Source organism: Vanellus vanellus (genome assembly GCF_965231255.1).
Source record: "Vanellus vanellus genome assembly, chromosome: 15".
In the NCBI taxonomy this organism is placed as follows: domain Eukaryota; kingdom Metazoa; phylum Chordata; class Aves; order Charadriiformes; family Charadriidae; genus Vanellus; species Vanellus vanellus.
In genome coordinates this window covers 4,536,402-4,608,490 of record NC_138920.1, presented here as the reverse complement: position 1 = coordinate 4,608,490, position 72,089 = coordinate 4,536,402, and positions in this window count along the sequence as shown.

Here is a 72,089-nt window from a genome sequence, read left to right as displayed (position 1 = left end):
TGCCAAATTAGGTCAGTACCTTGACAAAGGAACCACAGCACCAAAATCCAGCTATACCCAAAATATAAAATAAAATATAAATAAAAACAGTGGCTGTTGCCATCAGCAGCTGACCATTCTCTAGTAGTAATCAGTGTGGTAGACAAAACACTGAACTATTCCCCTGCAGTTTTTTCTCCCCTGTATTCATTCCAGAAGCAGGAACAGAACAAATGAATACAATTACTATGGTAATTTCCTATTTTCTAACTACATAGAGGCCATTTGGATATCCTGGTATCATAATAGTTGGTAATTGTTGAGTTCTTTATGGCTTCTGTAAGGTTGGCCCAATAACACTGCAAAAATAAGCAGGCAAAGAGCATAGCTGTTTAGACATTCATTGCTATTATAAGTGGACCTTACAAAAAGAATTAGTTTATGTAACTCATATTTCATGAAGGCAAATGAAATCTCAAATGTCCTATAATTATAATAATTATTTCTGCTTGATGTTTAATTACTCTACCTAATGAGCCAGCAGTACTATAATGGACAGGTAAAGCTCTGATGAAATTGTCTTTCTCTTGTAATTTGGTTTCTAAAGGAGGACAGAGGTTTCAGTGTTTACAGCGGCACATGATTAAGTAATGTCACAATTTCCATGAATTCCAAAATGTGATTAGTTATGTCTATCCTGCTTCTGCAAATCACTGCTCGTGTCAAAGAAACGTGAGTTGGACTGTGCACTAAACTCTTGTTCCTGAAAGTACGTCTGTTGATGTTGATTACAGCACAAATAAATGATCACTAATGTGTGAGCAAGGTGACTATAATGAGAGGGCTGGGAAAAAAGGAACAGTCCATTAAGATCATTTGGAAACAGCATTTAAAACAAAATATGAATATGTGAAACCGTGGTTTAAATTAAACAAAATACATTGTTTTGATTTGGGGTACTTTAAAAAGTAAAGGATAAATGGAAGCAGAGTGGTGGATCTAGAAAATTACTTTGCCACCATTTACAAAGCAGTAGGGGAAGTAGAATACAACTCTACTGGTCTTATAAACCAAGTGTTAAAGGATTCATCCAAAATGATGGAAATTCAGGTTCAGATCCTCCATTGCACTGACCGAGGGCAGCAACTTGACCCAAATGCACATGCGTTTTATGACAGTATTCCCGTCACGAGACTTGCAAATCCCCCGCCACGGCTCTCCAGCCTGGTGGTGAGGCACTCGCATAGAGGAGTGCGCTTCGGATTGACCGCTGTTCAAATAAAGACCATCTATCTCAGCTATTATCCTCCAGTCCCAAGTGTCCAGTCATGGTCAGAACCTCACCCTAAGACATAGGCCAAGATAAAACGATGACTTTCCTACTCCCCACCCTGATATTGTCATTAAAGGAAAGCTTAGATGATGTATAACAGACCGACCTATTACGACGTGGGAGCCAGCACTATTATTAACTATGTAAAATCCTCAACGCAGGCAGTTGAGAAACGTGCATGAGCACCAAGATTCCTAAAGCAGAAACTGATACTGAAGGAATGCAGAGATTGATTTGTTGTGATCCTGTTTTAAAATGAAGGAGAAACGAAGCATAGCAATTCTCGAGTCGGAGAGCATGAAGGTTAAGTGTCAGAGGAAGTAACAGCAGAAGTAGAGTAATTCTCAAATTTTCTGGTCTAGTACTGAGGGCAACAATAAGGTTAAGGCTCATTAACACATTGCATATGAGTCTGGTGATATTTGCAAAATGCCATATACCTCAGCCTAATGTAGATTTGAAATATGATATGTATGTCTTTATTTCAAATATCTGTCCCGAAGCCTGCTGAGCTGTGGAAGGACCCCACTGCCGACATGAATGGGGAAGACTCTCACCCTACGCTCCAGTATTTGAGAAGCTATTGCTTAAAAAAATAAATAGAATCTATTCAAAGCCTGCTGCTCGGTTACCCAGACCTGGGAGGAAACAACCTGTTTATGCAAAATTTGTCCTCGCAACTGGCTGGTATTTTAGCAATACAGGACTCTAATTTTAAGACCATGAGAATTCTCCCAGGCTGCAGGTAAATCTGAGCTGCAGAAATGGAGCCAGGTTTCATTTTAGTTTGAAGTATCAAAACTGCTGACAATTAAACTTAATTGTATGAATAAGCTCCTTAACAGAATGCACCGCTGGGCTTTCATCCAGCCTAGTGCTGGCAGGAAAAGAGAAATCTATATGCAGAGGGTCTGTCAACGTCCTGCAACCTGGGAGAACAGGGCTTTATCACAGTTTAATAGAAACATATAAGGATCCTGATCTCCCTGCCTTTCCAAGAAAACTTAATTTTTCTTCTTCATGAAGTGTTGCCTTAATAGTCCTTATCCCCAACAACCTGTTTTTCCCTCGCCACATTTTCTTGAAGGTAAATTTCTAGAAAAAGGATTAAATCTTTTCATAAGGTTTAATTATTGGCTTTGGCTCTTCCTGCCCGAGCAACAGACATGAAATGTCTCAACAAAAAAGGCACAATATCTTTTTTCTAGAGATATCCTTTCTGAAATATTAATGTTGTTTCCTCTAGGGTGACATCTTTATTTGCTGTGTCTTATACAACCAGTTTGTTACTGTATCTGCCTCTGCAACTAGGATTGCAGGAAGCAAAGATGTTCTTGGGGCCCAGGGGTCAGTTGTTTTCCATCTCGTTTCTCTTTGGTTTAATTTTAATTTATTTTCCCTTATTCTATCACTCATGGAGATCTGAAGGTTCAGGCTGAATAAATCTAAACACCATTACCAATAATTGGATATAGCCTTAGCGTGGACTTCCGTAACACTATAAACCCACCTATTTTTATGCTACATAAAGTAGGCTTAAGGAAGGGACAGCTGACCAACGTGGCATTGTGAAGCTCAGAATTTTTGTCAACAGATTTTTGTCTCCATGTTTTTTCATATGCTGTGATTTTATCATATCCTTATAATGACTAACGGGACAAGTCCAAACCCCAAACCAAATGCCACAAGACTATGTAAGACTTTAGAAGCAGATTCTTGTGTTAATCAGTGATTTGCTTCTAACCCTAATGGTGATAAATGTCCTAAATACCTATTTAACATCTGTGAACTCTGGCAGAACTCTATCCCTTTCCACCTCAACAATGCATCTCGGAGCCCTCACCCTACAAGATAGAGGTCTTGATTGGAATATGGCATAAAATATGGTCCAGACTGGAGTTTGTGGAGCCAAGAGAGTGCTTGGATACTCTGGGTGCTATAGAGACAGTTAATTACTCTAGGGGAAAAAAAAAAAAAAGAGATTAAGGGAAAAAAAAAAAGCAAACAAAAAACACCAAAGCAAAACAAACCCCACAAAGTTGAAAATTGAAGCCTTTAACTCAGGACGCAGAGCGGACAGTGACAAAGTACCAAAAAATGCAATCCAAGTAAAGGAACCACTGCTGAAGCAAGATATGAGGCCCATAGATAATTATTTCTAATTGTTTCCTTTACATGAGCGTAGAAAGCAGTAGGTTGTAAGTAATTTGGACACTCTTAAGATTCAGCTGGAAAGGGTGCTGGGCCATCTTGTGCCTTTGCCAGGAAAGGTTGGACCACATGACCCCTGAGGTGCCTTCCAACCTGGTAGTCTATGATTAACTGGGGACAGTTTACGATCCTCTTACCCCATTGGCACAGGTAAGGAGGGTCTAGAGACCCTCTGATCCTTCAGTGGAGCAAAACAACTATGTTACAAGATACTCGTAGGAGCAGCAGCTAAAGCCAAAACAGCAACAAATTTTAAAAGCCATAAGAGCACCCATACCTGGAAAGAAAGTTAGCTCATTCCTGGTTTGGGGAGCCCAGAACCCTGTACCTTACATTCAGAAGAAGTCATGATTCTCATCTCCAATCTAACTCCACCACCATGCAGCTATCTTAGGGTGGGTTATCTTTCCTTTACTTTGCACTTGTGTGTGTTATCTGATATTTTAGTAAGCTTTCAACTTTATTTAAATGTGTTTTAGAACAAATCAAACCCCCTAAATTGATTCATGAGGATTTACGGCATTTTAATTATGGAGTGTGTTTTTGAATGATTTAAAGGCTGATAAGAGCTCGAAGCAGCCCAAGATTCTGCAAGGAAATGAGAAACATGACATTTTGAAAAGGAAACCAATTTTCCTCAACTTAAACTGTTGCTCATATAAACCAAATTATAAATATACTCTGTGACTGTAATGCTACAGAGGACTGCTTACGAAAATATGATTAGTGGTGCAATTTTCTTAGGTTTCAGCTGCTTTCTTTTCTTTGCTGGCTTTAAAGCATGAAAAATCAACATCCTTCCTCCTCACCCACCCATCTTTCTCAAAGAAAATCAAACAAATAATCAAATTCTGCAGGATAGCTTGGGGATATCCTGATAAAACTGCTGTACAAAGAGAACTCAGGACAATGGTGGGGTGTAGAAGAAAACATATGGAAACAAAGTGCAAAGAAATGTGAACATGGCTATGATCCCAAGTTTATGTCTCATCCAGTGCCATAGTTTGGCTTGCAGAGAAACAAAGACCAAGAGATGTGGCAACATGATCTAGCATTTCTGCTCCAAAGACCACCCCACCATAACATGGCAGTCAGGGAGGCATCAAATGAGGCAAACATGTTGAAGACCTCATTTTTCATTACCTTCAGACAGGTCAGGCACATCATCAATGAAAACAGCAATAAGAGGACCACCCATAAAACCTATCCTGAGCTACAGAATACTTAGCTACCCATCAATACACTAGGTTGCATTGGGACCGTGTGGGATTTGTAGGGCACCTGATGACTTTGTAGCACTTCTTTACATCAGTGATCTACTCCAAAAGCTTTGGATTTTTGGTGTTAGAAGACTCAACACTGTTAAATTTCAAGTCAAAAACAGAAAAATAATCTGGCTCGCCCCATCTAGATATTAAAGATCTTGTACTATCTCTACTGAGAAATTGGGCTTTATCCTTGTGCAAGTAAAGGAAAAAAGAATGCATTCATTGGCATTCTTCTTGTACAGATAACATATATAGCACTTCACAAAGGCACCGGATAAAAGTAAGATTATTTTATTTATCAGTAATGATGGTAAGGAAAATGCAAGAGAAGTACTTGCCTGTAGGTGTGTGGTAAGATGACATTGTGTGTGAAGTATTAGTTTCTCAGAGTTTGGCACGGATTTATTACAGAACTACCTTCTTCTGAGTGCTATTTCCAACAAAAAAAATACTGTCAATGACACATGTAAGGGCGCTGGAAAGCTGAGACTTTGGAAAGTCATTTGGGAGAATCTCCGTTAAGGCTCATTAGAACCTTAAGCTGCACATGCAAGGAAGTCCCTGCACACACAAGGAAGATGGTGGACCTAATTATCTACCAGCATACTGCATTTTGTCCTCGACATTGTGTCTTTACACAAAAGTGCCTCGCACTGAGAGCAGCAAGGTGACCCAAAATATAGAGCAGCAATATCCTTTTAAGTCTTTTAGTCTTTTTTTTTTTTTTTTTTTTTTTAAGCATTTCCCCTTGCTGCTTCTTTTCTTTCATGGTGCAGTCCTGGAGAAACAACAGAATAACTTCCCCCATGCTTAGTTTTTAATGTGTATTTAATCTCTCTGCATTCAAATGGTAATAGATTGTTAAATGTACACCTTCACCAACAGGTGCCTGGTGTGCATAATACCTCTTCATTACACCAGTGAGTGAACTGTATCTGGTTTGTTGGTTTTTTTTTTTTTTAATATTAATCTCTTTAGCTTTTCAAAAGCCGTGGTGCACATTGTAATTTTAAGCTCCCAGCTGATGACTCATTCTATTACTCCCAAGCCCATGCAGAGCAAGGCAAGAGACTGTCTAGCTCTACAGCTCTGCTGGATAAAATGCTGCGTTGCACCAGATCCTCTGTGAGGATTCAGAGGAGGAAGCTACTGCCAAGGATGCAGCTTCACTAAGACACAAAGAAGGCAGCTGAAATGGAAGGAACAGTAAGTTGCTCTGGTCCCTCACAGCCTCTATCTACCTGGGTTCGCCTACCCTGTGACATCTATGTGTTGCTCGCTCCCAGTGCGCAGGTATTCAAAGTACAGCATAAATAGGTTGGGTTTCATCCCAGGATCTCAAATTAGATCAACTGGCATAGCCACACTTGCAACAATTCTCTGTATTTGCTCTTGCAGAGTAATGTAGCTCTGCACAGAGGTTGCAGGGAGCAAAGCCAAGCCCTCCTTCTCTGGCAGCTGGACTGGGGACAAGGCACAAGGGAGCTGTGCCACGAGCCCTCGTCCAGTGCAGTCAGGTGGTGACCAGCACTTCTCACCACTTGTTATCTGTTACAGCTATCTGACTTGTCATGGGAATCACAGAAAACCCCAGGGAAGCTGCTGAGGTCATACCTGCGGCTCATCTGGACCAAGACAGCCCAGAAGGGGATTAATGCAATGGAGCTTTACCAGCTTCCCACACACACACACACACCATGGCCAATATCTTCTGTCCAGCTCCTCCTGGAAGTGTCACACACAATTTAGTACAATGTACAGCTGACCTATGTAGGACCGATTGAGCTATTCTCATTGGCTCAGTGAACCTCTGCAGATGGAGGGATGAGGCACCAGTCTTGTGCCTGACAAGACTGTACCTGCTCTGATATGACCCTGAGACTTAAGAACCTTAGAGCTTTTCGTTTCCCTCAGGAGACCCTTAAAAAGAACTCCCCAATATAAAAATGAAGAAATAAAATTAATAAAGCTGATAAGTACAGTATTGGGGTTCTCAGAAACAGGGATTTTGAGCCTGACATGCTGAAGAAATTCATGCTCATTTAAACAGAAGCAGTTGCAAGTGTGAGACTGCATACAGACAATCTGTTTCAAGTGGTTTGCACCCTGAGAGATTGCTGAACACTGCACACTACCAGGTGTGAAGAGAAATTAAAGAAAATATCCCAAATGGAAGACAGGAGCAGCAGAAAAGTTCTGGCAGAGCTGAGGACAACTAAGAGATTTATACAGCAATGCTGTAAATGGAAGGGAAGAACAGAGTAGACACATTTCCGACAGGAAAATGTCCTTACAAACTCTGAAGTGTATGAGTTTCCTGCTCCCTCCTGCCAGCTGTTTTCAAATGTAAATGAAATCTAAAAGGAGAACCAGAAAAGTTGTAAAGGAGCTCAAGACTTGTCCTGCACTCCATATGCATGGGCCACAGCAACCTGTGTTGGTAACACAGGATGGATTACTTCCTTTCCTTTTCCTTAAGGAATGATAATTATATATATTTATATTATTGGACACATTTGCTTGGAAACCCTGGGCCAAACTTATTGATTGCTAAACTACAGAGCATTAAGAGGAAACAGGGAATTTGAATATTTAAAGCTTTAGAGTCTGTAGAGAGAACAGAAGAATTTGAAGAGAGACACACAAAACTGTTACTGTTCATAGAGCATCCATGTCTTGATTCATTATAATTACTTGGAACTTTGAGTTTGATCATTTTTGTTTGTTAAGCTAAGTTCTGGCTGGGAAAAGGAAGGCGTATTATTAGGCTTCTTCCTTGAAGAGGTTCAGTTTTCAAGATACTAGATTACGGAGAGACTTCCAAAGACACATTTCAGTTAAACACAGACAATTAAAACTGCACAACAGAATAAAAAGTCTCTTTCAATCACTCTTGGCCCTGGTGGTAGATGAATACTATATAATTAGCATCAAGCTGGCAACTCTCCTTGGAACACTTGATAGACTGAGAAAAGCGCTCCCTCCCCTGTGATATCTTCTAGCCAAAGCCCGCACTGCCCATTCCCCAGGTTGTTGTAGAAGCCCAAAGAGAGTCCCTATGAAATAATGAGGTATTTCTGCTTTCTACATCTTCATGTCATAGAATCACAGAAAGGTTAGAGTTGGAAAAGACCTTGAAGACAATCTAGTTCCAGCCCCCCTGCCCCAGGCAGGGACATCTCCCCATGTGGCAAGTGCCTCACCACCCTCAGAGTGAAAAATTTCTTCCTAATATCCAATCTAAACTCCCCTCTTCCAGTCTGAAGCCATCCCACCTTGTCCCATCACTCCCGTCCCCGATCAAGAGTCCCTCCCCAGCTTTCCTGGAGCCCCTTTAGGGACTGGAAGGGGCTCTAAGGTCTCCCCGAAGCCTTCTCTTCTCCAGGCTGAACACCCCCAACTCCCTCAGCCTGCCCCCACAGCAGAGGTGCTCCAGCCCTCTGATCATCTTTGTGGCCTCCTCTGGGCCTGCTTCAACAGGTCCGTGTCCTTCTTATGTTGGGGGCCCTTCCTGGCCAGAATATGGGAGCGTCGTCTTCTCTGTCATATGCAACCTACATCCAAAACATGTAACTTCTGCTCTCCCAGGCAACGATGCATGGCAAATCTCTCTATAAAGCTGTGCATAATGCAGCTGCCTGCAAGCACTTATGGCTCCTGGATAGCAATCAGCTATGCAAAATGACAATCATCTATCACTTTGTGCATGTCTTCAGGAAAGAAGTGAGAAAAACATGATCTTCAGTATTTTGGTAAAGAAACCATATGATAAACAAAAATCTCTGAGGCTGCATGCAGCATAACCTGACAGCAGAAACTCCATATAGCAGACTCCAAACTTCATCTGGAGAAGCCTACATTCTGAAAACAAATCTGGGGAGAGTTACTATACACTGGAACATCCCCAAATCCAGAAAAGGAGTGGTTACCAGGAAAGCATCCGTTTTGTTTTCTTCAAGTCTGGGCACAATGTAAGACATCTACAGTACCACAGCACTTCCACGCAGCAGCAAAAGGAGTGGATGAACAAAAAAATCATCTCCTTATGCTTTGGGTGGTGAAAAAATACATATTTTAAAATAGATTTTTCCAATAACACTGCAGACAGTATATATTTTTGTAGTGCTCTAGTCACAAATCATTTCCAAAGGGAAAAATCACAATGTGACAAACTGGATTTCTGGTATTGTAATGAATCTGGCTGGAAGAAATGGGGAAATCAATAAACTAACAAAACTCCTGTGTGCGAATAGCCAGAAATTGCCTACAGAAAAGCACTCTTGGATGTGCTGGTTCTCTCAGCTGTCCAGTCACCATGGCAGCTTCATATCTGCAATACTGGATGTGAGGGGTAGGAAGGGTTATATGTGTAAAGAAGTTATTGCAGTATACACTGGGATGTGAATTTACAGCATGCTGTCTTCTCCATAGTAACTTAAGAGTCTGCCTGCACACATGCTCTAATCCCACAGTGTTGTCTGAAGTAATTTCAGATGTCTTACTCAAGAGCAAAAAAAAAAAAAAAAGTGAGCTACATTGCATTTATCAGGAGGTTAAAAGCAGGTACAAGGGCACTTACAACAGAGTAGCTAACAAATTGCAGGTCCGTACCCTTGCTCATCCACAGTGACACCTCCAGGTGCTCAGCCTCCCTGTAAAAGAATAAAATGTTTCTCTTAAGTATACTGCTAATCACAGTAATTGGAAGATACCATCCTGAATGCTGAACTAGCAAAAGCCCTGAGCTGGCCACATGAACATCCCCTAATGTTCAATTAAGATAAGGCTTGGTATATTGTTCACTCTGCAATGGACAATTTTTTTTCTTATGCTGGGTTGAAGCTTTTGAGATCAATAGAAAATGAAAAAAAATTAATATAGCACATCATTCCAGTTACACTGGAGCCCTATTAAACATCTGCTCTTCGCTCAGCCCTTGTGCCTAATTGCCGTCTGCCCAAGCACGTTATTTCTTGAAGCCCTTTTATCCTATTTCATTTCTCCTTAACGTTGACTGGAAGAGTCTGTTTGACACTTATCACACAAGATTGGTGTGCCAGTTAGCAGCAATGTGGCTGCAGCACGTGCTTTCCCAGGGCACAGAGGTACGGTTTGCATGCAGCTGTCTGCCACAGGAGGGGGGACAGAGCCCCGTGGGAACAGGGGATGATTCTGCCATGGGCAGCATCCTGGTTTGAGGTAAAACAGGACCAATTTTGTTCAGTAACTTTGCTTCTTAGCTGGGCCTTTTCTAACTATTGAACCACACAAGGCTTTGAGACAGATACCACCAAGGGCTGGGGTGGAGAGTGTTGCTTACAGGTGCTCCCTCGAACGCCCCAAGACTTTCTATGAATTTTGGTTTCACTTTGGAAAAATGGCCACAATAAAACAAAAAAACCACACACAACCAAAAAAACCACCCATACAAGAAACCCAAAGCCAAACAACAAGGTAAACCAATCTGAAAATACTAGTTCAGTTAGACATTTGTAGTGGCAAGTTTAGCTTTTTTTTTTTTTTTTTAAACATATAGCCAAGGCAACACTTCATGTCCAGATTTATTTCAAAATTTGAAGGGAAACTTGGCATTTAAATGAATCTTTCAGCCTAAAGTGATGGCTTTTTCCTCTACTCATTCACTGAAAACATCAGCGTGCCTTTTGTTACAGTTTCACCCCAGATGATTACTCTTTTCCACTTTGCAAATTTGGCCAAGAAATCAGTTATTTTTACCGCCTTGGTTTCTTCCAAGGCCTCAGAGCATCCAAAGAGCAGAGCCAGCTCTGCCGATTCCCTCCCTGCTCTGCAACCTGCTGTCCCCACGCAGAGGCGACAACAGCCCTTGAATTTCGGAGCCTCCCGGGTGCCACGGGCACCTGCCAGCACCGAAGCAGGAGATGACAACGTTTCCTTGCTGCCCTCCTGTGGCCGTGCCACGACCAGTCAGTCACTCTCATACTTTACTAAAAATCCCTCAATTTTAATACGAAGATTGTTTGCACTTGGCTCTTCACCTGAATTGTTTCCTCTGCTCAAATGTAGCTGCATTTACCAAGACAACTGGTGCTTTCATGTGAAGGGAGCACGGATACGTTTCCAGATCATAAATTTTAATCCAAAATCTCTCAGGTACCCAAGGATTAATATTTAATGACTGTTCTATAATGTAATTTCTACAGGCCAATCTTTCATCTTCAAAACTTTATCATCATAGACCTACAAAAGTTAGACTTCAATATGATAACAATAGTTTATGAACGCCGTGATTCTTGAATTCCCTTGTTGTCTCCTACAGGCAACGATAGTGTTCCTGCAAGTCTTAAAAAAATGAGCTAACACTTTTAATTGTCTATTTTCTATTCAACTTATATTTAGTACTGTTGAGCTCCAAGTGTGAAATGCTAAGAGGAGCTAGATCACTCCCAGGACAAGATGACAAGTAATACCTTTGAAATTGAGGTCATCATCCCAAGATTAAAAGGAGACTGTGATCTAATTCCATCTGTTAGGGGTCTTGGGACTCCATGTCTAATACAGTAGAACGATCAGGATGCCCTTATAACAGGAATTTTGGAAAGATCTTCAAGAAATAGATCATCTTCCCCATGGGTTATGTAATCTTCACCTTTTTTTTTTTTTTTAATAATGTCAGGCCAAATACTTCATAGAACAGACAAAGGAAAGTGTCCATGCACCAGATTTTCCCCTCGTACTTTACAGCTGCTCTAATATGTATTTCCCCACAAAGCATGACTTTGCCTTTTCTCCTTCCTGCCTTTATCAGTGAAGGAAGTGAGAACATCACTGCTCCAAGCTGCCCAGAGAAAAGGCAAAATGCTAAATAGACTCATTGGGAAAATTTCACATTACACCTGGTGCAACAGTCCTCTTGAGAAGCACAGGTGGGTGGGAACGAGCCTGTTCCAGATGTTGGCTAGTTCTTCTCCCCTAGAGGAAGGCAGCAGTGAATACTACTCTCAGTGATGGTGCTTGCTCCAGGAACTGCTCTGTCTCCAGCCTCCCTTCTGGTCTCTCGACATAATGCAAGTTAAAATCTCACATCACAAAGTGTGAAGAGCTGCACATAGGACAATATACTGGTCACAAATGCAGTTTGGCACCAGGTCATGTTTCCTAGCTAAAGACTTGATTACTTTCTTAACAGTGGTCATTCTTCCCTTGCTAGCAAGTAAATCCATTATTGACCCTTGAGATGAGACATTCCAGGCACCCAAAAATCCTGAAGAGCCCCATCTTGCTCAGATTTACAGTAAGAATGTTTCCATCAGCTCTGAATAAACAAACCTTGTAGATAGCGAATGTTGGTACTGAGGGATCATTTCTAATCTAGAGTGGGATTATGAATAAATACAGCTAGTAGAGGATAAAGCTGCTTATACAGTGACTTGTAGTGACATACCTGCTGCGATCATCTAATAAAAAAAAATAAATATCCCAACAGAGTCAAGATTCAGGTCATGGTGCCTGTATCAAATCACCTTCCTTGAATAGAGTGTATCCATATGACCATTTTAGTCCCCATCATCCATTAGGTACACAAAAATCTATATGCCTTAACTTGTGCCTTCTGGGAGGACTTTTCTTAGGATGTTATTTAAGCGGGTACACACGGGTAATCCTCAGGTTTCTCTGGAGGTGTCGAACACAAGCCTGTGTGGGATAGTCATACCTACAGCAGGCACTGGGCTTTGCAGTTTTTTCTGATTTTCAGTACAAGCCTGACTGGATTTCAGTAATTGATGTTCATTTCTCCCCAGCCTGCTCCACTGACTCTTGTGGAAACCTACAGCATTTAACCTTACTTGACCAAAGTTAGACCACGAAGATGGGAGTCCTTAGCTCCTGTACAAGGTCAGAATTGGACAGAGGCATTTGCCAGTTTTACCCAGCTCACACCACCATCACATGGGAAAAACCCTGACATTTCATTCCCGAGTGTACCTGCAATGCACAGCCTTCTAACACAGTAGTATAAAATAGCCGCTTCCCTTGTGTGTTGTAAAAGGTTGCTTGAACAAAGAAAACGGTATATAAGTTAAGCACACAATAGGGCTTTCAAATCAGGAATGACTCTGATGCTCACCTCTGTCCAGAAAACAAATAGCAACCTCACTCTTAAAAAGGTTATGACAACAAAGACCAAGTTACATTTGTTTAAATTGCGGTTCTACTGCTTTCTAGGTTAATTGCCAGGTGGAAGTAATATTTCGGCTAATTGTTCTTCACACAAAAGGTAGTCCATCTTAAATGAAATCCCAACTGCAAGTACTGGCAGTGATCCTCCAGGACCATAAGTTGCATGTAAAGTAATCCTCACTTTAACAGTCATGTTCACTAGTTCCTTATTTCTCCGATAGCTATGAGCTTGGGTTTACCCTAGAAACAGGAAGCATTACCAAAAAAACCATGAGCTTTACTTACTGCCAGAGCATTATCTGTACCAGCTGCTTTTCTTGCTGAGGAGGGACCACAGGAACAGCAAAGGCACATGCTCCATTCCCCAGACTGCCTTTGAACAATGAAATGTCGATTGTCAAGTCACCTCCTTTTCAGTATTTGAGATGTGACTGTCCCAGTGCAGGATGCAGAAACTTATTCTAGCTCTTGGAGCATCTCAAGAGCTTTTGGAGATGGAAAGTGGAGGAAGGCAAGCAACAGGAACTGTGTGTTCCTCCACGAGGGCTGATCCTCAGGCCTTCACAAGGAAAAGGTGAGACATCAGAATAAGAAAATACCTCTCAACACACACTGGAAGAAATTCGTTATAAATCTGGTGTTGCAAGAATTAATTGTATCCCAAAGTCAATGACCATTTAATCAAAAACACTATGAACGAGCACAATTGGGGCCAGGTGCTCATCTAGTGATTCACCCTTTTGTTTCTGCAGATTTCTTTGGGATGTGTTTTTCTGCAACACCCATGTCTGATGTTATTTTTTTTCCTGTGTGCATAATATTCTTTTCATCCCCCCAAATTTAATTTTCTAACTTGTTGGCTTTATCGCTTAAAATTTTAGTAGAGGATTTGGGTGTGCTGCCGACAAAATAATAATTTATATTGTATCAGTCAGCATCACTCCATTGTCTTAATCTTTCATAATGGTTTTTCTGCAGCTTCCAATTTTCCTCAGAATAAAACAAATTACTTAGCAAGTGGAATATCTTCTTGTCATAATAATTTAATATTAAAATGTCAATAAGATTTGGTACACACAGCAGAGGGCACAGAGGTACAGAGACAGAGCAGAAATGAAGTAAACTTAATAAAGTGAGTGAGAAGGTACAATAGGGATTGAGTCTGGCTCCTGCACTTGATATGAAAGAACCTTTTTATCCTGCAGTGCAGTACAATCATTGTGTAAGCAATAATACGATTGCAGGAGCACTTATACCTGCTGCCTGCCCACTTACACTTAGTCGAAGTCCAGTAGCACCGTACACCCCCGGGGCTGCGTATCATAGAATTGTCCAGAATTGTCTATGTTGGAAGGGACCTTTAAGATCATCTAGTCCAACCATCAACCTAACACTGCCAGCACCATCACTAAAACATGTCCCTAAGCACCACGTCTCCCTATCTTTTAAATACCTCCAGGGATGGCGAGTCTGCCACTTCCCTGGGCAGCCTGTTCCAATGTTTGACAACCCTTTCTGTGAAGGCATTTTTCCTAATATCCACCCTAAACCTCCCCTGGCATAACTTGAGGCCATTTCCTCGTCCTATCGCTTGTTACTTGGGAGAAGAAACTGACCCCCACCTCACTACAACCTCCTTTCAGGTAGTTGTAGAGAGTGATAAGGTCTCCCCTGAGTCTCCTTTTCTCTGGACCAAACCCCAGTTCCCTCAGCTGCTCCTCGTAAGACTTGTGCTCCAGACCCCTCACCAGCTTTTGTTGCCCTTCTTTGGACATGCTCCAGCACCTCAATGTCTTTCTTGCGGTGAAGAGCCCAAAATTGAACACAGCACTCAGGGAACAACTGGTCTTACTGTTAAAGACTGAGGCAAACAAGGCATTAAGTACCTCAGCCTCTTCCTCATCCTTGGTCACTATGTTTCCACCCCTGTCTCCTAAAGGATGGAGATAATCCTTAGGCCTCCTTTTATTGCTAATGTATTTACAGAAACTTTTTTTATTGTCCTTAATATCAGAAGCCAGATTAAGTTCTAGTTAGGCTTTGGCCCATCTAGTTTTCACCATACATAACCTCACAACATCTTTGTAGTTCTCTTTAGTGGCCTGCCCCTTCTTCCAAAGGCCACAAGTTCTCCTCCCCACGCCCCCCCCAACTTGCAACCATAGCTCTCTGTTCAGCCAGGCCAGTCTTTTTCCCCCTGCAGGCTTGGTTTTAGGCACATGGGGACAGCCTGCTCCTGCACCTTTAAGACTTCCTTCTTGAAACACATCTAGCTTTTCTGGACTCCTTCGCCCTTCAGGACAGCCTCCCAAGGGACTTTGTCAACCAGGCTCCCAAAAAGACCAAAATCGGACCTCTGGAAGTCTAAGCTGACACTTCTGCTGACCCCCCTCCTTGCTTCTCCACGAATCAATAACTATCTTTTCGTTATGTGCCCAAGACAGCCTCCAACCATCACATCCCCCACAAGTCCTCCTCTGTTTACAAACAACAGGTCCAACAGGGCACCTTCCCTAGTTGGGTCCCCCACCAGCTGTGTCAGAAAGTTATCCTCAACATACTCCGGGAACCTCCTAGACTGTTCCCTCTCTGCTGTATCGTATTCCCCAGCAGATATCTGGTAAGTTGAAGTGCCCCATGAGGACAAGGGCTACTGATCTTGAGACATCTCGCAGATGTTTATAGAATATTTTGTCTGCCTCTTCATTCTGGTTGGGTGGTCTGTAACAGACTCCCACCATGATATCTGCCTTGTTGGCTCTCCCCCTTATTCTTACCCATAAACACTCAACCCTTTTGTCACCATCATTTAGTTCTAGACACTCATAACACTCCCTAATATACAGGGCCACCCCACCGCCTCTCCTTCCTTGCCTAACCTTTCTGAAGGGTTCATAGCCATCCTTTGCAGCACTCCGGTCATGCAAGTCATCCCACCACGTTTCCGTGATGGCTACTACATCATAGTTTTCCTGCTGCACAATGGCTTCCAGCTTCTCCTGTTTGTTGCCCATGCAGCATGCATTAGTGTAGAAGCATTTCAGCTGGTCTATTGGTCCTGCCACCTTCCAACTGGGAGAAGCCCTAATTCCTGCCTGATCATTCACAGGTGTAGCCAAAATTTCTAACCAATCAACGACCCTCATATCTCTGCTGTTGCATGAATCTCCATCCCCTACCTTCACTAAGTTAGCAGACCGAGGGACTTCACTAGCATCCTGTCCTGCACACATTGGCACGCCACCCCCAGGCTTACCTCTAAAGAGCCTGGTTTCATCCCCTTCCCTCTTCAAATCTAGTTTAAAGCCCTTTCAATGAGCCCTGCCAACTCCTGTGCCAAGAACCTTTCCCCCTTTTTGACAGGTGTACCCCATCAGTCCCCAGCAGGCCTAGTGTCATGTAAACCAACCCATGACCAATAAACCCAAAGTCCTGCCACTAACACCAGACTTGGAGCCAGGTATTGATCTGCTGGGTCTTCCCGTTACTTCTCTCATCCTTCCCAGCACCCAGAATGCTAGAGCTCACTACTTGCGCTCCTGATCCCTTAACCACTCATCCCAAGGCTCAAAAGTCTCCCTTGACTGCTCCCAGGTTTCCTGTTGCCAGTTCATCGCTGCCCATTTGAAAAACAATGGGTTCTTGTCTGAAGGACATACCAGGGAAGAAAGCTTTCTCTTTATATCTTTAACCTAGGCCCCAGGGAGGCAGCAGACTACCCTTAGAAGTGAGCCTGGTCTGAATACTGGGCCTTCCCCTCCTTTCAGGAGGGAGTCACCTACAACAGTGACCCATCCTTTTTTCTTTACCAAAGACATTTTGATGCGGGGTGCAGTTCAGCTTAACCTCAGTAACACCTCCCCACACACTGAACCATCTTCCTTGTCATGTTTTGGTTCCACTTGCAGAGCCTCATACATATTTTGCAAAGGTACATGAGAAGGTGGGGAGTTACTGAGGAGACATACCTGCTTTGTCAGGCAGGAACTTGTTCCCGTTGTCCCCATCCTCTAAGCTACCTCGTTCAGCCAGGCAGAGAGAGTACAGGGAGTATCATAGAATGGTTTAGGTTGGAAGGGACTTTGAAGATCACTGAGTTCCCACCCCCCTGCCCTGGGTAAGGACACCTCCCCCCAGCCCAGGTTGCTCCAAGCCCCGTCCAACCTGGCCTTGAACACCTCCAGGGATGGGGCAGCCACAGCTTCTCTGGGCAACCTGGGCCACCCTCAGAGTGAAAAGTTTCCTCCTAATGTTTAATCTAAATCCCCCCTCTTCCAGTTTGAAGCCATTCTCCCTCATCCTATCACTACATGCCCTCGTAAAAAGTCCTTCACCAGCTCTCCTGAAGCCCCTTTAGGGGCTGGAAGGCCACAATAAAGTCTCCCTGGAGCCTTCTCTTCTCCAGGCTGAACACCCCCAACCCTCCCAGCCTGTCCTCCCAGCAGAGGAGCTCCACCCCTCGGATCACCTTTGTGGTCTCCTCTGGACCTGCTCCAACAGGTCCATGCCCTTCCTATACTGGGGGGGGACACACATGCACCCTGTGTGCCTGTGGGCCCTGGCTGAGGGAAAGCAGGCCGCAACTCCAGCGGCCCGTCTCCCTCTCGCACTCCCTGGCAGCTCTCAGTGTACTCACCTCCTCCCGGAGCTCCAACACCAGGTGGAGGAGCTCCTCTTACCCGGGCACCCCCCCACCGGCGTGCCCACCGCTGCCCCCCGACACTGGCGGCGGAGCGGGGCACAGCCTGAGGCCTCACAGCCGGCCGGCAGCACGCTCCGCCCGGGGAGCTGCCTCAGCGCTGCAGGGCCTGGCGGGGGCCGAGGCTTTCCACCGGGTGGCTACCACGTCTCCCTTCCGAGCTCATCCAGCTCGCCACGCCGCGTTCCCTCGGGAGGCCTTTTATAGCGCGGCTACTGCTGGCCCCGCCCCGCCCCGCCAGCCGCCCCGGTGCCCGCTGCCTGCCCCCGCCTCCGGCAACCGCAGGAAAAAGCCTCTCTTTTTGCCGGGAACCGCCGCTCCCTCGCGGCCCTGCCTGCACCGGGGAGGTCCCCCGGGGGGCGGTGTCCTCACCGGCGAAGGCCCCGCGGGGCCCTGGTGGTGGCAGCACGTGGCACGTCGCGGCAGACGGGGTGAAACGCGGTGGGGAGGGAGAGAGCGGCGGAGGGTGGCGGTACCCCCCCGGCCGCTGCCCGGTGCGGGGCTCTGGTAAAGCAGTTTTTGGGGCATGTGGGTGGCTGAAGGCACCAGCCTGTGGTTCAGTGTCGGACGTGAGGTCGGGATTCATGCCGGCGGGTCGGATCCTCGCGTGCATCGCATCAGACCTGAGCGCTCGCTTTCATCGCGATGCAGTCCCGGGAGGCCGGACTCTCCGTCGGATTCAGACTTACCAATTGCACTGGCAGGTGAATGCCAAATGCGGTGGATTTATCTAGAGCATAATGAGTTCTCTCAAAATGTCCGGAGGTCTCCGGAGCAGATCTGTCCTTCCCCTCATCCGAGGTGGTCAGCAGGACATGGTTTGGGAGCAGCCCTGCTCCTCCTTGGGCAACTCCACGTGTCTTTGCAATCACAAAACCAGAATAATTCAGGTTGGAAAAGCCTTTAGAGGTCATCTAGTCCAACCGACTGCTCAGAGCCGGGCTAACTTCAAAGTAGCGTAAAATCAAAAAGGAAGTAATTTTGCATGAGCTTCAGGAGCTTATTATCAGGCTCTGATATGTTCCAGACTATAGGAAAGCCATTCCTATATCTAATCACTCTTTTCTCTTCTGCAGCCGTAGAAACGGGTGTTACAGTCAGTGGCTGATTCTTTCCACACAAATATATCACTGTTTGAAGTCCTCATTTTCACCGCCTTTGGTGAATGTGTACTTCTGCAAAAACGGACCATAGGGCTGGCTTTAAATGCTCAATCTTTTCATAATTCTTGGGAGGGAACAAAAAGGAAAACTAAAGAAACCAAAAGGCTACGCTTGCCTGGTTTCTCCCTTTTTACAAAGGAGTATCTTATGCCATAGTTTTTGCCTTGCATAGCAAATAAGCAACACTTTTATGTTATTTCAACCAAAGGCTAACCGGGGGTTAGCTGAAATATTTCTCAGTCTCTCCTACAGCTTTCTGTGAGCAAGCACGAGGGTGCCTGGGCCACACGGGAGGGCAGCGGAACACCAGGGGGCTGCAGAAATGTTCCCACCAGCTCAGAGCGTCAAAAAGTTTGATGGAAGTTTGCGGAGTCTTCTTCTGCTCACAGTTTTTACAAGGAATAAATAGGGAAGGTCTTTCATCCGCTCTGGGAGGCTTTTCCTTATTAACTGCTGCCCTCCTATGTGTAAAAATAAAAGTGGTAAACAGCAAAGTCCTTCTAACAGTCACGGTATTGAATGTCCAGGCGACTTAACTGTAAAGAGCTATAAACAAAACTGCTAGAAAAGGAGGATTTTTTTAAGCTTTGTGCCAGTGGAAGGCTGGTTTCTGCTGTATGATTTGTTTCCCAGTTCTCAGTCTGAATCAGTTTAAAACCACTCAGCACTTTTCTTGAGAGCTCATTCAACAGGACTAATTGCTCTGATAATAGGAAACTGATGCTGATGTTCAGCCAATATTTTCCTATCCTCCCTAGTGAGCACTTTCTGGCTGCCACCAGGAATCCCTGTCTCTTTTTCTATCTACATGTTAATGCGTCTATCTACATTTTAAATACTTGTTGATGCTCACTATATTTCTCCCTCCCCCTGATAAAGTAGCTTTTATTTATCAGATAACTCTTTGTCACTCCTTAATTGCTTTTCATTTGTTAGCTTCTTTCTGGTGTTGAAGTGGTCATAACTGAATGCAATTATCTACGTGTGCTCAGCTGTGGTTTTATGGGCAATATTCACATCCTTTCTCCCTTGCCATGCCTCTGCTCATTCAGACCTAGCTGTATGACAGACTTACTTGCAGCCATGCTGTATTGCCAAAAACATATTCTCAAATACCAGCTATTTTGGTCTTTCCATATTGTCTCTTCCAGCTAAGTGTATGATGTCATGTATCCCACCTACCAATCCCACCAATCAATACCACCTACCAATCCATCCATCCATTGGTTTCATATAATTGTATCTTGCCTCATTTCTTTTCTCTCTTGGTCCATCAGTGTTTTTTTCCAGGAAGGTTTTCCCATTGTTGTTTGCTATGCCTTCCAATTTAGGTATCATCTGGGAATTTAATTAATGTGCTTTCTACCTGCTTTTCCAGGTCATTAACGGTGCTTTTGAGCAAGACTGGACGTAATAAATGTCCCTGAGGTAATCCTAGTACAGCTTCCCCTAACTAAACATTGCACACTGATGCCGGTTGTGCACTGCTAACAGCTTTCTAGGTACTTCTCAATCCATGTGAAATGGCTTACCCCCAAGGCAATTAAAGCAAGCTAGTTTTAAAGTGAGAGTTTGTGAGCCACTGTATAAAATCATTTACTAGAGTTCAAAGTCACCAGATACTCTAAAGTTTTGATGCAGCTGCATTTTCAAATTTAATAGAACAACTAGCCCAGCAAGTTCCTTTTAGGAAGGAACAACACCCGCTATGCCTTCTATATCACTCCCTGAGATTTATACAGGTCCGCTTATGTATTGTGCATCGTCAACCTGAGTGTTAGCTTCCTACTGGGCTTTTTCAAGATTTCTCATTCCTGTCTGCATCCTGCCCTGACAGGTCCTGTCTGGGAGCAACAGCGCTTTTGGCTAAAGGGTTGATGGGTTTCTCTTCCAGAGCCACCACCGCCAGCCCCTAGCACCCATGACAGCACCACCTCCTATGCTAAACGCCCCGACAGCCTCTCGTGCATCCACACCAGCCTCCCCGTGGGCAGATTCCGTTCAAGCATGTGACTGCGTTCAATAAAACTAAACACAGAATGAACCTTGCATCCCACTCCCAAACAAACTGCTCTTTGACAAGAATTTTTTTCAAAATTTAAAAGTTACCTGTACAGAACCACGTCTAATACCTCTCCCTTGTACACATTGCATTATGCAGTACTGTTTATTTCCAAAGGATTGCCCTACGTGTGAATAAATGCCCTTTAGTTCCCTCTGCGAAGGACTGAGGAAAAAAAACACCCAGAAATTATTTGTAGGATTATTTAGTAAAATCCTTTCAAAATATGAAGGGAGCTGGAAAGGACTTAAAAGTTCTGTAGAGCAAGTTTGTTAAATAAAGTACAAATTATTCACTATTATCTACCTATCACACAGAGCAGTGTTGCATCTTACAGGGTGCTGCGTGCTCTCGATGGGCCAAGAGCTGCATATAGATATAGCTATCACCAATTTATAGCAAAGCCTAATGAAGCAGTGTTTGTAAAGCACTTGGGATCTTCAATTAAAAGTATTACTTTTTATTACTTTCCACATTATAACACTTAGGGGCAAAAAAAAAAAAAAAGCCAGTCTGGTAACCAATTGCAGAACAATTAAATCCAAGTATGTGTCCATGCAGAAACAACCGAAGTGGGTAATTATACATTGCTGACAGGAGGAACGTGAGCTAGAGATGCTGCACAACTGCCTCGGCTCTGTGGCAGTCCCAAATGGCATTCAGAAAACATTTCAAGGGGATCAAAGCTGCCTCGCGGGCACTATACAAATTCACCATCATAAACACTGAATAATACATTACACTAATCTGATTGCTATTGACTGTTACAGTTGCATGTGAGACCTTGGGCATACATTAATCAAAGGGAGCTGTTCATATTTCCATCCTGTATCCTGCAGCGACGAGCAAAACTCATCTCAAATCTCTTCTTGTCCCTCTATCTCTTTCTGTTCTGTCTGGAGTCATTTGGAAATGGAGGCTGATATTTGGAGGGAAATGGCTTTTTCTATCCTCCCCTCTTTGTTTGAACCCACGCGAATTCTCTGCTACAGAATCATAAAAACATGCACCTTTTTGTCCACCCAGTGCTCTCTGAACCCAATTTAGCAAGTGTCCCAGTCTTAAAGAGCATTCGAACTTTAGAGTAATTGGTTTCTCAGCAGAGACTATAACTAATCGGAGACGCTCTTTGGGATTTCACCAAATGTGCTTATTATTTACCCTAAGAAACGAGGCGGCGTCAGAATGAAAGAACCCGTTGCTTTCATGTACCTAGCACAATGCAGTGTGTATAATGCGTTGCTCACATGAGGTGCATCAAGGCTTAAATTGGAGAAACCGATCTCTCATCAGTTCCTTTACGCTTTGTCATTAACAGGAGACAGTGAATACAAGAAAGACCTGACTATGTGTTGAAAACAAATTGAACAGGCATTGCTTTGCCTGCATTGATTCTCTTATCCCTCCCCCAAGAATATGAGATGATACTTAGCGTATTATATTGCAAAAATCTGCACATGCTGTCTGGCGTGCTGCCTCCTGCCCCAAGTTGGTCTTTGAGTATGGAGAGCCTTCCCTCGGGGAGCATTCAATCTCAGCGGCAGGGCTCCCTCAAAGCTTGGTGTGAAAACTATAAAATCAGACAAAACTTCAAAATAATCCAATGAGCTGGGTTTGGTATGGTTTCAGACCACTGGTATGCAAATACATTTCTTTAACAGCCTTATTCCGTTACCTGAGAGCTAAGCATGACAGTCAATAATTTAAGGCAAAGGACTTCCAGAGGCTGGGATTATTCCCCAAGCAAGTTGTAAATGCAGACCATTTATATTTAAGATAAAATTTGAACAATTTATGGTAATACTAATACTATATGAATAATTGGCTCTACAACCACAGGTACCTGCTTTTTAAATGTATAATTTAAAAATAAATAAAGTTTAAAAAATGTCTTGCGACGCCTTTACTAAAAGGTCTCTCTGTGCCTTGTCAGAGTGCTGAGTGGGAGGTGCTGAAGAACACCTGGACACAGAGGAGAAATAAAGAGGAGCGGGCTGTATGTTTACTCCTGACAGTCAAGCAGTCCTCCCTCCCGGCGATGCGAAAAAAACACAAAACTTAATTAAGAGGGCCCATTTTGTCTACAAAGCCTTTTACGGTCCATGGCCTTTGCTCAGATACACTTACTTTTTCCATCAGTCACATCAGTACCTCCAGGTTGCTGCAGAGCATCGCCAGGGGACCCCCTGGAAGCTTTCTCCTTTATAAATTTTTCACACCGGTTCTATTACCTGGAGTGGACTCCCACGCCGTAAGAATACAGCCTGATCCCCCCAGACCTTTGTCAACCCTCAGCGCATATGCCACGATGAAGAAAAATAGTGCGTGTAGACCACTCTTCCTCTGTTCTTCATTAGGCAGCAGCTCTTCGGCGCATAAGAGGTGGTTTCAAGACAAATTAATGGATATTTTAGGACATCTGAAGAATGGTCTCAAGGAAGATGCACTGAATTTTGTAAGGAGGATCTCTAGGCCAATCCCCTGGATATGGCTATGAAAGGCCATTGGATTTGGAGGAGAAACGTTAGTTATTGGACTCCCTTGGGAATGCAAACTGATTACAGAGTTTTGATGTCTTTGTGGGCTTTTATCCAAATGACTCAACGCAAAATGGTCACGCATTGGAATCACACTGCAAAAGTATTTTTCTTGTCCCTACTGACTTCCCTCCTCACATCCCACAAGGAAAACTTAATTCAGCCCCCACATAGAAGTCCAGAAGGGAGGACTGCTGGCTACCGCAGACAGGGATGTTTGAAGGGAGAAAACTAACTCTAGGAAAGAAAACCCAGGAATTCATTCTCCTGAAATGCAGGTTCAAGAAATAATTCGAAAGAATGGCTGAAGACTGCATCCTACAATGCACAGCGATTTTGTACGCCTGTGAGTCAGACAGCCGATCTTTTTAAAATCTGCTCTCTCTTTGCACCAGGAGAGGCTGGAGTTAAGGAACCTCAATCTCACTCACACAAGTCTAAAGCCAGCGTAACTTCTGACTCTTGTGGGTGTTACTTTTGATTTATACTCATGACGCCGTGAAGAAAATCAGATCGAGGGAAGATAAATCAAGCAGAGATCAATACTGAGCATCAAGGTACTAATTCTATCTCCTGAAACAACCCTTACAAGCTGCAGGAGGCCGGGGGACAATTCCCCTGGCGCAGGCAGAGCAGATTTATGTTGAGCTGTGGTCCCGGTGCAGGGGAGATGTTGGAGGTGGAAGGGGATGGGTCTGCACTGCACACTATTAAGAATCTGTGTCTGTCTGGGCTGTCAAACAGTCTGTAGGCAGCTTTGGGAGGTTGTCATAAATCAGCGCACCCTTGCATTGGGGACTGTTGATGAGAGCCAAGTTGGTTTAAAATTATCTTTCACTGTGTTTTGCCTTCAGGAGCCACTACAGAACCTCAGCCTCACGCTTCCCCTAATGGAAGGACCACCACAGGGTAAGAAATAGTAGGCGGCTGAGAGCTCTTCCCCAAAACCCAGCTCTGCCAAATGGCATAGCAATGCTTTCTTCATCTACCTCCAGCGCCACAACAACAATAAACCTGCTGTTTAAAGTACGCTGAAATGTTTCATGACTTGAGCAAACCTGCACTGGCTGGAAAGGGCTGAGCCACCGGTCAGTGGGAGGACGCGGTTTGGTGGTTCAGCATGCTCCCTAAGCAGCCCACGAAGGGCCGGGCAGATGTTCACACAAGCCAACAGCTTGTCTGGTGGAGTCTTAATTTGGTTTTAGGAGACATATTAAAAAGGATGAGGCGCTTTGGCTGCTTTGTGCCAGCACTGGTAAATGTGACTATATATATTATTAAAGTCTGAAATCAAAGGGCTCGAAGTGGAGGAGTGGGAGAGGCATAGAAAACGGGCAAGAATTTCTTACATTAGAAAATTTTACAACTTATTAAGCAAAACACAAACTCTGCAGTTCCTTGCTTTGTAGAAATTTGCGGAGAAGTGTGATTGAAAAGGGAGATTTCTTTGGGGGTGTGGGGGGGGCTGGTCAGGAGAGATTGATGGCATGTTAAATTGCAATAGCTGATAGCATAATTAAGTAATAAAACTCTCCAAGTAGTAATTATAGGACATGTCAAACAGAGTTATAAGGCAGGAGGCCAAAGGCCAAGTGATTAACCATCTGAGAAGTGTAACAATTCCCTGGAAATGCCCAGCCCAGAGTGCTGTTGCTGCAGTGAAATATAATTTAATAAATGCCAAAGAGTAGGACCAGCTTTACATTTCAACTCTGAGCCGACGGCAGTGCCTCCCATCGGTCTCCCAGTCTTCAGGAGAAAGAGTCAGGGGCGCTGCCCAGGGCTCTCGTTAGGATGCTGAGCACACGATTCCTTACTTTGTGCCTTCCCTGACTCACCTCCTCGGAGCTGGGCTGTGGTACCCAGTGTGACCGGAGCTGGGCTGTGGTACCCAGTGTGACTGGAGCTGGGCTGTGGTACCCAGTGTGACCACGTCTTACCTGTCCCAGCACGGGCTGAACCTGGCGCAGGCTGAGCCGTTTGATTTTGCTGCAGACAGGAGCGGGAGCGTTCAGTCAGCTGAAGATGAGATGTGTTTCAGAAGGCTGTTCTTCATCGTCTTGTAGCAATCGGAACTGTCTCCTAGCAAAAGTGTGGTGTCTTACTTCACTGTATCTAAGATCTCTGCTGAAACACGTGCTGAGGATAATTCCTATTGCTGTAGATTTCACACAGAGAAGTTTCTACTTCATTAGTTCCAAAGAAATAAAGGGAAAAAACCCTGATCTCTATCTCGGTACAGAGATACATAAAATTGAATTTTTCTCTGAAAGTCATTCCGTCTGCTGCTTCGGGAGTGGAGGCAGTAAAACCATTAATGAACCAAGATGCCTTATAATCATTCAGACTTCAAGAACTCATGGTTGGGCTGAGCTCAGGGCCGCGATGGTTTTTACCCATTATAGGTTAGTACCCCTGATGTGCACATGGGCACCGTTTATACAGATGCCAGTCTTCTGTTGAGCATTGCTGCCCCTCTGCTAAGTATACATAAAAGGTCTAAATTAGTTGCTTTTTATTTTCATTTTATGTGCCTTCTGCTCAAGGAATAGGAGTTCTTGACGTACCTTCTTAAAACGCTTTGCTATTTTTTATATCTCTATCATCACCCCTTATTCCTCTATCTAAGATATATAGTTCTAATCTTTTAATCTCTCCACACACTGCAGCTTTCTATTCCCTGAATCATTTTCACTGCCTTCCCTAGACCTTTTTTATTTCTGCTCTATCCTTCCGTAAGACGAGAGAGCAAAGCTGAGCAAAGTATCCGTGCTGAGGTGTCACTTCATATAAAAGCTACGTAATAATTTTGTGCTTTCATCTGGCTTTTGCTTAATGCAAATGAACATTTTGTTTGCTTTTCTGGCCACCGTTTCTTATTGAATAGATGTCTTGTTGGCAATGATGCCTCGTCCCTCTCCTGACTACCTACAGTTAATTTAACACCAACTCCACATATGAGTAGTTTAAATTGTTTTCTTTTTCCTTTTGGCACGCTTCACCTTATGCTTACTTAAACTGAGCTGATTGCTGAAATGTAGTCCACCTAGCTCTTTAAGAGACTTCTGAAATGATTTACAGTTCTATTGATGCATTTGGCAATCTAAATTGTTATTTTGGCTCAACAGTAGGGCTGTTCCTGGCGCCTCGCACCGCTAGCCTTATCCTGACACGGTTATTACTCTTTGCTTCGCGAGAGCGCCGATGCCCATGCAGCTGCTTACTCTCCCAAGAAATGTTTGTAGGAGACTATTTAAAACCTCGTTACAGATGGAAATTTTTGAAAGCCACTGCCTTCTCCGCTCTGCTGCAGGAACACGAAGAAGTGCAATAGGCTGGAGAGAAATTATATATTTTTTTTTTAATAGAACAGTACAGTTTTGTCCATGAGATAACATTAAGCAGCATTTTATAGCTACCATATTTGTGGCTCATTTATTTAATTAAAGTGAGTATCATTTCTCTTTGCCTTCCAGGTGTTTCCTAAAATGAGAAATTCACACATATTATGTACCTGACACTCCTTCAGCATACTGTGCGCCTGACACTGCGTAACTGAGTTTGTGTGTTTGCCGCTGACTTATGGTATATCCTCAGAGAAGTTGCGCACTTTGGCTCTGTTTCCATATTTGGATAATACAGATGATGATATCAACTTTTTTTTAAGTACATTGAACCCATTCACAGCAACTATAATATAAAGATATTTTCCTCTCACCACGCAGTACACACAAGTGCTACCACATCCTTCCATTTTTCTATAAAATCCACTCTTAAATCATCATAATACCAATTTCCCATTCACCTTAACGACTGTAAATAAGCGTGTGTGATGGGGGGACACATATTTTTTATTTGCCATTCGAAAACATTGGTTAACACAGCCTCCTGGGCATGCAGGGAGGCTGCGTGGGCACATAGACTGCCCATAGACTTCCAAGGACCGCCGCACTCACCGCCTGCATCAGCCGGGGGATGCTAAAGGTTCTCGGTACCTGGTAGCCGGGGCTGCTTGCTGTAAGACCTTTATCTCATTTCTAGAGTATTACTGAGCATAGTAACATTAAAAAATAACCGCTTGTGTAAATAGGTCAAATGTATTACTAATATCAACGACAAAATTAACTCCTCACTTTAACAGGTAATAAAAATACCTGCCTTCCTCTGCCTTCACCCACACTCTTCCTCAGCCTCAGTTATGAATCACTTCTTTGTTCCAGCAAAGTGGCAGCGGAGCACTCGCTCCTAGGTGATTTCCTTACCGTGCCTAAGTATAAGTGCAGAAGAAAACATTTTTCCTTCTCCGTTCTCTCTTGGCTCTTATCAAACGCGGCGTTCTCCATCCCCTCGTCGTGGGCACGGCCGGTGAGGACGGAGCAGGTCCACACGGGTCTAGCAAAGAGGGTTCTGCCAGAGCTCATGGCTGCAAAAAGGCAATAGTTATTCCTGGGAGAGCAGGGGGAAGGCAGTGTCGTGGTATTTACCTCTGTGAAGGTAATTCTGGATACTTTTACATGAGAATGAGGAAAGGATTATTGAATGATGCAAAAATTAAAGAAAATCAAAGTATTATCATCACTGCCTACTAATAACCTTGCAACATACCTTTTATGAAGCGTGTGCGTATATCACGTTTCCAGCTTAAAAATAGAAGCATAAACACCATTAAATGGAAAGTTAATTATATAATACCTTTAATCAGTGTTTTTATGTTTGGTTTTGTATTAAGCAATGTTGCTGAATTACCTATCTTCGCAACCACAGAAAAAAATAAATCATTAAATCTATTTCAGAAACGTTTACAGTGTAAACATGACAAAAAGTCTGCAAATACAGGAAATTTATTATGGGGGCCATGTGCTTCACTTTCATGGCGGACACTAAATATCCACTTATGTCTCAAAGCTGTATTTTAGGATGTACCTTTCCACACAAGGCATCTTTGCTGAGCTCCGTGCTTATAATGAGGCAAATAGGCTAGCTGAGAGAAATGGAAAGCCTTGTGGAAATATATTGCCAGCTCTAGAGCTGGCTGTACAATAAAAATGGCAGTTAATGGAAACAGGCTTCAAAATTCACCATTTCTTTGTTTTTAAGGATAATGAGACTTTCTGAAAGTTTCCTTCTTTTCTTTTTTCAAGCACAGAAAATGTAACCCTGTGGCCCTGGCACTTAGGAAACTCCGTGTGATTTTTTTTGGTTTCTGGGAAATGGTGAACTATCCAGAACAAAACGGAGTATTGAAAAGCTAGATTTTCCTTGGAAATGGAAATTTCAGGTACACTAGCTGGCTGTATCGAGTCCTTGGTTACTGGCTATTACAGTCTAAGTGCTCCCCCGTGTGTTTGCTCTCATCCTCTTGCTATAATTTCGGCTAGAAATTCCCTACAAGCTTAAAAAAAAAAAAAAAAAAAAAGCTGGGGGAAAAATTGGCTCATTTCAGCAAAATTTCTAGCTCATCTCTAGGAAATACCAAATGTCTTAAAAAAAAAAAAATTAAGGTTCTTAGACATGGTCACACTTCTGTCTCTCTGGTCTTTTATGAATCAGTCTCTGAATTGCTCCTGGGTTGATTGAAGCGCATTTTAATTGGAAAATCAGGTGTGTGTGAGATGGGAGAGGTGCTGGTGGGGCTGTTGTCTCCCGCTCGGATGCCCCCAGGGCTGCCTGGGGGCTGGAAATAGCCCAGAGGGCGTTTGGAGGCAAGGGAGGGGGCTCTCCTCGTCCCGGGGCTCGGCGAGGCTCTCCAGGGTGACCCTGTGAAGAACGGAACCCATGCCTCGTCCTGCCGGGAGCCCCGTCAACCCACGGAGCCGCGAAGCAAGAAGCACACATTGCACACACCGGTCATCTGTGTCACAACCAGATGGTTCAGTAATCCATCAAAAATTAAGCTGTAGCTACTAAACTTCCCTTTTTTTTTTTTTTTTTCTTTGCTACACATTATTCATGATGGCTTTCAGGGGAGCCACATGCATTTGGATAAGAGGAGTGGAAAGTTGTCAAGTCGTGATGTGGTGTCTGCTTTGGAGGAACAGAAACGGTTTACAAATGTAGGCAAAAAGCACACGCTGCAAGTTACCTGCCACAGCTGTAGGTGAAAGGTATGTATTTCTGCAGTTTCTCGCTGATGTTCTCCGTTGATTTTTCTGAGGCAGCCGAGGCAAGTCAGTTAAACTCGCTGCCTAAGTTTACTCACGCCTTTGATGAGCAATGTATGATATAAAGTGACTGCCTCCCACAGACCCCACGAGTCTTTAATTTATGTTCGTAAGGGTGACTTGAGCTGTTTTGCTTGAGAGTCTGTAACAGCAAGATGGGATTAATAATTCAAAAGCAACAAGTGGCATGAATGAGCCTCGTACCTGTGGGTAAACATTTAGATTCGCAGCAAACGTTTTTCACCTGTGAAAATAAAAGTCAAGTTTGCAATTTCCTGTCGTTTTACCTTGGGAAAGTCTTCCAGAGTCTCTCCCTGCCCGGGCATTACAAGTTCTGCTTCTGTCCTGCCGCCTCCCGCTCGCCGTTCCCCAGCACGGCTTTGTAGTGACTAATCCTTTCCCTCTGCACGGTATTACATGGATAATTTTGCAGATACTATATGTCTTTTAGCAGACTTACTGGAATATCTTGCGGTACCGTACAGCAGATCTCTTTTATTCAAAAACTTCAGATGGAGTATTTAACATTCATTTTTTAAAACATTCTTCAATCGATTCACTTAGGCGAATTCCTGAGCAGATGCAAGAATACATTTTAGTTGAATTTCAGGGGATACTTATTGCATGTTAAATACCACTAGGCAATTATTTAATGAGGTTTAACAAGTATGTAATAGATAGATTACTTATGACCTAGATGTGAAACCTCAATGAATATGTTTAATCAATTGGCATTCAATTAACATACATTAGGCTTTTCCTGCAGCACGGTGCTTTATTTTAGCTGTCTGGCTAGCAGACCAGGCTTGCGTGCTTGTTAACTACTTGCTGTCCCTGATTTTAGGTCCAATATTGTACCTGTAATAAAAAAAAAATAATAAATTTAATCGCAATCCTGCTCTTGGTGAGTTTATTGGCCTGTAATTACCCATTTAGAAGTGTAAGTCCCATTTGGTGCGTCAATATACTCAATTATCTTCTCGGCATTCACAGACATAGGGACCTTTCCGTGCCCCAGACAGTTGTGTCCGTACCTTTTCTCTGGTTCAGCAAAAGAAACTATTTAGTCCCTCCTTTTGAATGACAAGATTTTCACTGGCTCTGAAAAGGTAATATGAGATTAAAGTGGAATATAAATGGGCATTGCTGATTTGTGTCCTTGGGTGGAAACGTCACAAACAATCCAGAAACTCCTCTGCATCTCTGCAGTGCTACATTTTAATTAAAGCTTAATAAGGAACAACAAATTTGTATGGGTCTTTGTCCAGTTACATTCATTAATTTACGTGTAACTTGTGCTTTTTGTTCGCAGCAGCAGCAGAAAATTTGTCTCTCTCCAAAAATTGTCAGAAATACATAAAGCATTATTAAATAATGTTGAAGGTGAACTGAGGAGGAAGGAATTAATTTTCAGCACCGCTCTAAAAGTGCTGCCGAGGCTGTGTAGCATGGGATGTCTTCGGCTTCCCGTAGAGGTTTGGAAACACCCTTGTTCTACCTCTGTGGGTAAACAGCTACACCATTAGCTTCACGTGGTTGAAAAGAGCAGAGGAAGGTAAAAAACATGGGTAATGCTGAATAATATTTTCTGTAACCTGGTGAATTTTGCTACAGAGACCTACAGTTTACTGCGCCCAAGCTGGCAGATAGATCTATGCAATGTGGTTTCCAAACTCTGTCCTTTGATCCCAGTCTAATTCCCCATCTGACTTTACAGGCTTCACATTACCGTGTGCTGCACAAGGAATAATGCAGAATTTTTGGAAAAGGGAAAATGGTTTTGCGAAGACAGAAGCCACAGTGGGAGAAGTGAGAAAACGACCCAAATCTTGGCGTACCACTAACTGGCCTTGAGCATATATATAAAATGCCAATTTCAGTTCAATTCCCCATCCTTCAAACAGAAGCAGCCGTGGCGCGCTCTGAGGGAAGAGCTGGAGCGGAGGTTAAAGTATTGCAGAATCCCCACACATCCTCTCTGCACATCAGTTAAGATAGCCCGTGTGCCGGCAGAATAGCTGCGTGCCTTTGCCCAATTTTAATTCATATCTTTATCTTGGAGTAGGTCTCTCTTTGGAAATTCTGTGCCTCTGGCTAATTTGCCATGTTCTGTACTTACAAGCACTGCTTTCCAGCACCAAATCTCATAGTTCCAGGCAAACTTTGGTGTCAGAATCTGAAGGGCTACAAAGCAAGAAGACACATTTTGTTCTTTTCTTCTGCAGAAAGGACACCCTGCAAGATTAAAGTAACTGGATTTTGATCAGCGTTTCCCATTTGCACTGGGCTCTTTACGAATTGAAATGTAAAAGGTCAAAGCTCCAAAAGCATTTTTCATTTCTAAAGAGGTTTGTTCACCACTGTAATTTAATAGCCGTGCCAAAGCTGATAAGATTTTGGAAGCTGTCCATGGCGTGTATTGATGTCACAGGTCAAAAATAAAGGCTTCAATGTAATTTATTTCTCCAAGCACAGTGAAGATAATAACTCAAGCACAGAGCAATATGTTAAAACTAAATTATATTCAATAAAGATGACTTATGCCAGTCTTCTAAAAACTAAATACACTTGGCTCAATTCGAATGTGCTCATTACTGGGGTACGGTGGCCTCCAAGAGGTACTTCGGCATCGCACGGTGGCCACCGTATGGTTCGGGATCCAGGCTGTGGGGTTTGAGAGCACTGCAAGGGGAAGGAGGTTGGTCCTCCTTTCTCTGTTGAAAATCTGACTTGAGGGAGCATTTTCCTGCGCCGGCTTCTCCTTCTGTTTTGCTTTCTGCTGGATGGAATGATGCATAAGAACAAAAATTCGCTCCTGCTATAAATAGAGTCTGCGCATGTGATGCAGGGGGGAGGAGAGCAGATGCTGCACACAGAGCTTCGACTGGCGTGTCATGCTTTAGCGCGCAGTTAGGGATGGGGGAAGAAAATTATCCACAGAATAGGTACAGCAGAGGCAGCCGGCTATAGCGTTTCCTCTACTACCCAAACTGCGTGCCAAAGTCATTTAAAGCATCTAACACTGAGATTCAGCAGTTGGTCCACTCTTAGTCGTTCATCCAGTGCTCTGAAGAAGGACGCTGACAGTGATGCTCTTCTCCCATGAGGATATTTACTGGATGCAGGAAATCCATCCTGGTATGGCAGCCAGATCTTAAAACATTGTCATCGGTGGAGTGTTGAACTTCACCATTCCAGCAGAAATCGGCAAGTTTCGGTACCAGTCCTGACACATCTTTTAGCTTTCACCCTTCTCTGTAACTATTTTAGCACATTGCTTCTGCTTGTAATAGTTTTTTTACACAACCCAGAGTTTCTCTGCATGCCTCTCATTTGAGGCAATTTGGGCTACTTGTCTCTGACTGGTTGCTATTGGATTATTTTAGGCAGTAACTGCGCTTCCTGAGAATTTGTAAAGTCATAAAAAGGTTGTATTTGATTTCAGAGAATTTCTAAGGTTTATGTCATCAGGCTATGGGTTCAGTCCTTAAGGCTCTTGTAAGAGCTGAAGAGACAAACTGCACCTCTCGGCTGCGGGGCTTTCGGGGCGCCCAAGCGTTGGAGACACCCTCAAGGACAACATAGGTTGCTCTGCTCATAGCCTTGGTTGAGACATCCAGGGAGACAGCAAGCCTATGATCCCAGAATGCAGGCAAATAGCAAGGGTGCTGCACTGGATAACCTACAGGCTCTATGATGAGCCCTAGAATCCATAAACCAGTATAACATCAGCTGGTGTGCTTCTCTGGAGCGGAGTCCTGCTGGGAGCAGCAATACTTCTGTACAAGTTTGTATTGAATTTGAAATCTTTAGGTTATATGGATGATTTAGGTTTTAGTACAGTGTCTACACAACTAATAATTTTCTGTAATTTGGGTGTCAGAATTGCTTATACACTGGTATCCAGTTAGCTGATTGTAATTTACCTATCATCACACACCTACGAAGAGCTACAGGGATGAGGGGAAGGGTCAGGTCTTTAGACGTCTTCAGACTCTAATGAAAATCCAGGCATGACTTCCTCTAAACAATGAAAGGTTTCAGCTGGGAAAAATCAACCACTGTGAGGAAATGCAATCAAATAGCAGTCTTGATTATGAAAATCAAGATGGTGAAAGACTGGTGACATTTACCCTGCTATCACTGCTGCAGTTGCAGAGTGACCACCGGTACAGGATGAACGAGGCCAGAAGGAATCATACTTTGCATGGAAAGGTTTAGGATTAAACTAAAAAGCAAATAAAACCCTAATTCGTTAACAAAATCGACAGTGAAAGGCTGTGAGACAAGCACGGAATCAATTTAAGTTTGAACGGAAGAATAAATCGGGTGCTACAAGGCTTTGATTTACAGGTCACACATCTTCCTGCAGGATCCGATCAACCAGTTCCAACCACTGCCAGTTTACAGGCAAGCAAACCTAAAGTCGAGGCAGGTGAGGTCATCTAGAGTATGTGTTGAAACAGCAATATCAGCTTCTCCAAAATATCCTCACAAAAGCAGCAGCAGCAGTTCTCCATAAAACAAAGAATAATGCTGGGAAATGTCACGTGAGTCAAGACAAGAGGAAGGAGATGGATCATGAAGCCAAAGTGGCTTCTCAAAGAAGTGACAGGAAAACACTTTATCCACTCACTAAGGTCCTTGCTGTCAGGTTACAGCAGCTGGAGCCCCTCTTAGGGACTAACAAACAAAGACTTTTAACAGCAAAAAGCAAAAGCTGAAGTGGCCAAACCACTTTTAAAAAGCACCAAACAGGCAGAAGCTGCATGAAACTATTGACTCTGGCAAATGCACTTCCAGCATTAAGAAAAACAACAGTGAAACACTACGCACAAAGCTCAGCAGCGGATTTCTCAGAGTTGAAGTCCATCGGTGTTACTGAAATGGTGACTGTTTGCTGGGATGGAAGCATGGAAGAAAACACCTGACTGCCCCGCAAAACCTGGGGCCAGCAAAGCTCTGCAAGGAAACAGCGAAATGCTCACAATAGGAAAGAAACAATGTCTGGTAAACTGGGAAGGTCTTCTGCAGCGTCCTTCTCAGCAAAACAGCAGAGTTGATTATGGTAAGCTGTGCAGGAGGAGTATTATAGACCCAGAAGACCATAAGTTTACCATATGAACAAATCAAAACAGCATTGATCACAATTAAAAAAAATATCAATAATCAACAGACCAGTCTCTAGGCTCAGGGAAGCATCAGCATGCAACTTCTAGATTGCAAGAAGCCCTTGACAGGGTCCACTGCGAGTGCATCTGGGATGTCTGGAGGTGTAATACAATACAAACGAATATGTGTGATCCCAAGATTGGGGTGAACGCGGTGGCAGCTTGTTTGCCTGATGCTACAGCAACGCTGAAGTCAAAGGTGAGCTCTCCCACACCTACTACTTGGCATTGCCACCAACCTTACCCCAAGAAGTAAATAACAAGTTTCCTTATGCAATATACAATGTGCTTTCAACAACAGCTATACTAAAAAAAAAAATAATCAAATATTGTAATGGCAGCATCACTCTTGTAAATGACAGCTTAGCCAACATTGAAGTGAGGACCAGAAGGCTATGCAGAACTGTGGGGAAAATACTCATAATATTCTCCTTGAAAACAAGCTTAGAAATCACTGCAGTAGTTTCAAACTCAAGAACAGCTTTGGAAGGTAGGGATGACAATCAACAAACCTCTTTGCATATGTTGGCAGCAACAATCTCCTGTGCCATGGAGATTTCAGAAAGGAAATAATGCTGTGAATTAGAAGATGGCCATTGCCTGTACTACAATAAAAAATATTTGGTTATGGAAACTCTGACGCTTAGTATCAAAAAGGGCATTTTTGCTTTTTTCATTTCCATCTTGACATATGGATGTGAAAACTCAAAATCCGTAGCAGATACAGGCAGATTCAAAGCAAATGCCGTAGGAGACTCTTGATAGCAAGCAAAATTCATTTCTAAAAAATCAGGGAATTACCAGATCTCAGCAACCGTTCTCCCTGAAGTTACCCGAAAGAGACAGCCTGATGTACCTGCTAAGGAGAAAGCCAGCACATCTGCCCACATCTGGACAGCAGAAAGAACACGTCAGGGGTCTGTCTAAAAGGTCCCCTCCTAACTCTACTCACCCTCTATTCAGAGGAGAAAATTTAATTCATTTAGCAATACAAGCTACATGCAAAGGTAGGCTGGATGTGGGATGTCTTTTAAAAATTGCTGGGGAGGCCCGGAATGAATGCAGTGGTGTGAGAATAAAACTTGTTGTGGTAAGCTTAAAAATAAATGGATGGGTAGGAGGGAGGGATAGAGCAGGAAGCATCGAGAAGTAACAGAGGAGGAAGGAAACAGTCCATGAAAGAAGTATAAAGAAGGGAAAGCTGATGATAACAAAAGGCCTGAGGAAGGGCAAACGCAAAGGGAAGCAATCGGGAAAGCGGTACTAGGAAGAGCAGCTAAGTAGGAAACTGGTCAGCTGAGGAATTTCAAAGGTATTCACGTGCAGGAGGAACCAGCCCAAGGGAATAGAAAAGCAGTAACAGCACGCAGAAAATGAGGCGGCTGTAGCAGCTGAAGTGTGTCGCCCTGGGGCAGCCCCGGGGCACTGTGCGGTACGGGACACGGCAGAGCGCACGCTGGGGTCGGAGCAGTGAATCCTACAGGTAAGCAAATGGATCAAACCTGATTTTGATTTTGATAATTCTCGCAGGACAATCTAGACAAAACGCTGAGGGCGGCAGTTCTGCTCCCCGACGCGGCTCAGCTTGCGCAGCGGGGTCATCCCGTACGCTTTTCCTCAAGGTCGGGGAGAAGCAGAGCGTTTGATCATATCCCTATTATCAGTGCCCATAAAGCCTTTTGGCTGGCTTCCTCCATCCAAGACGGGTGATCTACAAGTAGATTTGAGCGGCAGGTTTTTCTGGTTTGCCCATTGACGTTACGAGTCCTTTTGCCTCTCCTGCGAAACCCTCCTGGGGGGGCAGCAGCGCAGAAGGGATGCCAAGACTCCCGCCGCCCGTCCCCGCGGGGACGCGTGTTCCCCTCTGCTCTTACTGCTCTGCAGCCGCACAGCCTTGGAGCAGCTCCAGCCACAACTTAGGATAAATTTGCTCTTAACTCAGCCTATTTCTAATTAAAAAAAGAAAAAAAAAAAAAACAAACAACAGACAACAGCAGCACTACTGGGTCAGGCCAACTGTCCGTCTGGCCTGGTTTCCTATAAAGAGGTTTAAAAAAGCTAATTGGTGGAGTCGCTTGGTACAAGGTGAGTGGAGGTGGGTGAACACATTGAGTTAAATTGCATAGGTTTCAAGCCATTTACTTGAGGGTGAAATATATTTCAGCTGTCTATTATGTTCTGCATCAGGTTCAGGACTATCCTGGAACTAAACTGTCAGATCAATACTAGTGGAGGTTATTAAAAACGTGGTTTTAAATAGAATATTTTCTTTGCTAGTCGGCCAGCCACGGGGCAAAAGCTTGCATCGCATGGGAAGCGAACAGAAAGAGCCCGGACTCTAGCAAACGGACCTCAGAAAGGGTGAGAAAGATGAGTAATTTCAGAAGAATGATGTAGCCCCGTAAGAGTGTGGTTGTTTTAGGCAGGGCAATGGCAAACTCCAACAGAGAGCTGAGGTCTCCTGCCCCCCTGTTTCTCTAGGTGCACTTAATTACCCGTTGCAGTGTTGTGGAATTCATGAGAGGTTTTTGGTGACCCTGAACCACTCTTATAACAAGGAATGGAGCTTAATGAGAGTAACGTGAGCACAGCAGCCCCCCAGCACCCTCCACAGCACGTGGGCTGTGACTTAACGCCCCAGCCTTAAGCCTCTGAAGATACTCTGCTTTTACATGTGCAGTGTATTTGAGTGCCGCCCTCCTTGATCTCCGTCACAGGGCAGGTTTGCGGACAGGGGAGGCCTTCAAAGCCACTTTCTGTCCCCGCAGCCCACAGAAGATGTAAGCTCAGCCAGCACGCCCGTGCTCCCCATCCGCCCAGCACAACCCAATCATTGCAGGCACCGGGATTTGGGCTTTTGGCTTTTGGAGAGCGCTGCCAGCGCTGCTCAAATCAAAGCTCCCGCAATGAGCTCGGCAACCCCAGCCTGGTCCGGTGCTGCTGCACCGGGGGAGCAAACCCCAGCAAAGTCTGTGCATCAGCCGCCGGCAGCCAGGATGGTCCACGCTGATAAACAGCAGAGCCATCCCCTGCGCTGGCGACCGAGGGGCTGGTGACAGGCTAACGGGGAAATATCACAGGGTACAAATATAAGGGCAACCTTCCCACTGCTAGCGGCTCATTATGGCCCTGACCTACGGGGATCTGGGCTTATTTCTGTAGCTGGTGGAACTAGTGGTTTACATATAAATTATCTGATGAATGTAGCCTTGTTTTCTCTTCATGAATCATTCATGACCTGTGTCCAGATTTGGCAAAAGCGTGCATTTTCTGTAGGCGTCCTCCGAATCCTTTGAGGAGCGCTGAGCTCACGGCTGTGCGCAGGCTGCCCATTAGGGCTGTTTGCCTCGCGCAGCCTGCGAGCGGGCAGGTAACTCTCCTGATTGGATTTTTGCCTCCTTCCCTGGGCAGCTTAATGTTTAAAACAGGGTGTAAAATGAAAATGCCAAATAGAAGTTTTCTTCAGACATGAATTCCCTTGCTTTCCTCTAAAGATGTATGTTTCAGGAGCTGCACCTCTTCTTCAAACTTCCCTATAGATAAAAAGCTTCTTTATGTGCACCTCGACTGCCATTACACAGCATATTCCAGGCCACGATGCTCATGGTGCCTGGTCCTTCCCGAAAACATCACATTGGAACGTTTCCTGGTGCTGACACCCAGGTCCTGTTGGCCTCTTGCAGCTCCATTAAATAAGCTTTGTAATACACGGTTCACACTTCACATTACACAGCTGTTAAAGGGTTTTCTCCCTGCTTCTTGCTATATAGATTTTCCGCTAAGTTCAAGCCTAAATTAAATCCTGGCTTATTTAAACCATTTGTCCTCATGCCCATCACTGTTATTTCTTTTCCGCAGTGATTTTCTCCTTTGGGTGTCTGCCTCCTCGTACATTCCACTCCCAGTCTTTACATAACTAAACCGAGTGCTTTTTTTCTCTCTCAGATGAACAGTCCTTGCATTCCTCTGATTGTCCTAAATCCCCTTACTGGACCATTTACTGTTTGAATTCCTCACTCGCACGCTTGGGGGAAGAGAACGGTGAACACTATTCTGATGAGGTCAAAGCAACCTTTGTAAAATTGAATTAGCGCTTCCCTAGACTTCCAGCCTTAACTGCAAATCTTACTTGGGTATATCTGATAATTTCTTTTCTTGAGACCATATAATTGGCACTTAATAGTTAACCTGTGACGTTCGAGTACACTCGGGTCTTTCTTATCCTCAGTCATTTCTAACAAACAGCTGAAATTCTCACTACTGCCCTGTAAGCACTTGTCCATACATTATATATTATTGTATTTTATCCCTTTTCCATTACTTCAGTTTTCAAGGTCAGTCTTCAGTTAATAGCCCCGTCCTGGTTTGCGTTGACGATGCTCCTACCATCACATGAGCTGTAAATGCCATTGGCATGCTCATATGTTCCCTTCCAAGGTCAATACAGAAATGAAATATGTTCAGTCCCATTCCTGGGCCTCAGGGATGTTTACTGGTAACCTCACTTCAGAGTGATAATTCCCCTTTCGGTGTTCCCTGTCATTGGCTTCCCTTTAGCCAGCGCTGTACCCACTTTACAGTTCCTGTATAAATTCTCAGCGCTTTCGGTTGAGCTGATAATTTCCCATGTGGCACTATATCAAATGATGTCTTCGGTCCAGATGGATGAGATATCTTGCATTTCCTTTGTCTAGAAAAATCATTTATCTTATCAATTTTATCACAAATGGACACAGTTTGCCCAGAAGAGTTTAATCGTCAACAGGATGATCGTGACCACAACAGAAAATTGAAGTGCGGGCTGTTCTCCCCGGCAGAGCTGCTGGATGCGCTCGCGTGTTGAGGGGACCCAAATTTCAGAGACAATATTTCCTGCACTGCCACCCCTTGAAATGACCCACCGTGCCACCGGGGGCTGGGAATAGATGGCGACTCTCGTTCCCGGTACGGAGGCTAAAGTCAACGCGAGTGATGTATTTTCATACAGCAGGCAGTTACAGCCCGGCACTCCGAGGAGAGGAGCCAAAGCGTTTACCTGTTTTATTTTGGTTGCTGTTATATATCTATTTGTTTATTACAAGGGAAAAGGTGCACGTTTTTTACACAAAACTGATATGTTTAGTGCTTTCATTTTATGTTTTGAGCAGTTAAGCTATTCAGTGTTTTAAGGGTAGTATTGGCTCTTTATAACTCTATGCCGACAATAGGAGTCTGAGATAATGGAGCCTAAAGAGAGATTTTTCCATTCCCACATTGTTTCTGAAATATGGAGCGATCAAATGCACTCAGTAGAAGGTTTCTATCAGTAAATCTTCAGTAAAAGTGCCTTTAAAAGTTAGGTAGAAAGATTGTGAAAGGGAAAATGGTAAAAACTCACAAAAGTTCTGTGAAAATTCTTTAAAGGCACCGAAGCAGGTTTTCTCTAATTGTGACATCAAAAGGCCTCTCCCATCCTTGTCATTCTGGTGCTTTGGATCCATTTCAGCAAAGCTCTTAAGCGATGAGCATTTGTATTAATTGGAACAGAAAAGAAACGTGCTTAAAGTTAAGCACGGGCTTAATTCTCTGCCTGCTCTGGTCTCTGCCGCGAATGAAGAAGCAGATTTCTGTGAGAGCTGAGGAAAGGGATGCACTTGTCCAAATGTCATCTTCCCTGCAAAGTGATCACGGGGTGTTCATTAACAAAGGGCTCTGCATAGGGTAGTCTGAAATTCAGATCCGTCCCAGAAAGGGCAGAGCGCTGCAATGTCCCGCAGGCCTGAACACGCTGAGCGCTCAGAAATCCACGATGCTCGGAGGAAACTGCTTCATCTCAGTATTCACACAAAGAATGAGAACCCAAGAAGGGTTCGCAGCCTGGAAAGCCCCCGGCACCCCGGGCTGCAGCCCCAGCAGCGTGGCCAGCGGGGCGAGGGGGGGGAATCTGCCATTCTGCTCCACTCTGGGGAGACCCCCCTGCAGTGCTGCCTCCAGCTCCGGGGGTCCCAACAGCAGAAGGACGTGGACCTGTTGGAGCGGGTCCAGAGGAGGCTCCGGAGATGCTGCGAGGGCTGGAGCCCCTCTGCTGTGGGGACAGGCTGAGAGAGTTGGGGGGGTTCAGCCTGGAGAAGAGAAGGCTCCGGGGAGACCTTATTGCGGCATTCCAGTGCCTAAAGGGGCTCCGGGAGAGCTGGGGAGGGACTCTTGATCGGGGAGTGGAACGATGGGATGAGGGGGAACGGTTTTAAACGTAAAGAAGGGAGATTTAGATTAGATATTAGGAAGGAATTCTTTGCTGTCAGGGTGGTGAGACACTGGCACAGGTTGCCCAGAGAGGTGGTAGATGCCCCATCTCTGGGTACATTCAAGGTCAGGTTGGATGGAGCTTTGAGCAATGTGATCTAGTTGAAGATATCCCTGCTTATGGCAGGGAGGTTGGACTAGATGACCTTTTAAGGTCCCTTCCAACACAAACTATTCTATGATTCCATGACTCTAAGGAGTATTTGACTTTTCCTCGTCTTCTGCACGTCTCTCATCTTGTGCTGGGTGGAAGACGGAAACGTTAAGATGGGCCATGCTGTCCAAGCGCAGCAGTTGCTATCTGAAGTTGTGGAAGGCTCATGCTGTCCCCCTCTGGGTGCCTGTCTGCTACAGGATATCCTGAACGTTCATAACAAATATCTTCTCCATTTCTCATGTTCATAATCTTCACAAAACCCTGCCTGCTGATTACAGCCTGAACATTCATTTTTTTCAGACCGCGAAGAAGTCCTTATCCCTCTTGGGTGTCTGGTTTGAAATTCCTGCTCATGCACATTTCCCAAAGTGAATAGAAATGTGGGACTTATCTGCACATGCAGTTGATATGATCTTCTGCAAAACCTGCCCATGGGCAATTATGCATTGAAAGGGCAATTACACACACAGCAACCCAATTTGCATACAAAATCTAGATTATTGCCAAGAATTGCATGTACATTTTTGTGCAATATTCAGAAAATTGGGCCCCAAAGACACAAAACCTTTGTTCTGCTATCAAATCGCTTTCTACTATTGCAACAAGAAATGGAATATATATGAGACATATTAGAAAAAATATTATCAGAAAATGATTATGGCCACATCAGGTCAGAGTGCAGGTCTGTCCCCACTCTCACCCTGTCTCTCCCAGTTGGAGGGACAAAAAAGAAGACCAGCACGTCCCAGGGCTTGCCCAGCATCCTCTCCCAGCCTCCAGTACTCTATGGTTCAGTGACTTTCAGAGTCAAAGAAAGGATTTTAGTATTTAATAGCCTGGATTATTCACTAATAAATGGATTATTGTTGCAGATAAAAATTCAAATATAGAATAAACCAATTCCATTCACTCACATTTGTCCATATCAATATAGCATCTGATGAGTAAATATGCCACAGTGAGCAGATTCCCTTTTCTGCCTTTGCATCTCGGTAGTGAGGGGGAAGGAGGGGTGCGAACATGGGTGTCACTGCGGTGTCTCGTAGAGTGTGTCCGTAAGGACCTCTGCTGGCACAGCAGGCTGGCGGAGCCAGGTGACAACCAGCCCTTCTGCAATCCTTTTCCTGGAGCACCTTTGGCCTTGGCTGCAATAAGGACCAGAGGCAGACACATCTGGTTTGAAGGTATATTCTGTGCGGGACTGGTGGGAGCCGCTATTGCGGTGGCTGTGCCCCCGTGCCAGGGCTGTGCCCCTGCGTGCGGTGCCGTGTCGAATCGCTATTTCACCTGCTTCAGAGTTCAAAACACAGCATTTGAGACAAGGTTATTTCATGATGCGTGGAGACATCGTCTTGATAAAATAGTGAAAATTTTTGCATCCCTTCCTAGGAGACAAAAAGAGGGCAGGGGGAAGCGAGGAAGCCAGACAGCAAGAAAATGTTTATTTGCTTCATAAACTCCCTGTTAGCAAGGCCGAGAGTGCCTTCCTGCGTGACAGCCCACAAAACACCCAGCGTGCTCTGCATTGTCACTGAGATGTGGCCAATAAACTTTACGCCGGTAACTGTTCTCATTTAGCCAGTATATTTCGATAACCCCGCTTCCCGCTGTCACAGGTATTCAGATTCAAAAAATAAAGCCACCCTTTATAAAGGTACATTTAATGAGAGTTTAATGCTCACGCAGTAAATTTGCGAGCAGCTGGATGTGTTTTTAAGTTTCCTTGACGTCTTTTATTTGTTTAATACATGGGTCTATAAAAGCCATTTCTCTGAGCCTGCTAATGAGCAATAGGGGACTCGCAGCTATTTAAAACCTGGAACAAGGCATCAAAATGAAGAATGCAGCAAAGGCTGCTGGAGCAGGGAGCTCCAGATGTGACAAGCGGTGCTTTATGGTGCGGGATGATGGAGCACCAGTCTCGTGGCTGTGGTGTCACATGAGGTGCAGGCTTGCTCGCAGGAGCCCAGAGCCCTGCTTGCCATGGAGCTGAACATGAGCTAACGAATTTGCTTCCTGTAGGTGCTAACGAGCTCGGGTTTTGTCCAAGTTGTAATGGAAGCCTCAGCACGGAAGGCTTAAGAGGATGGGGGGCACAGGTAGGGCCTCTGTGAACATCTTTAAGAATTTGAACCAGACTTCCACAGCTACAGCCGGGCTCTGAAACATCTCCACTGCGGAGGTCTTATCTGCGATTGAATCTCCGAACTCCGTCTGCACCATGCAGCTCACCCACAGTGAGGAGTGATCCCCAAAAGCCATGCGGAAGGAAGGGCAGGGACAGTACCAGTCACCACCAGCGGCGCAGGCCAGCGCTGGGTGCAGGATTAGCTCCCATCTCGCAGCCGTAGCACGGCGAGCCCTCGCTTCTCGGGGAGATGCTGCCATGGGGGTCACCACCGCCCACCTCCGCCATCCCGCCCCCTCCTCGGCGCTGGGGGTGGTGAGGCTTTACAGAAGAAATAGCTATGAGAAAGCAGTGCCCATCCGCGTACATCACGTTGTGCAAAGTAAAGAAAGCACCTGGGAGCCTCCAGAATCAGCTGAAGTTGCGGAATACTTTCCACTGAACATTTCCCATCAGAAAGATGAAGGCACTAGTTGAAGAAAAGATTTTCCTAGTATATTTTGGTTCGAGAAATTGTTTTGGAAGAATAAATCCTTAGGAAAAAAAATCTAAACAAGGGGATTTATTCTTGATGCCTTTGAACAAAGCATTTTTAAGTTATATAACAATAAGACGTCTATTTTATTTTAAAAGAATTTTTAAAAATGGATAATTAAATTCTTTCATTTCCTGAGAAAGATTTTTTACTTTAATTTCACTAAATGAGTTCTATAAATTGCTTCAGGTTGATGTGAAATTATTTCCTTTTACATTTCCTTATTCGGGTTGTGCAACAGGCAGAAAAATCAGTTCTTTGCACATCTTTACTCTTGAATTTATTGATTTCCTTTGTGAAGATGGAAAGGATGGGAATCCTTGCGAACGGAGTAATTCAGACAAATAGTGTCTTCAAAGTCAATTACCACTGTGCAGAGATGATACCTACTTCTCTCTCATCTGGATTCTCCAGCTCAATTTTTGCTCTCCCCAGAACTTTCTGAAGTTTCTTTTTTTTTCTTTCCCAGGCAAACGAGCACGGGGTCCCTCTGTTGTGCATACGGATTAATTAGAGCAAGGAGTTTTAAAACAAGTCCCAAATCCCAGAATCGCGTTACTGCGTTATGAAATAACTCACCAATACCTTTTCACACCTTGGTCTGTACATCTTCTGGCTGAGGCGAATTATTGACAGCTCCAGTCCCTCTGATTTGGACTCACCAAAAGGGGAGAACAGCTCATCTCCACCCAAAAAGCAGATGGCTGAAGGCAGTCCAGCCCCGAGCCACAACAGGGCACCAGTCCCCCGGTGTCTCCTCGTGAGTCACAGCAGGTTCCTTCTTGCAGGCTAGATCAGTGTAAGGGAAAACACCAATAACTATGTTAATATCATGAATATCACATACATTACTGTTCACGAAAGACGAGCATTTAACTTTCTCCCAACTTTCTTGTTGGTTTGAAATAGGAGAGCCGACTGCAACGCTCGTCTCTGCCTGCCCAGGGTACCTCTGAGTGAGCAAAGCCATGAATTTAAAGCACCTTATCTGCCTGCTGTAACTGTCCACCATGGGGGGAAAAGCACTATATTACTTCTTTTCCAGTGTTCGTGTCCATTATATGCCTTCCTGTTTAGTCTGGCAACGTGCCGTTACGCTTCTTATTCTCTATTGCTGGGGAAATAATAAATAAGGCCAATTCTTCTTATCTGAGTTGCATTAAGAAAGACTACTTCCTCCAGTGCAAGGTAAATGCCACTTTTCATTCTTACTTTTATGATTCTTTAGCCAGTTATGGATGCGTGTAGCTGTGCTTATATCAAAGCCAGTTTTAATTTATTTTGAGATTAAAATTTTATGAGAGATTGCATCAAATGCTTTTCTAAAATTCAAATAGACTACGCCCACCACATTCCCTTCAGCTAGTAACTGTAATTCTATTTTAATAAGATATTGAATTTGTCTGAAAGATTATTATTTTTTCTGTATAAACCCACCCTCAAAGAAATATTTATCTCCTAATTTTTGTTTCAGATTTAGTAATTCAGTGTATGGTAACTGACCGTGTCATTCTTTCTCTGATTTTCTGATTTTCTGGGCAGTATTTGCATTTCTCTCTTCTTCTGGTGCTCCTCAGATACCTATAATTTCTCAAAAATAAGTCAAGGCAAGTAAATTACTCCATCTGGTAGTTCTTTTATCATCCTGGCATGCATATCACTTCTCTTAGTTGGTCTCTGTGTGTTTAAAATTTTCCAAGGATTTCCTTAATTTACCTTATCTCTTTTCTTTTTTTTTTTTTTTTCTATTTCTCTCTTTTCATTTGTATTTAAAAAAAGCTCTAAACCGAATCCGGGTCCACTACACAGACCTGCACGTCATGTATCCCACCGTGTATGCCTGCGCAAACCCGTGTACTTGCACAGGGGCGTTCATCAAAACGCAAGCACAGTTTTGTTCAGCAAAAAAGATGTCCCTTGAGCTGTGCCACCTGCGAGATCGAATCCTCTCAGCTCACTGCGACATCCCCGTCTCAAACCAGCGCTCTCAGAAAGACGTGTCTCAGGAATAGAGATCGCCTCTTACTCCTGCCAAGAGGCTGTAACATACAGCCTGATGCTGGGATGTACGTACCCCGTGTTGTAACACTTCCTCTGCAGGAGCTGGACCACCTCTTCCCGTAGAGGTTGAATATTCACCAGTGCGGAAGGATGTCCGCAGCCCAGCCCGTGGCCACCTCCGATCCAACTCCCTGTCACCTTGATTACGGCAACATCTGCCTCATCTTAGTGTACTCTCATCTCAGGCGGCCAAGTTGCTTCTGTCAATAATAAAAATAAGTAACAGGGCATCCAATGTATTATTGATCAGATAATAAATATTTTACTGTTTTTCAATAATTCAACATTGTCTTAAAAAAAAAAAAACAATCCAAAGCCCCATGAACAATGGATAACATTCCCCAAGTCCTGAGAGAGCTTAGGGAAGAAGGTAAAAAGGATAAAATCTGTGTTAAAAGCAAACATGCCTCTCTCATTTTAAAAAACGTTTTCAGGTTCGATAAAATAGTAGAGGGTTTGATGCACTTAATGATGCACCTGAGCTGGCTGGGAGGGTAAAATATCTTTCCGATCTCAATAATTCATCAGAAATAATGTTGGAGTGGGAAGTATACAAAGGGTTGCACCCTGATGGAGCAAAGCGCCGAGCACCTGCTTCAATACTGTGTTTAAAAGTGAGTGTTTATTTTTATGTGCTACCTCTTTCTGTCCTTAAAGAAACCGCGAGCTCCTTCTCTTACACTACGGTTTGTGCCAGATTTACTTATTTTTACCCCTAGGTGAAAAAAAAAAACAAAACCACTCTTCTACTTTCAATTGCAATGGACTGTAAAAGCATACACCTGGTGATAGTTTGCTGAACATTAAATAGTCGTATTGCTTTTCTCAGTGCATTTACTGGCAGAGCCATCATGCAAGCAGCGTAGCTCTTCAAAACTACAGAGATCACAGGAAATACATTTCTACGCTGAAACGCGACTTCATAAAAAATGGCACCAAGGAATTCCGTGGTTGCTGTCTTTTATCATATTTGCCCCATTTACAGCTCCAGAGGGATGGTTTCCCCGGTGCTCAGTACTGCGTAGTCATCCATACCTGATAATGAAGCTCCCTGGCTCTGAACCAGGAACCAGTCAAAACTTCAGCAGTGGACTTCATTTAAATGATGCCTGCACTGGGGCAGGATTTTGTTTACTCAATGAATTTCCACCAACAGTTGTGAAATGATGGAAATACTCTTTTTTTCCTTGTTTTTCTGCAAGAATTGTTTGCCTCAGCAGTACACACACTGCAACGAAATAATAGGAAGAGGCAGATCAAGGTATTCAGCCAGAGGTTTCTTTGCTGAGGTTCTTTCTCCTCTCTGCCTCCGCTGTTCACACTGCAATAAATTTTGCTGTCATGAACCCGATCCGTACCCATTTCCAGGGAGAGCAGGGCTGGGCACGTGGATTTAGAGCCTGGCAAACTCCGGGTTGGGTGAACTCTCTAGCCGTGCCACGGGCGGTGGTCCCGGCTGGAACCAGTGTTGGGGGATAGGGCTGAAACTGCTGAGCTTCACCTGAGCCTGAATCACCTAACAAGGTCTTGGGCCCATTCTAAGGGAGTACTCGTGGCTGTTGGCGGTGGTTCTCTGCATAGAGATGATGTGGTGTTAACCTCCTGTAAAGGAGTGAGGCTCTGTCACAGGGCTGGTGAGCTTGGATCGCTGTGAGAAGAAGAGAGATCTACAGGCATCATTCTCTGCCCTCTTCCAGTTCTCCAGCCATCACCCCTCTTTCCGTGTTCATGGTAAACACTTGCGTAGCTCCAAGAAGATGCCTTGACCCTGGAGGATGCTACTAAAAGCAGGTCCAGCCCAGTCCCACGCAGCGCAGTTCAGCTCTGGCAAAGGTGCAAGCGGAGAAGCTGTGACAGTGCTGACGCCTCCCGTGTCGTCGGCACCTCACGCTCTGCTTGTGCGAGCCCACACTAAACCTTCACGCCGCTGGGGCTTGGCTGCTCTTATTATCCCTTAGCTAGAACAAGGTTGGCTTTGCTCTGCACAGCCATTCTTAGAAAAGAAGATGCGATTTGATTTTATTTTAGATGCAGACATTCGGTTTATTAATAATTATGTGAGCTACAGCAGCATGGACTAGACCTAATTCCCATGAATGGCAAGCTCATTGAAAAAAATGGCCTAGTTGGGGGATGAATCACCATTTTCGTATCAGAGCGGGGAGGTTCAGATGAAATGCGTTACTGATGCTGATTCTCTCCTCGCTGAGCTCCAGTTCTTAATGGAGATCAAAGATGCCATTAGACAGATTTGATGAAGAGACAGTCCCTCATTATAGACTTCGAACAAGCCGAACAAAAACCATAAAACAACCCCAGGGGCTGCTCTTTCTCCCGGCAGAGAACCTGGCTCTTCCTCTGGCAGGCGCGTGCTCCTCTGAAACATCCCAAGTAAAGATTTTATAAGCTCATTTCCAGAATTCACCCGAGTTCTAATGAATCTGTCCTGTTTTCTGACGTGAAGGAAGGAATGCAGGAATAGCTCATTAGTTTAAATTAAAAATAAACAAGTGGGAAGAAAATGCTCAGAAATGGAGTCATCAAGGCATTAAGGCTATGAATGTAATTTAAATCACCAACTTCTATGGGATGCAAGTGAGAATTCAAGTATTGGAAGAGCTCTGCTTTGGGGTTTTGGGGTTCTTTTTTGGCGTGAACATGGGGACGTCAGCTGTGCTGCTCCTGAACGCCCAGGAGAAAGGCACACTCAGAAAGGTTCGGGAGCAAAGCACCAGACAGGGGTAGATGTTCATTAAAGGCTCCTCCTATTCACGGCAATCCTGTTGTCACTGACTTCCAGGGGAGCTGCTACATCACCGCTGAAGCCTGCGCTTGCCAGCCACCCAGCTAAGTCATCTTTTCAGCAGCACTAGTGCAGCCTACAGCAGCGGGAAGGCTCTCTACCAGTCTAAGACATCATCTCCGGTACTTTTCCTGTCCTTTCTTGGCTGCTGTATAAATACGTATATATTCTGCCGTGCCCTGAGGTCCCATAACACTGGGATCCCCTAATATCACAGTAACGTACACCATATACCAGACCAGCTAAAAATCAAGATTTGTATCCCCATGGCAAACATATTTCAAAACTTGGTGTCATTCTGTGTTCCAACTCTCTTCACCTTCTCCCCGTTTAATCAATATTCCTGGAAAAAAAGAAACATAATTCAAAAGTCTGCTTCAGCTTATTAGCCAAAATCTCTGGTCTTCATCAACAGAAGTTTATCCTGATGCACTTCTGCGTTTTAATCTGTGGGGTGTTTTAGCTGTCTGCTAGATTCGTCTCCTCTTGATGACCGGAGCTGTCTTTCCCTGGAGAGGAAAGTCCTTACCATTTCCCGGCTCCTGATGTTCTGCTCCTACCTGGAGAGAATGAAACAGAGAGAAATTCAGTGCAAGAAGCCTCCAATTTGTTCCCCTAGTGCAGCCCTGTGGCTGCAGCCTCAATCAGCTGCACACTAAACACTTTAGTTAATTGGCAACAAATTGGGAGAGATGAGCTGATTGCAATAAATATTTTATTAATTTTAAAAAACAAAAGGTTGCATCCCTTCTAGCCCAGTTTGATTCTGCACAGTCACACATATTAATATGTAATTGCCACATCAATTGGCAATCGTGGGCTCAGAAGGAGCTCATTATGAAAAATCCTTATGCATGTATCCTCAGTAGGTGTCAGTCAGCATCGTGCCATTGAGATCAATGGAGCCAGGCTTATTTAGAGAGTTAAAGCTCCAACAATTCACCTGGAAAATAAACCCTACAGTATGTTCTCATATTTAAGCTGGGCAGAGGAAGAACAGAATTTCCTCTGCGTTTTTATTTACATAAAAATGCAATTTTATCTATATCTATATCTTGCCTATGCTTAGAAACAAGTAATTTTTTTTTTTTTTTTTTGCAGTAAACCTCTCAACTAAAATACAAAAATTCAAACCCAACAATGTTATAGTTCTCCGCAACCCGTGTTTGCCTTCTTGCTTTCGGGGGATACATTGCAGATGTCAGCCCTGGGTTGCCGTAGTGCTGCCGGTGGGGCCAGGCTCATTTCCATCCCCGGCGGTGCTGCACACCACACCGACACAGCGCGGGGAATATTTCTGGCCGGAGGGATGGCAGCCCATATTACGCTCTTTCCATCTCCAATTTTGAGGTTTTGATGATAAAATCAGATGCGGTGTATGACAGGAATGCGTGGCAAAGCAATGACAAGAAGTGGTTGAATTATTCATGGGGAATACATTAGGGATGAGCACAGCCCCTTCCCGGCTCAGGAGGACTCTGTGAGGTATCTCCCAGCTGATGGAGCCTTGTGTAGACCAAGAGCAGCTCCAGTAACTCAGCAGACTTCTGCTGAGGGGAAACTGGTGCCAGGATCAGGCCCGTAACTTGCAGGCAGTCACTAGAGCCAGCATCAGAGTAGTGTTTCGTTAGCAAATGCGGTTTCCATTTTCATCTAAATGTTGCACAGGAAACCGCTGATTTCCACAACATTTTTGATGGGAAAAAGTCAAAATAAAGCGCTTCTCTTTCATTTTGGTCAGGAAAAAACATCACATCATCTCCTTAGCTGACTCAATTCAATTCTTTACTTTTCTGTGTGATTCTGATGTTCTCACATTTTAGAAACAAAGAACCACAATAATATGAAATATTTTATTCTATTTTTTGTAAAATCCTCATTCTCTGGAAAAGGTAAACAATTTTTCTTCTCTTTGTCTTTTAATTCGAGGGTTTTCTCTAGAACAGAAATTCCTTTTTCTGACCAATTTGTTGTGCGGATGGGATGAATAATTTTTCAGGCTGTATTTTCATCATAAGTTGTTTACTTTGACTACTTACTAGTCATTCTGTGGGATATTTGAGCTGTCATTGAAGTCATTTTGGCTTTCCTTCTGCTCCTGGAACGGAGGACAAACTGTTTAAACAGAAAAATAACAAATGATGAACAGCAACTAAAGAAATGTAAATAATTCATAAATACTTGTTTCTGCTTGTCCTGGTGCTCGTGCACGGCACAGTCGTTCTCCAACAGCTACGCAAACAGAAAGCTGTTTGTGAATTGATGCTCGCACCCCCTTTTCCATCGCTATTTGCGAACAGCAGCCTGACAGCGGAACAAATAGTTGCGACCAGTTGATGAAAGGGGCAAGATAAGGCACAGCAACAAATATTTTCCCATCACAAAGAAATGTGATTAGTCTGATCTTGTTAGTATTTTATATGACATATGATCTGCCTGTTAAAGTCACACGTTTTAAAGCAATTTCATGAGGTTAAATTCATCAGCTTTCTCAACAGTTTGGGTTTGGGTTTGTTTTTTTTTTTTCTTTTTTCAGATCTGCAGATAGGATGTGTGTTTTATTAATACAATCTGGGCTCCCACGGTACCCGAGTCAAAGGTGCAGTGAGGATGACATTATTTATAAGGGGCTTGATTGAAGGCAAAAGATTACCTTGAGATGATGAAAGAAAATAACAAAAAAATCTTCAGTTGGGCCATAGAGGTAGAAAAAATACCCATTGAAGCATTATGGTATTTAAGGAGAGAGGGCATAAAACAACTCCTCAGGGCAGGAGGCTTTGTAGGAGGAGCGGAGCAGGCTGGGGCCATGGACAGTTGTCGCTCCCCGGTGTGTGGGGCAGGGGAGGAGCAAGCTGGACTCACGGTGAGGGTCCCTGTGGGACCAGGAGAAGTGGCCAGCTTGTGCCAAGGAAGGGCAAGTCACCCCAACCATCATGCTCTCCAGCACAACGTCTGTGGGAGATTAATGCCAGCAACAATGGTAAACATTTCCCAGGGATGCATGTCTCCATCTGAATTTCCAGAAGCATTGACTTTGTCCAAGAAATAGAGCCAGACATTTCTCTTGGCAGCTCCTCCACCTTTCCCACGGTGCGTTGGCGCCTCTGAAGCAGAGATCAGTCATTGCACAGCCGACCAGAACAGCACCGGCTGCTCCGGGCTCCCAGGACCTCACACCCGGCTGCTCAGATCCAGCCTCCAGGCACAAAGCAGGATCTTCTAATGGCGGTTCCTGTCGGCCACCAAAAAGGTGCTCCACACTGGCCCGTGCCAGTGGATGGCTCCAGGAGGCATGTGCAGAGCAATCAACCTTCCATTTAAAGACGTACTTGAGTAAATAGACAACAAAGAATAAAGTATTTTAGACTTTTGACGTGGGGGCTAAGGGTTTCCCCTACCATATTGTAATCTCTATGTTGTCAACTGAAAAAAATTGACAATAGTAGCTAGATGTGAGTGGGTAAATTTGGGTAACCCCTGGAGCCGGTTCCCCAAGTGACTGTAGATTAATCATTTACCTCCAAGAAAGTACAAGTTTACTGTTGGCTCCCTTCCGACTCTTTTCTCCCTTATTTTTTCTTTTTTTTTTTAACCAGCACAGTCAGTCGCTGTACTTTTCTTCTCTTAAGCAAAGGGCCTTTATTTATATAAGGTGAAACAAGAGCGGGAAGAGAAATGGGTGGCAGCAGTGCCAGGACTTTCTCATGCTAGCTCTCTGCAGTGTTTTATGGCAGGACAGAAAAAACAAAACAAAACAAAACAAACTAATCACGAACAAACATCCTACTCCACCGCTCTTCCAGCAGAGGAAATTTCCAGGGTCGGCGCTGGGTGGATGAGCTTTTCCAGCGGCCCCTGACGTCACCTTGCAGAGAGCTGCCAAGTCCCCTCGCTTTTAAATCCCTCTTTGTGTTTCACCCAGCCTAATTAAGTTGCTTAATTCCATTTCGTGGATACATTGTGGGAGCAAAGCTCTGTTCCAACAATGTTAACGAGCCTGGGTTAGAAGTTAAAGCACCCACTAATGTGTTTAAATGAGTTCTTACTCGGAGCTTTGCAATCAGCTGGAAGACGCCTGGCTTGTACTGGTGGCGGCAGGACGGGGCAGGGTCAGCCTCAGGTTAAGGTCCCTCTTCCCACACCTCTCTCTCTGAGCTCCTCCGATTAATGACAGCCTGCCGAGACCACCTGAAGGAGCTGAAGAGTTCCCACGTAACTCTTGAGCTTTGCCCTTCGGAATATTTCTCAGCATCAATGATTTGGGGTTTTGCCTAAACCGGTTCTTCTTGGGACACGTCTCCATCCCTGGGGGAGTAAGGGAGTTTATGGCAGCTGACCTCTCTCGTGCTGCTAAGAAATTCTCCCGGTGCCCAGCAGCTCCTTCACCCCTCCCAGGATCAATTCTGCAGAGATAATTGATGGGTCCTTCATCAAGTCTTTCTCCTCTCGGTAAATACACTTCCTCGGAGCCGGCATTAGCATGGTCAAGTGAACTCTTTGCAGTCAATGGCCGAGGGTGAGGAAGTTTCTTGGAGAAAAAGATGGTGTTAGCAAACTTGGAGGCGTGCTGCTGGGGCAGAATGGGAGGACTGAAAGGAACAGCGTTGGGCTTCTCTCGGGCTGTTTTATTCCTATACTTTTTGTGTACTTTGCATAATAATGCAATAGAGTTGACAAAAGATTTATTCCTGGCGCCCGTAAAATGACACGATACAATGAGTTTTAAATGGAGAGGAGAAAAAAAATTCAAGAGAAAAGGTAATTATGCAGGCTTTTCTTAAGTCTGTAAATGTTATGGACAGAAATTCAATTAGTGCAGAGGAAGCTGCAGAGGCATTCCTTTTTTCTTCCTTTTTTTTTCAAGCCTCTTAATGTCCAGGCAACGGGGCGTATTTAGAAGATGCCAGTTGTGCCTGTGCACAAGCATGCAGGCACATATAGGCAGCATACATCTGCGTGTGTATAATCGTCGCTGTTCTTCTCCTTTATATCCACGCACAGCTGTTCTCTTTTATGATGGAGCACCACTTGCTTAAGTAGAAACATTTTTATAGATTATGTATAATCTTAAACTGGTGGCGCTCAACCATGGGCTATAGCGTGTGCATATAGTTTATATAAATCAATAAGTCTCACAGAGCACATTTTGGTTTGAAGTACATGTTTGGACTGAAAAGGAGTTGTTTATACGAGCGCTGAGCACCCGAGCCTTTTACAGCACGGAATCACAGAGTTTTCAGAGTTGGAAGGGACCTCTAGAGATCACCCAGCCCCACTCCCCTGCCAAAGCAGGATTGCCCGGAGCACATCCCTCAGGACTGCATCCAGGCGGGTCTTGAAAATCTCCAGAGAAGGGGACTCCCCCCCTCCCTGGGCAGCCTGTGCCAGTGCTCTGTCACCCGCACCGTAAAGAAGTGTTTCCGTGTATTTGAACGGAACTTCCTGTGTTCCAACTTGTGCCCATTGCCCCTCGTCCTGTCACTGGGAACCATTGAAAAGAGCCTGGCTCCGTCCTCCTTCAACCCACCCTTTAGATACTTGTACGCCATAATAAGGTCTCCCCTCAGCCTTCTCTTCTCCAGGCTAAAGAGTCCCAGCTCTCTCAGCCTTTCCCCATAAGGCAGATGCTCCAATCCCTCAATCATCTTAGTTGCCCTTCGCTGGACTCGCTCCAGCAGTTCCCTGTCCCTCTTGAACTGGGGAGCCCAAAACTGGACACAGTATTCCAGTTGTGGCCTCACCAGTGCAGAGTAGAGGAGGAGAATGACCTCCCTCGACCTACTGGCCACAGCACGCCTCACTTTTTCAGGCCTTATGGAATTCTCACCCTGAACTGTAACAGTCCCCAGAGAGGACTTCACAGGGGTGTGAAATACTTTCGGAAAGTATTTTTGACCTCGTCTACCTGCTGATATATCCTCTCAGGTACAGAGCATCGTCAGCTCCCACGCAGCCCCTTGTGGAAGCGAAGCATCAACATGGAATCTGTAGTTGCTATGGTTTAAAACCTGTAGCTGGAGGAAGCAAAGGGGTCGAGCAGGAGCAGCCGCCGCACCCAGCACCGACCAGAGCGCCCCGTCCCTGCACCAGCTGCCTGTGCCAGGGGTGCGCGGCCCCAGCGATGGGTGCGTGTCGACCACCACATCAAACTTCCCCGGCCCCATCTCGACTGGTTTGCCGCTTCCTACGAAGAGGACCCTGTAAAACAGAAATCTCGCTTTCTTCCTCCTGGCTGGAGGTGAGAAGGGTTTTGCAGAGCTGTAAAGGCTGTGCCGGCTCCCCGGCGGAGCTGGTGCTCCTGCAGAGCGTGCCTTCGCCCGCCGCGGGCTGCGACGCCTGCCCCAGCCCCAGCCAAGCACTGGGAGGGTTTTCTCGAGGCTTGAGCTGTCTTTTGCAGAGGGACCTCGCCAGGAGATGGTGCTTGAAAGGGTAGCAAGGAGCTGTGGGAAAGCTGGCTTCTTGCTTCTGTGCACATCAACCCCAGGCAAATCTGTGAGGGACATGTCGGCGGATTGTGTACGTGGGGATTTGGGGGCTGTGGCCATCAAGAGGCTTAGCAAGGCTCATAAATGCTGGGGCATCTCCAGCTTTGGCATCTGAAGGATTCTTTCACCAGGGACAGGCTTAAGAGTGGACGATCTCCTCACGCGGTGTCTGCAGGCAGCTAACGCAAACCAAGAGCACCATCTACCGTCGTGCACTGCAGGGTTATCTGTTATTAACATGTCTGGGGTTCAATAAAGGGGCTGTTATTACAGTCAGGTTTCTTAACTGTTGCACTGAACATCGTTCAATAACTTATTAGAGTTTACTAATAGGGAAACCTCGTGGAGGAATGGATTTTTCTATTCAGCACTTACGCCGCACGCGAAACTCAGCATTTACAGGGATACAGCGAGCCCTTCCTAATTGCACGCAGTGGAATACCACAACACAGTTTCCAGGGTACGATAAGACGCACTACAGACTGCGCAGCCAATTAAAAAGATCATAAAACAAAACACGGGCTTGCATTTTTCGGTGGAAGTAACATGTCTGAACAGCAGCAGAAAGAACACGTATCCTGCCCTACGTCAGCTCCGTACAAAAGAACTTTTATAAACCTAGTGTATGAATCGCGTTGCCCGAGGGTCTGCCGTCGCCAGGCTGTGCGGAGCGACCTGCCCTCAGCCCACCAGCAGAAGCACTTGCTTGCCGTAGCTGCTCCTCCCAGGTGTTTTTCCATGAATACCCCAATTTTCCAGAAAAAAAACCCCAACCTTTCTGTAGAGCACGGGAGCAGGATGAAAGCAAGACCAAGTTATGAGGTTGTGGTCCACGTTTCTGGCCAGGCGGGCAGCGGGGTGGAGGATAGTCCTCATCAGGATGGCTGTTCACCCCCCAGCCAGCCACCACAGCCACCCACACCCAGCGGGGTCCCCTGTCTCCCCCACCCACCCCCACCCAGAGTGCTGCACGGGGACAAAGGGACAGCAAACAGAGTCGCACTGAACTTTGCAGTTTCAAGACCGAAACCTTGCAGAACCCCCTGTTCGGGACCAAAATCTTTCCTCGCCTTCAAATCTATGAGCAATGGCTTTTGATTACTTTTGCCAACAGTTTCACTTTTTTGACAGTTTCTTTGCAGGTCATTAATGTATGACACAGGCTTTGCAGGGCGAGAGATTCCGATTTGGGGGAGAGGGTGGTGTTTAGCTTTTTGTTTGTTCGGGTTTAATCTTTTGCTCTGATTTGCTTGGGGGGACAATATGCTATTTATTTATTTATGGGGTGGGGGCTTGTGCATTTGTTTATAGTTTGGGGGGGGGGGGGATGCATGTACATCCTTAAATCCAGATTGGTACTTATAATTATTTCTGGTGGCTCATAGGGGCTTTTGCAGCCCGTGGGCAGGGGAGTGCTGGTGCAGCCCCGTCACATAGGGGAGGATGGAGAGGGTTAGGGGCAAGATCCTGCTCCATTTAACATCTTTATTGTTGAGCTGAACCCCCCCTGTAGCAGCCCTGGCCGGGAGCCCCTGCTGTGACCACAGGGATGGGAGCAAATCAAAGGAAGAACTTAACCCTTTTGCGGTCATCATTAGACCACATCTGCACCCCGTTTTGGGCCACCCAGTAGAAGATAAACTCCAGCACAGGCATGAACGTCGGGGCATGATAAGAGGCACTCTGCAGCCGGTAGCACATGTTGCCATTTTGATTCACCCACTTTGATTTTGTGTGATAAACAGCCAAGGCGCAGATCAACTGGCCTCATTTTTACAGGGAGACTTTTAAACCCTTTGCTGCCAGATCTAGAAATGCATCATTTTCAGTCGCGGTTATCTAAAATACATTTGGGTTGATGCATGCTGTCACAATGAAGGTGGAGGCTGAATCCTAAATCCGAAGAAACTAATTTGCTTCATTTTCTGTTCTTTTCCTTTGCTTTTCCACTTCGCAAATGTCCCAGGTTTTGGCAGTTCAGAAAGCGGCTGGAAGTGCCAGACCGCGACTGCAGGCATTTTCCTCCCGGTCCCATAAGTCTCTCTCGATGAGGTCTCGTTTTTCTTGCCATTGCCCCCGCGTCCCCCGTGGGCACCGAGCACTGGGGTCCATCGTGGAGATGAACGCCGCCGGGGACCGGGCTGGCCTCAGCAGCTTCAGGCGGTTTGTGACTGGTCCCTGCCGCGCAATGGGGCCCTCCAGAGAAGCAATCGCTTCTCTTTTTATGCGTTCTTAGAAAACAATTACCAGCAGGAGTGATGAATGCACTTCTAATTATATCCTCGCTGTCTCACCCCTTCCTAGTCATGTACTACTTTAATAGCAGAGGGCATTCAGGAAAAAAATGGTTTAATTCAGTGATGATCAACTCAACAGAGGGTTTCCACACCCGGTTTGCGCTGGGGGGGGGGCGTTCGTGGTGTCCAGGGCAGATGATGTGTGGGGCTGAGGGTGGAGACCCAGCGGCTGCACTGAGCCCCCAAAACGTCTTTGCGTTTTCTGCCCGTCAGCTGTGCCACCACTCTGTGTCGCACGGTCGTCCGCGGGCGGCATTTGGGACGGCGTAGCTTTTGGATGCACGTTTTGTTGCTTTCACTGGCAGAAGCAGCTCCTAGCTCAAGCAGAGAGGCTGATGTACCGCGATCCAGATGAGGCAATCTAGCGTGACCTTTTAAAGCAAACCACCTACCCGTGCTTTATTTTGGCCATAGTTTTTAAGAGAAGGGTGAAAGACACCTTTCGGTTGTTACCTTCTTGGATAAAACCAGTTAACTGAGGACCGCCAGCGTTTGTAGAGGAAGCCTGATCAAGTACCTGATTTGGAAGACGTATCTTTGCTTCATCCAGCCTTGTAGGTCTGTTAAACAGTCCCAGAGAGGCCACAAAACCATGCAGTTTTTAGAAGAGATCAACACGCCGGCTACCTGTCCCAGCTGTCAATCTGAAAGCAAACAACTCCGTGAGCAGCAGCAGGAGGGATGGAACGGTTCAGTCCTCGTTTCCTTCCGAATTCCCGCAAAGATTTGCATCCATCTCATTTTAATTGGCCTTTGCCGGGCCTGTCCTTAGTTCCTCTTAGTGTCTTCATCTCATTTCATCTAAATCGTTTGCATTTCCTAAAAGCGCGGCGACGCTCGCTGTGTTTCACACAGGCTGCGCCAGGAGCCTGCCTTTCTTGTGTGCAGCTATTGAATCAGCTCGCTATTGTCTCAAAGTACTTTTTTCCCCCTCCCTCCCGAAAGGCTTTGAGAGACGTATAATACCCTCTTTGAAATGGCTCATCACGGATGTATCACCTGAGGATCTATTTCTAACTGAGATTCGCAGTGAATGAGCATTATCCTTGATAGAATTTTTCATGCATTGGATTGGAAGCAAGCATTGATCAATGCAAGTTAAAATAACACTAAGCTACATAAACATAGAGCTCTATTTTGTAATTATTTGCAAGACTTGACTATAAGCTTGAAAATAACATTTCTTATCTCGTCAAGTGTGACCTTCTCCGTGTGCCAAACACTGAGCTGCTTTTCTATGAGGGTTTCAGACTTCCCTGGGAACAAGTAGCCCAGCCGGCCTTGGGAGAGGGCATGTTTTTGGGTGCTGGAGAAAAGTCACTATTTTAACCTAGGAGCACAGAAGAAAGGGCAGCTGCAATAATTTGACATGATACCCCAACCTTTAAGAGATGTGGGGGCGCAAAATAAATTTAAAACGGGTTAATAGCTACATTGCCAAATGCCAGCAAATAAATTGAGCTGCTTCTCCGCTTTGGTAAAGGGCAGAGAGGGAGGCAGGGTGGGATGCCAGCAAACCCCGGCTCCTTGCGCCGGTGCTCAGCGGTCCCCAGCAGCCCCCAGCAGCAAAGGTAACGGGGACACCGTGACGCTTCCCTGCCGCGGGGCGGGCTGAGGCCGCCTCAGCAGCACCCGGCTGTCAGAAAAGCATCTTCACACCTCGTTCTTAAACCCCTCCGAGTCCCTCCATGGCGGCTGAGGCTACAACCCCAGACTGTTTTGCTGTCACCGAGGCTGACTCAGTAAAATTTTAAATCTGTTCTCTAAAACACATAGCGCACTGTCTTTTATACTATAATTGAGACTTCTCCTCTGTGGATTATTTTTTTTCTTTAGTTGGCTCATGGCAATCAGACAGATCGCTTCATCTTCCCAGGAAAACTTCCAGTTCATTAAAACCCTCCTTTTATTTTTTTTTGTTCGTTTTCTTTTTGTAATTAATGTGAGTCACAGAATATTTTATATTTGGAATCCTGTTATTTGTAGACAGTAGTCAAACGTGTTTGGTTAGCAGCCAGATGCTCGGCATATGCAGCAGAGGAGTGAGATGAAAGGATGTAGGTAAACAGGGAAGAGGCACGCTGATCGCGAGACCGGCCCCCCCCCACCTCTCTCCGTGCTGCTCTACTTGCTCAAATAGATGCCAGTCTGAAAGGTAAATGAAAGCCGAATTCGGATGGAAACCAGAAGTAATTTGGAGGATAAATTTTTAATTAAAAAAAAGCAGTATAGGATAGCAAGTTTAGAAAGATTGCTCCTAAAAGCTTAAGGCTCTGTTTCTCTGCCCTCTATCTTTAGCTTTTTTGATTGATATGGAATGAGGAAAGAGCTTTTTCTGGGTGCATTGTAGGAAAGCACAATTCGTGCTATAAGCATCTTTTTCATTTCTATCCAATATTACTGCTATGCCCCTTGAAAGGCTGCAAAAAAAATACAAATAGAGCAGAAAGTGGCTATCTGCTTGCCAAATTATTTATTTCAAGCAGGGAGTACATGGACCCAGAGCTGTAATATCTTCTAATTATCTTGCAGGGGTAATTTAAATTAGTTCAGCTCTTATTTATGAGCGTGACATTTATTTCTTTGTATTGCAGCCATTCCTAAGTGCCTGAACGCGGGATCAATATCATTTTGTACCAAGCCAGACCTGCACAACGTGCTGCTCCCCGGAAAGGATGTGTTTTGCTCGCCAGGGCTTTTTCCTTGGCCCGTCTGCCGGCGGAGAAGCGCAGGATAGGGCTCTGCAAGATGGTATTCGCCTCCTGGCTCGCGGCTGCCTGCCTGCGTGGAGCTCCTGGTGCCCAGCCAGGCATTTGTGCCGTGATGCCACCAACTCACCACAGCATGTGTGGCCTTTTGCCCGGGTGGAGATAGCTAGGGGAGAGAGAGGGGACAGGAGCGTTGCTGGGTGTATCGTTACCAAGCTCACGGAGAAAACGCAGAGCTGGAAATCTTGCTGTATATAAACCAAAACAATCCCACTGCTCCATACTCATTGCAAACGCACAATGTGAATGTGACAGTGAATATGTTTTGAACCCTTTCTTTCCCTCTGTCTTGCTGTTCCCATAATCCAGCCCGGTAGATAAAATCAGCCAAGCAGCGTCCTCGTGGTGCTGTCCAGATCTCCTCCGGAGCACTGATGACAGGTGAACGTGCTGATTTGCAAATTGCATCCGCCTGTGGTTTGAAAAGTTTAAGCTTTTGATTTGCTTTGTGTAGCCACAAATAGATGAGTTTAGTAAAATAAATTACTCCTATGCCATCATGTTATACAGAAACCGCATCTCAGCAGAGGCCAGAGGCCAGCATAAGTAACGGTTATGGTAGGAGCACAACCTGAAATGCCATCTTCCCTTAAGGTACGTGGTGTTGGAGAGTAGACGCTGTTATGCACGAGAAAGAGATCAACACTGAAAAATCCGTTTAGAGGAATTTCTTAGATGAGGGATCCCTCTGGAAGATGTCATAGTCAGAAGTCTATGAGATTTGGTGTAGCACTAATGTGGTTAATCACTGACATCTGTACAGGCAGAGCTGAAGTGGCCAGGGTCTTCCCTGGCATAAAGAAGAGCTGGAGCTCCATCCACTCTCCACTCATTTTCATAGAATGCAAAACCAGGTGAATAGAGACATCACTATTTGCCTTATTTTTCTGAGTCATTTGCATCTGATTCATTTTATGGACACATGGCACATACCCACATGGCACATGAAATGTTTTGATCCAGATTCATGCTAAGGGAACTCCATGACCTTCAGGATGGTCGGGTCAGGAGCAAACTCTGAGCATTTCACAGCAGGCACTCAATTCAAGGCTGTCGGTGAAATCTCATAAACAGACTCAATACTGAACAGGACATCCTCAGCCCACTGGGATGGAGGCTACAGAGACGAGTGCCGGGGACGGAAGGGATGCAGCACCCGGCAGCTCCAGCACAGGGGTCACTCCCTGCTGCTCACACCGGCTTCAGTTTCGCAAATTGGCAGACGAGTTCCTGAATGCTGGGCTGGACCTGAGTCCAAACAGCATGAGACATGGGGGCAAGTATAGAGGTAGGAACAAGGCAACTATGACCTCTTTAAAAAAGGATGAAATAAGAAACAAAACTGTTATCGCATTGCTCTTGTGTACCCACAGATGACAAGTAACTTTAAAAACTTGGAATCTTCACAAACTCAGAGACTAGTATTGTCAGCCCTGGTCTCCTCCCCCCATGCTAAGTCCAGTTACACCGGTAGAAATTGCTCTGCAATTACACATCTATACCTGTCTGTGAGAACGGAGCCGTTCTTCTGAAAGTTTGGGGTAGATAAATCAAATAAGGGAGGCAAAAGCAGTGCTCAAGTTTGATCTGACTTTAACAGATAAAAATCAGAGCAGCTCCAGCCAAGCCCGGAGCAATGCACTGAAATCAGATTAGCAAGACAGAGAGCAGCAAGTCCAGAAAGCATCCTGAGAGGACGTTTCATAACGCCCCTGATGCTACTCCCCAGCATTAGCCTCAGAAGCGCTGCAGTAACGTCCTTTCTGGCACAGGCAGAGATATTAGACAGCCAAGCGAATGCGGTTAGCTAACGCTGACCGGCCGGTCTTAATATTGCCTCTCATTCGGTGGCCTCGGAGAACATCTGTTACAGCACATGATTAGGCATGACGAGCTGAACCTCAGAGATGAACAAGCTTGTTGACAAAGGACAAGCAAGCATTATATTTTAACGATACAAGAAATCAGCATGTCAAAATCTTTGTTCGTTCTTTCTTTCTGCAGCCCATATTTCTGGAGAGGGAGGAAGGAGCTGCAAAACAGAGCGCTCTTTTGCACAGTAGCATATGTTTGTGTCTCTGTTCGGTCGGTTGAAGTTCTTCATCAGAAAACTTTGTTTACATCCATAAGTAGCTGCAGCGGAAGAATGGTTAACAGGGACGCACGGCAGCGCTTTAAGTTTGAGGATGCAAACTTCATACAAGGTCTCTCCTTTCCCTTTTAATTGCAAGGTATACGCACTCAACAGAGGCCTCTCGCAGTCAAGATGAGAAAAATATATTAGCAATTCCTCCTCAACATTACTGTGAAAACACCTGAGGCTTGTTTCAGTCTGGCTATTGCTCTTCTCCTCAAATCTCTGCTATTTGAGTCCTGTGGCATAAAGCAAAGGCTGCTGGAAAGGAACCAAACTTGCCAGCAAATACTTTTGTAACTATCACCCTTGTTTTCAGATCCCACGTGGCATTAATTATTTGCCCATAGAAATGACACGTACAGAAGCAAAGGAGCTCTGATGAGGATTTGCTCTTTGTCTTAGGAATCCAGATGGCTTCGCAGCTCAAGATAAGTTGTAAAGGACAGGGAGAAAGAAAAATTCTTGCTTTTGTGACTTCTGCCTGCAAAAGCCTGAAGGGAGGCGATGAGTGGGTGGAGGAAAGTTATTGGTCCCATTAACTAATCTGCCAAAACTACCTCTATTATATGTATTTTTTACCCTCTCACCTACTCAACACACAAAACTATAAAATGTGACTGATACAAGCTCATGTCTCACCAACCTATGTTGACAATAGGCAACCTTGACATCCTACAAGTAATTTTAAAAACGGTTTAGAGTCAAGATTGGGCTTCTTTTATTTATTCTAAAGTTATCCATTTAAAACAACTGTGAATTTATTGTGTTCTCCAGGAAAGCTAGCTATCCCATTTCCAAGGTTAGGTTTCTGAGAACTTTGCTCTAGCTGTATGCTAATGATATTTTTAATAAGAAATGGGCACTTCAAAGCTTGAGATTGAGTCATTGTTTGAGCTAAAGCCCAGCAGCTATCGCTACCGAAAAGGAATTAATTCCACCCGCTTTCAGAGGGAATAGGTATGCCCACCCCAGTAGCATATTATGAAATTTGCATTGTATGCCCAGTTGCTCCCTACATGAAGGTAGTTCGTGATATTTTATTCCTGTTTATTTAGAGGAATGTCTAAAGACAGACAATAACAAAGAGAATCATCACAAAAAGTCTGAATGTCTATTTGGGTTGTAGCGATACGGTGGCACCCACTGCTGCCCAAAAAACAAGAGGCAAGTTTTGCAGGGAGGTATAATACAGCTTCTATTAGACAAACAAACATTGATATGAGCAAACCAGAGACACACAAACTACAAACAAGAAGCGACACAAACTACAAACAAGAAGCGACACAAACTACAAACAAGAAGTGCTATGTGCAAACCACGTACGTCCCTTTCTAGCAAATTTCCCAAGGCAAACGGATGCACAAACGTTTTGTTGTTTTATTCCAACGTGGCCTTTTCCTTACTTTTTACAAAGGATCTGCTGAGCTTATTCACCACTGGAAGCTTTAGCCTGCTGCTCGCTCCTAGCAGAGCTGGGGTGTCTGGGACTTGAACTTTAAAGCATTAATATTGCTTTCTGATAAGCTGATGGGGTTCCAAATATGTATTCTGGTGAAGGCTGTTATCTGCTTAGAATTTAAATGTGGGAATCAAATGCACAGTGGGATGCACCAGCCATAAGAACTGTAGACAAATCTTTGAGGTCTTCCCCTAGACATGCTGGGAACATTTTTCCACTCAGCCTTGAAAGAGTCAGGATCGCTCCAAGTCATCCAAGTAAAGCTAAATTGTTGATCAGCACCCAGAGCAGACCTGCCTGGCCGCGGCTGCGAAAGAAAAATGGCTTTGTTAGGGCCTGTCAAAGCATAAACCTGATCCCATGCTGAAGACACCGCTCGCTGTCTGTGATAAAGAACCTCTGTGTAATGACAGGTTCGACCCCAGCAGTAAGATAAAAAGGCAGCAGAGCCTGTCTGGGTGCATGCCGCGGTCGGTGCCGGTTTGCTCAGGACGTGTCCTCATCGGGGAGCCGCTGCGGGGGACGCGGTAGTTTCAGCTCTCAAAGCAGCAGCTCAGCCGGGGTTTTAAGCTTCCGTGGACTCCCGCAGCATGAATTTTCCCTTTGTGCACCAACACCTCCTCTTACCCAACTTGTGCACAGCATCTCCGGGCCAGTTCCGCACACGAAGCCGTGCTCCCGCAGGCAGCAGAGGCGCTGCCCCCAGGGAGAGCAGAGCCAGCCGCTGCGGGACTCGACTGCCACGTTCTCAGGAGCATGGCCAGCGCTAGGTCAGACTCCCGAGAACAAATAAGTCTGTGTAAGCCAGGAACCTCCCCACTTCAGAGGGGAAACACACACAAAAACCCCTGGAAGCGCCACTGCCCTGCAGAGAGCAAGCTGCACTTCCCAGAGCTGCTGCTTTTTCCTTCCATAAATTCCTCCGAGTAGCTTTTCTACAATTAAACGAAGCATTGCATGGCACGGGCGAGCGCTGCCCTAGAAACACATCAGCTTCTGCTATTCTTCTGACTCATCAAGAAGGGAAAATTAAAAGAGCACAAACTTAGAGTTGAGAGAAATGCAAATACAAGCATCAAAGCCTTGTCTTACTTCCACTGGCCACCAAGACTGGGTAAGGCAAAGCGAGAGCTGTAACAGTAACCTCAGGCTTGTTTCTGTCTACTGGGATGTTTGGATGGCGTCCAGAAGACATCAGATCTGTAGTCTTCTTGTCAGAGTAGAAATAGACTTCAGACTCTCCTCAGTCCAATTCTGCAAAACTGAGAGGCAGGAACGTTCTACTCGGTGTCAGGTGTGTCCAAGAAACAAATTGCGTGATGTGAGTCCATCAAACCAAAAATAGAGTTTCAAAATCAGGGCACTGAAAGGTAGCCGTGAGTTATATCCTGCGCTGTTAGCGCTTCAGCGGGGAGTACTCTCTAGTTTTGGCAGGGAGAAAACATTCAGCCTGGTACTTCAGGACCCAAAGCGGTGTCAAGGATGCTGTCATGCTCAAAGTATATCAGCACGGACAGACGCAGAGTGCTGCCTGTTATCACCATCTCTTCTCCAAAGCAGACGGATACGAGACAACTCTAGACCAGATAATCCCAATAGTTATGTTAGCATGGCATGCAGCCCAAGGTAATGTGCCAAGCCTCTCCGTTTGTTCATACAGTGTTTACATGTGTATTTATAATCTTTAAATCACAGCTCTCTCCCATACTAAAAGATCCCAAACAGATGCAACAATAAACTGAAATTCAAGACAAACAGATTGCGAGGCAGAGAGACAGCGCAGAAAATAGTACTGGTGAATCACAAATACTGAAACAAAATAAATGAATCAGTCCTAAATAGTCTAATTAATAAAGGTTAATTTATTTATCATCCTGGCTAACCTGATATCTCTGAACTCATCTAAATTAATGCAAAAGGAACAAAGCACAAAAAGGGCAGCAGTAATTGGAAAGCCTCAATAGATACATTTTCCAGAAGCTTCTTTTTCCACTGCATAAAAAGCATCCCAGGTTCATTAGTACATCGGCGTGGTCAAGGTGCACAGACATGCTCACTCATATCCTGACTGGCAGCAGCGTAATTAAGAAGATATTAATGGATTAACTCTGTGTGAGTTAGAGACAGCTCTTTCTTCTCTTCCCTTCATCGTGAAGGGCATCAGAGATGGTCACCGAGACCAGCCCTACTCACACAGAAAACGTTGCCTCCATCTTACCCAATGCAGTCTGCAGGGAGGAAGACTTATTCCCAGCACATCGAGCCTTACAGGCTGAGAAACAATCGTTTACTGAGCCTAACTACAAAGTCATTCCACTGTAACATGCTACTACGTTTCTACATCTGTATCTACCCCCAACTAGTATACAAAATTCAGCATCTGGATTAGTGAAAACATCACTGTACTTGCTGGCTCACAGTAACTGTCAACGCAGTTCCCTACGGAAGTGCCATACACATCAGTCCTCCCTAAGGCACACAGTCCCCCAACCCCGGTGTCTTCTAAAACAGTCACAAATTTCTTCCTTAAGACTCCAAACTTGGAGAGATAAAGGAGTTGCATGGTTCACCAGGATGATGGTTGATGTGCGCGCTGCACTTCAGGCTGGCACGAGGAGTGCTGGGGGCAGCTGCAGGTGCTCCATTTCTCCCACCATCCCATAAACTGTCCTACACGCACTTCATGCAACAAAAACCATTGCCTAATACTTCAATAGCACAAAAAAAAAAAAAAAAAAAAATCTCCAAGTTTTGTGCTTTCCGTTGCACCATTAAAACACTTCAACATGTGCTGCTAGGTAAAGTCAAGGTTCCCACAAAGCTGTTACCACTTTTTAGTTTGGGAGCTTCACTAGGTTCTCCCCTTCCCCTTGGGCTCCTTGGTATGCAAGTTATAAGACTGATCTCTAATATACTTGAACAGGAAAAGAATTGCCTAGGTGGTCTACGAAGTTTCACATTACTGATTTCCGAGTTTGTTGGGGATATCCTGACACCAACCTTTCGATGCCCCTTTGAGTCCCACATGCTGATATACTCTCCGTGGCTTTCCCAGGAGGTACTTTTGCCTTCCATTGGGAAGGAAAGATGTGGCCCTCGCTGAAAAGTTTTAATAACAACCTATGAAACATGGAGTTAAAGAAACCTAATGGCGGTAAAAAAAAGCAGAATCTGAGATTATACAGCAGAGCTATGGTCATAAAGTTACTTTTTTTTTTTTTTTTTTTTTTTTTTTTTTTGAGTCCTTCTGGATTACAGTATCCCACACACTGTAGATGGCTGTTTCATTTCTAAAGGCATAAGTGGCTGTCACTTAAGTAGCAAGTAACTGTGGGAAATGGTAGGAGAGCATGTCAAAATGTTCAGTTTCAGATGGGCATGCATATTTTTCATTACTACTTTCCTTGACAATTCTGTCCTCTTTCCAAAAAAAAAAAATACACTTAGGACTGTATTTTTCTGTTTTTAAAGAGATAAGTGCAGTTTTTGGAAGGGAAGATCGCTTCCCACTCTGTCTGAGCAGACCTGGGAGCTCTGATGTGTCACCGGAGAAAACAGCAGAACAATTCTGTGAGGTTTTAAAGGTCACAGCTTAACTGAACTGTAATTGACTTTCAAACATTGATCCATTATTATTAGTGTTTGTTTAAAAATCAAAGGTTATTTGATTTGAAGTTATTTTGCTGCTTGCAGAGGCTGGTAACCCTCAGTTTGACTCCACTAAATTTGGCCATTCTGCCAAAGCAAAAAAAAAAAAAAAAAAAAACCAACAAAACAACTTTTGAGAAGCTTTTCTTCTTCCTCTCACTCCACCCTTAACTTTTCCATACCCAAATGCCTGTGGAGACTTTGCTTAGCTCTAGAGCAGCTTCTACTTGGCTTTGGCTTCTTCATTATCATGAGTACTACCCATTAATATCTTCCAACTGCCAAATGTAGAAGACAACTCTGGTTTGAGTTCTGGATATGATCAGCAAGATTCTTCAGAAGTAACTGCACGGTGAAAACATCAATCTTTTCCCAACATGGTCACTAGAGATAAATCAGCTCCTTTTGCGTTCTCTGTGTTCCGTTATATCAACTTGGGAGAGGCAATCAGGAGTTGTGGCAGTAGCCACCAGAAGGTCCCAGGCTTCCATCAAAAGGGTAGAAACTCTTTCACATTTCATTTCCACTGGTCCAGATGGCTTTATTGCTGACATCTCGAAAGAACAGACACACCACAGCCCAAGTGGGTTAGTGAGAAATCATTTCCAATTGCTTATTCATTGACTATTGCAGGGAAGAAAGCTCCAGATATTTCATTCTATGAACAACATTTAATCTTTTTTTCAATTACTGGATAAATAAGAAAACAGACAGTTTAAAAATTGTGTATAACTTCATTATGAATTACCAGATCTTCTTGGAATAGAAGTGGGATTAGTCCCAATTCTCGTCTCAGCCCGAGGTTGACAAAGTCAATGTCTTCTTAACCTTAAGCTTATAAGAAATCCATTCAGTTTGCTGGACCCACTGAGGTTTGAGTCTTCAGGAGGTTAAATTTTCATAACAAAGTTTATGGCGATATAAACTTCAATCTCATTGTTTAAAAGCAATGATTTTCATATAAGCACATGACTCCACTTGGGACTTGAAGAAAACAGCCAAATGCTGCAGAAAAGCAGCTATGAGCCACAGTGATTGACTAGAGGAGGTGCATGAAGCTCCTGGGACATGACTTAAAACAATACAGCCAGGTATTGAGCATAATTGGTACTAATATGCATTAGCCCCCAGTACAGGGACTGGTTTTGTTTAATTCTGCACAGCAGCTAGCACAAAAAGGTCCTGGACCTGAGGCACAACAGTAGTATAAATAATATAAATAATTTGGGCACTGACCATATGGGACCAAACCCGAAGCTAGAGCAAGATGAGTTGATCTGCTGTGGAAGATGGAGCCGTGCCAGCTTATGCCACAGAAATGACCCAAGATCTGACCATGTTTGTGGGAGCCAGATGGTGTTTTATGGTTTTTTTTCTTTTTTTTTTTTTCTTTTTTTTTTTTCCATTTGAAGTTCCTCAGACTGGCAAGGGGAAAAGGGAGAGGAATGGTGTGTTGCAGCAGGTTGGTGGGTGGTGATGTGGAGGGGGGAGGAAACAGTAGCATTTTTCTAGCTTTGTGGAGTATGACGTAGAATGAAACAGCATTACAGACTGACTGTAGTGTTTAATACTCTTGGATGTGAATATATATTTCTGTTATAGGATAGAAGCTTTTCCATCTTCAGGTCCTGTGTTGACTTCAGCGGAACAGGCTGGTTGACTCCAGCTATGGGTCATGTCTAAATCTTCTCCACATCCACCCTGTGCCCCTCCTCATCAGAGGCTACAAGGAGACTGCTAACAAACACGTGAGCCCATCGGATCTCCTGCGTGCTGCTTCACTCAAACCTCTACCCACATTCCTCACGTGGAAAGAGTGAGTAAACTACCACAACTACCACACTACTTTACTCATACCCACCCCCCCCTTATAAAAAAAAGTAGTTTTACTTAAGTTGAAATGTTGAAGAGCAACAACTCCACAAAGTGCAATGAGGAGGCCAAGAGGCTATTTATGACCTTCCCAGTACCTTCACCTTTTGGAGAAACTTAATAAGCTTCTAAGCAGGCAGGAGCACATAGCAGTGACTTTCCAGAAGACAAAAGCTCAGCGGCAGCTCTGCCTCGCTCTGCCAGGCAGAAGCTCCCCCAGAGAGCTTGCCTGTTAGATGGACAGCAGAAGCCTTGGTAGAGCTGCTCGCAGGTCACTGGCAGTCCCAGCACGAATGCACATTTGGGCTTGTGCCTTTCTTGCTCCATACGTGTATATGCAGCTATGTGTGTGCGCATATACAGACACATCTCAGTCAATATTGTGCAACATGGGTCTTCAAACACTGTATTCAACAATTTTACAATAAAATGAAAAGCCATTTGCAGTCAACCCAGGTAAGGTTTGCCCAGCGACTGTCACCTAAGTGAGCGCTGTGGAGGCTCAGAGGTCCCTTGCAGGACAGCCCACGCAGATACGACCATTCCTGACCAGCCTTAAACTTGAAAGAGCAGCCAAGGTAGGCTGAGCAGTCAGAAGTTACACCAAGACACCCCATATAGTCAACCAACCAAAACCCAATGATCACGATCACCCCTGTCCTGATAAGAACCAGCTGATTCTTCAAATCATTTGGTTTTCATTGCTGGGCTGGGGGTAGCTCCTGCCGTCTCCCCTCGGCTGAGGGCTGTGGGGAGCAGATGCGATTTCCCCATTAGCACCCCCAGTGCCTAATTCCAACTGTGGAGAGATTTACCAGGTGGAAAAAGCACAGTGGGAGCCGCTTATTCAAAAGCGGGGAATGGCATCAATAAATTCAGACAGAGGCTATCTACTTGCAGGGGAACACTGCAGAGACAGTGATGAAACCTCTGATACTGCTTCTAATTGCAGCCTTTGCCCCCGGGAGCTGCAGTCTTTATTAATGCAATTATGATGTAGCCAAAGGCAGCAAATGCTTCTGCTGACCTTGGTAGGGGAACGGAGGCCTTTAGTCACCATGGGAAATTGCTTCCTCCCCTGGCAAATGGCACATAACCCAGTATGTTCCCGTTCCTGCAGATGCACCATCTTGTCATTTGACCAGAGAGTATGTAAATTGCTGTTTGAAGCCACCTCCCAAATCACCCTCGCAAATCAGAAATAAAATCTAACCATTTTCAAGTTAGTCTTTGGTAAAGGAAAGTCAACAAAAAGCAAGACTTATACTAGAAGTACACTCTTATATCTTGATTTACAGAAAGTAGTAATAATAACACTTAGACTCTTAATTACAAAGATTTTTTATCTCTGATTTAATTGTAACTTGATGCTTCAGTTTAATTAGTCTAAAGGCATTCAAGACTGAGACCTGCTCTCAAAAAAAGGTTTCCATAAATTGAAGTGCTGTGTCATGGCAAGAAGCTGCCATTAACAATACCGATAGGGTGTTTGTCTTAATCATTCAACAATGAGATTTCTGACCACACTCTACAGACTTCCAACCAAAGCAGGTTCTAACCTCAGAGCACCAGCTGCTCTTAGTCAAAACAACATTTCATAATGTTACCATACATGTTTTATAAATACAAATCTGAAAGAGGATCGCCAGCTGTGCTTGCATTTTAAAGGACAAAACCCCCTCTTCTCCAGACATTAGTCCCAGCACTTTATCCCCAGTAGCTGTAAAATTGCACTGACTGCCACCAAGTTTTGGGTTTCCCCATGTAATAGGTCAATCATAAAAAGAAGTAAAGAACATCCCAGGACTGGAAATCTTGATTTGTCTACTCAAGGCAGACAGTGAGTGGAAAAGCAAGAACTGTTACTTTACATAAAAAGATACTGAGACCTGGAAGAGCTGGATGGTTGGCCAAGGTCATTCAAGAAATCAGCAACACAGCTATGGAATACCCTGGTGGCATTGGACCCACCTTTTCTGGTGCTGGCTGTGGTGTGCTGGTGGTGGCCCCAGGACAGCCGGTGTGCCAGCCATGAGGTCTTTGGCTCCACCTTCAGCACTTTTCATCCCTCAAGATCTTGGTGGGGTTTTGGGGGAATTGTAAGTGAAGGAGACCTGCAAGGTCTTTTTTCAAAGTACCTGCAAAAAGGACAAAAAGATTACAAGGACAAGGGGTAATGGATTCAAGCTGGAACACAAGAGGTTCCACTTAAATTTGAGAAGAAACTTCTTCTCAGTGAGGGTGACAGAGCACTGGAACAGGCTGCCCAGGGAGGTTGTGGAGTCTCCTTCTCTGGAGACATTCAAAACTCGCCTGGACGCCTTCCTGTGCAACCTCATCTAGGTGTTCCTGCTCCGACAGGGGGATTGGACTAGATGATCTTTTGAGGTCCCTTCCAATCCCTAGCATACTGTGATACTGTGTGATACAAGGTCATTTTTGCAGAGAGAACTGAGAATTAAGAAAAATAAATGAACGCACGCAGAGGCACGGAAGGCAAGTTGGGCAGGTTGCCTGCACCTACCCTGAGGACACTTTTCCTTGGTGCCACTGGTAGATACCATGACAATGCCCTGGGGAACTGTGTGCCACCAGCTAAAGGCCCAGAGAACTAGAGGCCCTCCCACAGCATGAGAGAATAAGACATGGGATATACGCTTTTAGGCAGATGACTCATCTTTAAGAAGTCTAAGGGCCAGAGTTTTCAAAG